General features: G+C 39.4%; 5 protein-coding genes and 1 long non-coding RNA gene across 9 annotated transcripts; 4 read left to right on the top strand and 2 right to left on the bottom strand.

Moving 5' to 3' along the window:
* Positions 1–14,833: 14,833 nt before the first annotated feature.
* Positions 14,834–16,468, bottom strand: LOC122614002. 2 transcript variants are annotated; one of them, XM_043788453.1, is made up of 2 exons: positions 15,528–16,468; positions 14,834–15,431 (listed from the first exon to the last, which is right to left on the bottom strand). In XM_043788453.1, exons 1-2 carry the CDS (start codon positions 16,368–16,370, stop codon positions 14,991–14,993), a joined length of 1,284 nt encoding a protein of 427 aa, XP_043644388.1. In that variant the 5' UTR covers positions 16,371–16,468; the 3' UTR covers positions 14,834–14,990. The 2 variants fall into 2 exon arrangements, with proteins under 2 accessions (XP_043644388.1, XP_043644387.1); XM_043788452.1 differs by having other exon boundaries at positions 14,835–16,465.
* A 6,147-nt stretch (positions 16,469–22,615) lies between these two features.
* On the top strand, positions 22,616–23,346 carry LOC122614386. Its single transcript, XM_043788955.1, has one exon. The coding sequence runs from the start codon at positions 22,721–22,723 to the stop codon at positions 23,336–23,338; it is 618 nt and encodes a 205-aa protein (XP_043644890.1). The 5' UTR covers positions 22,616–22,720; the 3' UTR covers positions 23,339–23,346.
* A 3,483-nt stretch (positions 23,347–26,829) lies between these two features.
* LOC122614120 lies at positions 26,830–28,792 on the top strand. 2 transcript variants are annotated; one of them, XM_043788607.1, is made up of 2 exons: positions 26,830–27,002; positions 27,057–28,792. In XM_043788607.1, exons 1-2 carry the CDS (start codon positions 26,844–26,846, stop codon positions 28,695–28,697), a joined length of 1,800 nt encoding a protein of 599 aa, XP_043644542.1. In that variant the 5' UTR covers positions 26,830–26,843; the 3' UTR covers positions 28,698–28,792. The 2 variants fall into 2 exon arrangements, with proteins under 2 accessions (XP_043644542.1, XP_043644541.1); XM_043788606.1 differs by having other exon boundaries at positions 26,830–28,792.
* Positions 28,793–34,597: 5,805 nt separating this feature from the next.
* LOC122614578 lies at positions 34,598–35,527 on the bottom strand. Of its 2 annotated transcripts, none has more exons than XM_043789144.1 (4): positions 35,400–35,527; positions 35,157–35,339; positions 34,945–35,109; positions 34,598–34,891 (listed from the first exon to the last, which is right to left on the bottom strand). In XM_043789144.1, the coding sequence occupies exons 1-4, from the start codon at positions 35,442–35,444 to the stop codon at positions 34,598–34,600; spliced, it is 687 nt and encodes a 228-aa protein (XP_043645079.1). In that variant the 5' UTR covers positions 35,445–35,527. The 2 variants fall into 2 exon arrangements, with proteins under 2 accessions (XP_043645079.1, XP_043645080.1); XM_043789145.1 differs by having other exon boundaries at positions 34,945–35,094.
* A 955-nt stretch (positions 35,528–36,482) lies between these two features.
* Positions 36,483–37,587, top strand: LOC122614146. The gene has a single exon (XM_043788640.1). It carries the CDS (start codon positions 36,557–36,559, stop codon positions 37,430–37,432), a length of 876 nt encoding a protein of 291 aa, XP_043644575.1. The 5' UTR covers positions 36,483–36,556; the 3' UTR covers positions 37,433–37,587.
* Positions 37,588–37,959: 372 nt separating this feature from the next.
* On the top strand, positions 37,960–39,117 carry LOC122614561. The gene is made up of 3 exons (XR_006325742.1): positions 37,960–38,312; positions 38,494–38,585; positions 38,644–39,117. It is a non-coding gene; the product is annotated as an uncharacterized LOC122614561 (long non-coding RNA).
* The last annotated feature ends 32,972 nt before the right edge of the window (positions 39,118–72,089 follow it).

The following is a 72,089-nucleotide window of genomic DNA, read 5'->3' as shown; positions in this document are numbered from 1 at the left end:
TCACATCATGCGTTGAATAAAATAGCAAACTATTAAAATATAATAAATATAGCAAAGCAGAAAATTGACAGATGAATTTTTGAATTCATTCATTTTCATCTGACTGTAGCCTAAACGGCCAAAAAGTGCACATATGTATGTACATATATCAAGAAAGAGACAAAACGGCAGGTCGGATTCCTAAAAACCAGTACAACAATTGAAATACGCATCATTCATGTTGAGGCTTAGGTTTTAATCGATTTCTTTTAATAATATAGTTTATGTTTCACACGTTTGATAGATTTTATTAATATTTTTTTGAGTGCCTTTTGCAATTGCCACACACATCAATCATTCATTAGCAGCTCAGGCTGTCAGGTTTTTCTGCTCTGGTCATGATGCGTTATAATAAATTTTAAGATCACCAGGTGCAGTGGCTTTGATTGCACTTGTGATTGAGATCAGAAGTGCTGGCTCCCATACCTTACTCCCCTACCTTCTACCACCAATCTCCAATATATTGACTCACTTGATTTGACATCCTGATCGAAGTCACATCGGCTGGGAAGCTCAGGTTTCCTTTGGCAATAAGATCCTAATTGAGTGACTCTAAGATGGGCTAAGCTAATTAGTTTAATAATTGACAGGACAGCATGGTGGAAAAGCATGATCAGTCTGATTTTTATTATCAGATTGAATAAAACAGAGAACATCGGCAAAAAACTAAAAACAGTAGTTTATTTCATAGAAAACTCAAAAATTATTTTCAACATTTTGATGTGTTCTTAAAGACGTGGCCTTTCCAAAGATCTGGCTCGAGATTTTTGAGCTTTTCAAGATCAACAACAATTTGGACGTTTTACAAATTTTTGACAATTATTTATGGATCTGAAAAGAAAATTGGAAAAGTCCCAGGGCAATCAAAATGCTCAACGTCGACGACAATTTCAGATATGAGTTTTCCCAGATTTCCTGCAACGGCCTGTCCCACATCTAATCCACATCGTTTATATGCTCGAACGTCTGAACGATTTATCAATAAATACTATGTATAACTAATTGTCAAAGCCATCCATTTATAGAAAGTGTTTGAATTGTTTTTTTAGTTTTCTTTGTGCTGTCTGGCCTATAATTAAATGTTTATCGGTCAATTTTATAATGTGCGTCCTACATAACAAATTTATGACGGACTCGCGGTGATAAATATAATAAGATTTAGTTTTTGTTTTAGCCCCAAAGAGAACACTCAATACCCAATTCTCAAGGAAATAGCGCCGACAAGTCGCCAAAAGATACTTTAAAAAAAGTGGGTGTCTTGCTCAACCCATTCGATTGACTTGATTGTGATTTACAGCTTCGGATATCTTTTCTAATTTTCTCCACGCCATATACATATGACCAATCTGTAGACGAACGAAGCGATTTGTTCGTGTTCGTTTTATTATGTAAAATGCCTTTCACTGTCCGTAGACACGTGCTCATCAGCATTCAAATATGGCTCAACGGAGGCAACACATCTGTGGCGCTCTATACCCTATTTCGTCCAGGCTCTGTCTCGTTATGAGACTCTTCATACAGATCGATTGTGCTCTCATAAAGGCTAACAATATTTTCCTGATAAAGATTAGTAGACGGCAAGGAAAAAAAAGAACGTAAAAAAAGTTCTAGTCGAATGTTAAGACTATCAGAAACCCTTTGGTCTGTAAAAAAATGTATTAATATTTCTAGATAAAAGTGGCATCTGTTGTAGATTACACATGATCATATACTATTCTTAAGGGAGTCGTCTACCCTCGCGCTCAAATTTTGAGCCTCTTATTCAAGGATGGATTGCAATAAAAGTACACATGATATTTGAACAAAATTTTTTTTATCTGAATAATAATTGCTTAAACTCAAAGAATATAAATAAAAACCGGATGAAATTGTCGTGAAATTTGCATTTGCGCGTCGTTGAAGGCACCACTGCCGGTGAGACGAGGTCAAACGGTCGTAATAATATTTCAGATTTAGAACCAAAATGACACAAGCTTTTTTTCAAAATTTGACAATTTCACAAAATGGCAGCGATTTGAAAAAAATTTCACTTTTTGACCATGTTTTCCAATCTAAAAAAGACTATAAAAAATCGAAAAAAAGCTTGTGTCATGCCATAGCCAGATGTTTTGTGTATTAGTGACGCTTTGCAGATTTAGGATATCTTCTATAGTTTCGAAAAAATCTTGACGACAGTTTTGAAAAACAGTACTTTTGGGAAAACGCGTTTAAAGATAAATGATACGCTTCTGAGCGATGTAGCATGCTTTCGATCAAATCTTTCACAGGGCATGTTTTTAGTCATGTCTACATTAGAAATATGAAAAAAAAATCGATTTTTTCAAACCGCGAAGGTAGACGACCCCCGTAATGAAAAGATTGTAAGCCTCTAAGTCTAGAAAAACTTAATATATATATCGCGTAAATAAGGTTCTCAAGAGCCGCAATATGCGAGTACTGTATTTGTATTTTTAGATAACTTCTATAACATAAAAGTATCCATCGCTCTTCTACGACAGGGGCGCTGTTTTCAGGAATGTATATGTAGCTATATTATCCCGGGTCTCTGTTCTCTGGGCGGTTATAGGAAGTTTCGACAGCATTGTTCTTGGGGCATTGATCACTTTTCAATATTTTCTATTTATTTTTCACTTGTTATTTATTGGTCCGCTTTATGGCAGCGGCGAGAAAACCTCCTTGTCCGATCTTTCTAATGACAAGTACTTGTCACTGACTAAGGTAGAATTATCATAGACCCCCTCATTCCCTGATGCGGTGAAGATGCCTCGGGCAAACTTCATTTCTTCATTTACCGCAAATCTTTTTTGCCGCTTGGTTTCAATTAATAAAAAAAAATTGGCTTTGTTGTTGCATCTTGTTGCTGTTGCACGTTATTAATATTTTGTAAATTAATGTTCGATGCAGGAATGCGGACGTTCCTCAAATATAAGCCCACCCGTATACATACTGCGATGCCTGCAACATGTTGCCGTTGGAGAAGCTGAGTGGCTTTTGCCTTTATGAAGTTTTTATGAACTCCAGAATTCAGCACATAAAAATCGCAATTTTTCAGACGATGGCCGGTTTAAAAAGATCTCTGGAGAAGAAACGAAAAGTCCAGTAGTGCGCCAAAGCATATTATTATTTAACTTGAACTCATTCTTATACTAATGAACTCAAACTGCTATATGCCTCTTAATTTTAACTTAACTTAACTTAACTTAATTTTAAGTGTAATTATCGGAAGATCTTATTGTTAGTATTATGTATGATGTATTATTAGATTAGGATATTATATTATATTGTAAATTATATTAGAATATTTGTGCAGGAATAATTAGCACTCTACCATTGACAGGTAATTAATAATTCCAAATAGTGTTATATTCATGATTACCTACATAGGTGTATCGAGTATCGAAAAATGATTGAGAAATGAAAGACTAAGACCATATCGCCGATGAAATGTTTTATGAGAAAGCGCAAAGTATTTTGGGTTGTTTCAAAGTCAACATTTATACAGCTAATACCACGGTTTCTACAGTCATCTACACAATCAGCTGTCCATCCAACGAGGCTCATGTAAACTTAAAACGCACTGACAGTTGAACACGCCAAGAGCATTTCCCACATAACACATGTTACCGTTCTATTTGAATTTCGGAAAGCGCGCCGAAAACCAACGCACTAAAATAAATATCATGCCAATTTAACATAATGATTTATTAGCTTATTTATCTTTCAAATATTTTCCTCCTTAGCGGAGATCTTTCACAACAGAGAAGAACCAACCCACGCACCGCACGCAGGTCGGCGAGGGGCCTGCGGCGTAGCAAATCCGCGGTGTCAACGGAAAATGTCTTCGAACTGTTTGGCCGGAATGTGGTGATGATGCAGCTGCTGGATGCCACTGACTGGGGACTGGGGTCTGGGGTGCAATTTATGAAAGCGCGGACAGAGATATTGACGAATGCCGTTGGTCCCGAACTCGAACCCGAACCCGAAATGCGGAAATTCAGTGACGTGGGCGTGAGTACTGCTTGGGCATTTGGATGCCGCTTCTTTCTCGGCCAAGAGTTATGTTAATTGTTGGCGCGTCAATTTGAATCACGACTTACACTTGTCTCACTCGCATGCGTGACATTAATTTACGGCTTGTCGGGTGAGAATCGCAATTATCATTTTTTATTATGATTTAATAGCAGCGCGGACGAAAAAAACGCATTTTTCACTTTTCACTTATTTATATATTCGGAAATATATTTATATAATTTTTATTAATTTCCATGCCTCAACGGCAAATATTTTATGATGATGGAAGCGTTCTTTTCTCTCGTTCGTAATTGCTGACGCTAAGAACAACAAGCTAATTAATTTGGCAAAATGAATTCTCTTAATGGGGTACAACATGTTAAATGGGTTTCTCGGCGCTCCTCTCAACAAGAAATTGGCTCGTCATAAAGAAGAAAAATACAGCTAAGCGTGAAAACAATCGGAAGGGAATGAGTTGTAAGTTGCCTACTGCCTAAACAAATATTCCATTGATATTTCTTACTAATTTATAAACTCGACGAATGTACCTCACAAACTGTCAAAGTCGCAACTGCCAAATAATTTCAGAATTAAACAACCGAAATCGGAACCATAATGTCTAGTAAAAATTTGCTTCTAATTAGAAATGGATAGAGAAATCCACAAATTCAAAAGCCATTTCCATTCGGTTAATTCTTCTTTTTGTTTGTTTGCTGGCAGACAATTTTCAAAATATCATGTGTCAAATTTCTGCAGCAGAATGTTACTCATATATACCATGACATATACGAATGTGTAGCCTGAGGCTTAAAAAGGGGGTATGTGCGACTAAATTTGGTATTGGGACTGTGGTGTTTGGAAGAACAGTTAGGCCTGTCATTTATTTTGTGCTGACAATTTTAGACGCAGCTGAAAAATCAAAAAAAAAAAATTTTTGTTTATTTCTGGTTCTAAAGAGAGCCTTTTATTTTTAAGGCTTTCTGACTTGTCATCCGTGTGGGCGTGGCAAGATTAATTACGGACGACACTTCATTACTTACTCCCTTACATGGCAACCCCCCTCATTAACTTGTCGGTCTATAATTTTATACTTTATTTTGGGTTTTGTAGTTCTTACTCGTAAAGTAAACGAGTATTTTATATTCTTTGAATACAATCCAACTGGTATCAGAAAGCTTTCAAGACCACATAAAGCTTAAATAATTTCAATCAGCAGTAACAGCAAAGTCGATCCAGCTATGTTCTAGATGTATAATCAAATCGAAAATATTAGAGTGCCGCCCACACTTTTGAAGAATGCTTATATTTATTTTTATTTTATTATTTACTTATCAAATTTTGATATGCAAAAACAATCTGGTCAAGCCCTCTTTTACGCCTAGAAATCGGCGCTAGAAAGTAATCTCGGAAAGAGACGCTCTCCTAATTGTAAATCTACATCTTCCAGAACTTACTAAAACCCTAAGAAACCTGTTGTCAATAAAAACGAAAAAATTCAGCTGATGGCAGCTGATGGCGCCACTTAAGCATACTATCCCAGCCACCAAGCACTATGTGTCAAAAATCGTTGTGAGTATAATAAAATGAGTATAACCAAAATCTTTGTGCAATTCACAACTTGCGTTCCAAGAACCAGGGCTTCTTTTAATGGCAGTGTGCATTTAACTTAATTTCCAGTGACAAACAAGAGAGAACGCTATAGTCGAGTTCCCCGACTATTTGATACCCGTTACTCAGGTAGTGGAAGTGCGAAGGAGAATCTTCAACACTGACAGTTTTTGTCGGTTTGAGGGCGTTAGAGTGGGCGTGGCAAAAAGTTTTTTGGCAAATCGTTAGAAAATTACAACACTAATACAAAAATGAAAAAATATCAAAACATTTTTCAAAAGTGTGGGCGTGGCAGTTTTAGGCGGTTTGTGGGCGTTAGAGTGGGCGTGGCAACATAAATCGACAAACTTGCGCTGCTTCTATGTCTCTGGAGTCTGCATGCTGAATCTCAACTTTCTAGCTTTCGTAGTTCCTGAGATCTCGACGTTCATACGGACAGACGGACGGACAGACGGACAGACGGACGGACAGACGGACATGGCCAGTTTGACTCGGCTACTGATCCTGATCAAGAATATATATACTTTATATGGTCGGAAACGCTTCCTTCTGCCTGTTACATACTTTTCAACGAATCTAGTATACCCTTTTACTCTACGAGTAACGGGTATAAAAAGTATTTTTGTATCCCGACCGATTTCTTTTGCCAATTACAGCAAGCTACCGCTAGATGAAATGTTTTACTCTGAAACATTCCAACACTTTCGCGTACGGGTCGGTCAACCCAGTAACTCTGGAGTGGATGTTTTGTCTCTTTGGCTCTTCGGATGGTCGGGACATGTCAATTGCTTGGCCTGCTGGTTGCTTCGATGGAAGCCACCCGGTCCTTAAATGCCGAATCCCAGTCTCGTCAAATTACACCCCCTTCGTGCCACTGTACATTATCCTTGCGGCGCATGTTTGTCTTTCCTCATTTTTTGCTTTTGCTGTTTTTCCTGTCTGTTTTTTGAGTGAATTTATGTTTTTTATGCCTTGCTTTTCATCTATTCTTCCACATTTTCTACTGACCACAGAGGGAGGGACCCAGTGGGAACACTACAGAGCACAAAAGCCATTGTTCTTGTTGTTGTAATGTAGCCACTTTTACTACGTTCACAGCTCGCCTGCCATGACCTCCTGGCTCTGAAGTTTTCCACTCAACTCGCATTTTGGTCTATCTGTTGGTTTTCCCAGTTTTCCCATCTCACTCTCATTTCGTCTCCGACCGTCTATCGGATGGCGGACATTTTTCTTATTTGCAATAAATTTGGTTATGAATGTTTTCGGTCTGCACTCGTTTCTGTTCCTGGGAATTGTACATAATTTTAACAATTTTGATGTTAACTTGAAAATTTACGATACGTTATTTTGAAATGATGGTTGGCCAGTGCAAGCCAAATATCTATCTCCTCCAACCTTCTATCGCCTCGGTCCACCCAACCTTGCCAAGCATTAAAAATTCATTTTTACGATTTCAGTCTTGGGATTTAAGCGAAACATTTGTGTTGGCCCTCTTTACTTAAAAAAAAACAGAACGGGATTGGTAACAAAGTAAGGATTTTGACTGTCGCTTAATCCAACGACCTATGAACAAATAAAAAAAAAAATAATAATAATAATAAATTCGGATTTTCGTTATTCTACGTGTTTGTGGAAAAATGGTTTGTAACACGGCCAAGACCGTCTATATTTATTAATTACAACAATAAAGGATACGAATGATATTTTACTCAAATAAAGTCCCGTTTTGACAATTCCATTTGAAATACAAGACAGAACGCTATAGTCGAGTTCCCCGACTATCTGATACTATCAGCTGTGAAAGTGCGAAGTAGAAATTTCAACACCGACCGTTTTTGGCGGTTTGTGGGCGTTAGGGTGGGCGTGTCAAAAAGTTTTAAGGCATAGCGATTGAAATTTACAATACTAATAAAAAAAGGAAAAATATTAAAACATTTTCCAAAAGTGTGGGTGTGGCAGCTTTGTGCGATTAGTGGGCGTGGCAAAAAATGGTATGCAAATCTATAGAAATTTATAAGACTACTAAACAACTAACAAGATAGAATGCTATAGTCGGATTCCCCGACTATCTGATACCCGTTACTCAGCCAGTGAAAGTGCGAAGAGAAATTACAACACTGACCGTTTTTGGCGGTTTGTGGGCGTTAGAGTGGGCGTGGCAACATGAATCGACAAACTTGCGCTGCGTCTATGTCTCTGGAGTCCGTATGCTTATTCTCAACTTTCTAACATTTATAGTTATAGTATAGAGAGATCTCGACGTTCATACGGACGGACAGACAGACGGACAGACAGACGGACGGACAGACGGACATGGTCAGATCGACTCGGCTATTGATCCTGATCAAGAATATATATACTTTATATGGTCGGAAACGCTTCCTTATCCCTGTTACATACTTTTCAACGAATCTAGTATACCCTTTTACTCTTCGAGTAACGGGTATAAAAAGTATCAAAACTGAGCGTCGCAACATGGTCAACAAACGCTGCGTTTATGTCTCGGGAGTCTGCATGCTTAATCTCACCTTTCTAGTTTTTACAGTTCTTAAGATCTCCACGTTCATACGGACAGACAGACGGACAAGGCCAGTTTGACTCGGCTATTGATCCTGATCGAGAATATATATACTTTATATGGTTGGAAACGCTTCCTTCTGCTTGTAACATACTTTATATATCGATAGAAATTATCTATACCTACATATAGGTAAATAAAATTAAAAAAGGTCATAACAGTTTTTGGCAGCTTGTGGGCTTTACAGTGGGCGTGGCATAGCGTAGGTGGATTCGTAATCTGAGCACTGTAGCTTTATAGACTTGGATAGTGATGATGCTTAAAAGGGTAGGAAACGCTTCCTTCTATATACATACATACATACCTCTTTACTAAACGGTTATAAAAATTGTTTATAATCTTGTTGGCGTCGGTCGTCTTGTCAGGCATACAATTCATCTTTAATCCATACCGATATTTTTCCTGAATCCAGCTTAAAGTCCGCAATCATACCAATTTGCTGTAAATAAACTAGAAATTGCTGAAGTTCCAGATAGACTGACGTGAATAGAAAACTTTTGCAGCCATTTAAAATATTTTCCAAGCGATAAATATAAATATTGATAGATTCGCAATACTATTTATTACGCCAAATCGTTACAAATCGACGCAAAATGCTCTTATCTACGTAAATTTCGCAAAGCAGACTGTCTGGATTCGAACGCACGAGTTTTGTTCTGGGATCCGCAAATGAAATAAAATTAATTTATGAAAACTATTTCAGCAGGACTAAAATTTCGGCTTGGGTCCACTCGTCTGTTGGCGACATTTGCCCATTGTCCTGCTCGATGGATAGACACGCGCTTGTCATAATTCCGTATAATCTATGAACGACTTGAGTAAAAACAAAGAAAAGGCAGAACATAAATTTATCTTTTTATGTGCTCCCTCCTTTGCCAGGCCATTTTGTCATGGCTCTAGCTTCTGTTGGACCGGCCCTTGTTCCTTCGAGACATTTTACGCGCTGTCATTAGGAGGAATAAAATATGCTAGTACTTTCACTTTGCGGGTCAAACAAACGAGCAACCATCAACTTTATGGAAAATAATAGCCGAAAACAAGAAAAACTCACGAAAATAAGGTCATACATTATACATATATACATATTAATACATATAGCACAAATTTATAGCCTTAGGTGTTCAGGAATTATAGGCGTAGGAAATTGGAAGAGCAAAGTTTTCTTATATGGACCTGTTCAATGGAAAAAAATTGTTAGGATTTTAAAATAAAATTATATTTTAACAAATAAACATACAAAAATGTTCATTTTTAAAAAATTTACCAATATCTTACCAATATGTTTTCGGAATATCTTTAAGATTGAATATCATATATCATATTATATAAAAATATATTAATATCGATACACAAAATACATTAACGCCCATACTTTATAATACACATAAAAAATATGCTTTGATTTGGTTCTGTTTTATTATTTGTCTTGACAATTTTTATTACTATGCCCATAACATTTAGAAATAACTTTCTGGAATTCCCACTAGGTGAATAACAGGTATTAGATAGTCGAGGAAATCGATGTTTTTTTGGCGCTTGTTGAGCAATTAAGTAATTTAGGAAAATATTAAAATAGAATCAATACCGTGTAATTTTTATGATAAAACGCATAATGATTACGGACTCTTCTTAAAAGTGAAATGCTTGCAAATTGGACTAACAAAAGTTAAGCTTAATTTAATTCAAAGACGAAAGTAGTCGTTAATTTGAATTTTATTTTCTCTGTAGATTAAACGACATTAATAATAAATACTCATAAATGTTAAAAAAAAAAAAACTTGCCACTTTTATACAGTTCTTCACATGCAAATACTATTCTGCACGGACAACTGCCGCTGTCACTCTAAGCCCTTTTCCCATCCTCATCTCTCATCTCCCCGGCCACCATTCCATCAGTATTTGTGTGGGCTAAGAGCCCCACGTTAATGCAATTTTCGTCTTCCTGCCAAATATCCAAAAATATCAAGCCAAGACCAATTATGAGTAGAACAATTAATCTCTAATTATGCCTGAATATCTGTCAGGCGAATTATTAGCGAGAATGAAATGAAAATCAACGCGAGGAATCACCGGATCAGCATGGAGGAAAAGAGGGGAGATCGTGCTAACGACCTCACAGATCATATCTTGGGTGCCAACCTCTCTTCGGAACCCCCTGCTCCTGGGGATGCGATACTCTGGGGCCTCGGGCCTCTTGTGCCACGGATTTGCCTGATGATCGGATTATGACAGCCAACGACACAGCACAAGCAAGAGTTTTATTTTGGCTGACGATGCCAACAGATGCAACGGATGCCGCTTCTTGATCGCCACTTGTGATTCGGATTATGAGAAAATTCATTAGATAATTTCAGTCCGTGTCGCATCTTGATGGAGAGCTTGTGAGGCGCACTACCGCACACTCACCCATCGCACTTATCTCCGGCTAAGTATGCCAATTAGTTAATATTAGCAGCTATTAAAATCGGCTAGGAGCTCGGTGCCTCGTCTGGCTAATCTCAGGAAGTCGTCTGACGTAAGCCGCCCATATAGGGTAATGGAATCGCCTTCAATCGCTGCGCCTGTATTATAAGCTCATTAAGTGCGCAACACTGTTGTCAGTATTTCCGTTTCTGCGCCGTTGAGGGGTAATTCAGGATAAAGCTGGGAACATTTTTATACCCGTTACTCGTAGAGTAAAGGGGGATACTAGATTCGTTGAAAAGTATGTTACAGGCAAAAGGAAGTATATATATTCTTGATCAGGATCAATAGACGAGTCGATCTGGGTATGTCCGTCTGTCTGTGCGTCCGTATAAGCGACAAGATCTCAGGAATTATAAAAGCTAGAAAGTTGAGATTCAGCATGCAGACCGCAGAGACATACACGGAGGTTGTGGATTCGTGGTGCCACACCCACTCTAACTGTTATTAGTCTTGTGAATTTCTATCGCCTTGCAGAAAAACAAACCGCCAAAAGCTGTTATTGTTGAAATATATCCTTCGCACTTCCACTAGCTGAGTAACGGGTATCAGATATTCGGGGAACTCGACTATAGCGTTTTCTCTTGTTTTTCTTTCTAACAGGTAAACTAGTTTCACTGACAAGTCGAGAAGTCTGCATGCTGAAAATCAACTTTCTAGCTTTTATAGGTTCTGAGATCTCGACGTTGGATCGACTCAGCTATTGATCCTGATCAAATATATACATATGTATATTTACATATATATAAAAGCTTCCTTCTGCATGTTACATACTTTTTAAAGAATACCTATTACCCTTTTACCCTACGATTAACGGGTATAAAATTGCACAATTGTATCTGAATAACATTTTACTATATGAGGATGGCTAAATTTGACTGCAAAGTTTCTGTTAAAGAATTTCGCCAATACGTGAATACCTAACGAGGGATATCTGATTGAACAGCTCCTCCAACTCAGTATTGGATGTTTACTATAATCTAATCTATGTATCCAAGCTCGAACATTTATAATATGTAAGCACTTTATAATCTTGAGTGCTTTTAAAATGCTTTAAACTGACTTTATTAAACTATTACACTACAAAAATATGAAGTTATACAAATATATCAAAGTTTGAAGATGAAATAAGGACAGATTAGTGGACAGGGGATGTTTTACAATTTTTCCGACTGTGGCTGCTTGCAAAACGACAGATATAATACATATATCCGAAAAAGGATTAAAACGGCAGCACTGATTTAATGATCCTGAAACCATGGCTGATGCAGCCCAAAACAAAAATCCAGAGAAAGACAATTTCTGGTAGTATATTTATTTCATGTCACTTGACTTTTTGTAACAAATGCGAAATAATACGAAACATACGTACGTATGCATATAACCAGATAACGCAGTCCTGCTAGTCATGAGTATAGTAAAAGGGTTTACTAGATTTCTTGAAGATGTACGGGTTTGCAAGCAACTACCCTCTCAAAATATATATCCTATATAAAACCGGGTCGATCTGAACATGTCTGTATGACCATCCGTCTTTCCTTACAACAGTCAAATTATTGCGATCTATACAGGTTATCTCAGTTTTATATTTAATTATTGTAGTTTTGAAGAATGCTTTTTGCGCTGGAAAATTTTTCGGAATGTATCAAATCAACTCAGAAAACGACTGCTAGGTAAGAACTGACTCAAATAAAGATGCAAATGAATCCAAGCTGAACTGCAATAAAAAACCCTCCTTCCGAATGACTGACTTAACTGCCAACACGTAGACAAACAATGCAGCCAAAGGGGGTGCAAGGGACTGACTGGACTCTGGACTCCGGACTCCAAACTCGGGACTTCAGAGTCCTGTGATCAAGGCAGACAAGTGGAGTCCATTAAAACACTAACGTCACGTCAGGCGCCGAGTGATGGATGTGACCCAAGGACGAAGACAAGAGTGCAGGCAAAAACGTCCAAAAACAGGAGCCGAAAAGATAACAGGTCCTGACGGCTGCACCCACTGGATAGTACTTGGATGAATACCAATCAGAGAAACAATTGGCAAACCGCCGTCCTCCGGCCAGCGAACAGGATGTGATGGCAATTTAAGGCAGACAGCAGACAGTCGCTCAAAATGGAGTTCCTCCGGCGCTCCATCTGGTCTTCTCCATAGTGCGAGGGGGCGTGACAAGCGCACCGCCTCCGGGCCAGCAACTGCAGCATGTCCTGGCCAATTGTCCGGGCTGAGGAGTGTGCGTGAGGAAGGATGTGAGGAAGTGCGCCCCTTTTGCATCGCCATCATGAAGTCATTCACTCAATTTATCGTTTGATGAATGTCCTGGCAGATAGTCCTGGCAATCCGCTCCCCCCACTCACGCCTTACTGTTCTGGGGCGTTGATGTCGGGACACACACACGTTTAATGGCCATTTGAGCAGTTGATAAACGTTTCGCTCGTTTGCGTTGATGAAATGTTGTCGTTGTCGTCGTCGGTTCTGTCCTTATTTGGTCCTGCATTGTTTATTTATGCCCGGCATATGGTTCATATAGAGCTCATAGCACATATCCACATCCACATCATCATCCTCTGCATGCATGGGCCGTTTAGTTTTTGCGCTTATTTCTAATTGTTTTTCTTGTTTGTTCGTCATGCGGCGCATTTTGATTTATGGCTCTGGAAATTTCTGCTTGTTTTCGACATCCTTTTTGGCAGTTTTTTTTGAGCCAAGTCCTCGATGCAATAGGTCTGATGACAATGATACTATTATGATGTCAGTGTCTGACAGGCGACATACTCGTTCACATTTTGAGCCGCGGAGTGGAGCATGGTTCGTCATCGTGGCTTATGGTATTGTTTTCACACAAATAATGACTTTGTTACTTTTAGTTGCAGCTCTCTGAAGTATTGAGCACTTTCAATTTATTTGCATATATGTATAGGGTAGGCAGCTGATGTGGTAAAATTTTAATTAGATAAAGTCTCTTAAAAGTTTTTTTCTAAATCTATTTTAGTTAAAGAATTTGAGTCTATAGCAGGCGGTTTTTCATACTAACTTCGTTATTGTGGAAGACTTCTTCTTTTAATCAATGGATAAAAGACTTTTTTGGTGTTTATAATCAAACTGTGCACTAAGTCGTAGCACATATCCTTGCAGAAAGTTCCATTTAACCAATAAATCAAATGGCGTAATTCTCGAAATATAAATGCAATTATAAATAGGGCTGTTAATAAACGACAGATCACCACTATTTAACAAAGCCCTTTCCTCAAAAAAAGTTTAGGGCTTAACACGAGACCACACAAATAGATATGAATGTATATATGTAGACAAATGCGGGGGAACAGAAAGCCCAACAAAACGGCTATTGGCTTTAAAAGTGTAATAAAAATGCATTTACACCTCAACCAAAAAAGGGATGAAGAAGCAACAAAAGCTTAAAAAGCGAGCCAAAAATATGGAATAGTTTGGGATGGCGCGCCAGCACACAAAAACAAAAAGCAGCAATCCAACACAAATAATTCGCCTTTATTGAGTGTTTCTGGTGCAATAAAAGCATTTCGGCTGGATTTCCCATTGCTGGTCGTAAAAAATTTTGGAATTTTATTGGCCAGAGAGCAAGGCGAAATGCAAGATCATTTGAATACACAGCGAACGGCTTGCTACGCGTCGAATCTTCTTTCCCTTGGCCCCCGCCTTTTAAAGAAACTTAACGAGCCAACAAATTACTACAGGTCATAAAACGCAAATCACGAAAATATTCCAAGAAGCGGTACGACGGGGCGGTCTAAAAATAATATTCGTAGCGTCGATAGGCAGGAGACTTCTTTAGTTAAGGGGTCTGGCCCTCGGGTGACATTATCAAAATGATTTAACAGCACAGTTGTGGTGATATTAGCATAAGGCATATTTACAATGCCATTTGATGGCCCATTAGCGAGCAGAGAGCGAAAAACTATCGAAAAGTTTTCAAGATCGAAAAGGTTATATCGATCACATAAGCGAGCTTTAACTTCAAACCTCGGACTGAAGTTAACTGAAGAGGGACTGCGATCTGTACATCATATAAATTTTTATTTGATTACTTAAGTTTGAGAAGTTAAGTTGAAGTTTGAACACATCTTTGATGGACATTTCCAAAATTCAATGGAAAAATGTATTTAAATTGTTCGTTATGTAAGTATTATAAATCTTGACTATTTAATTACTCATAGACTATGCAGGTTAATGGATCGCTTTTGGATCGCCACATATAATTTTTTCTATGTAAATTTTGTTAATCCACGATCGGGGAAACGGGGAGTCCAATGTCTAGTTCCTAGATGCTTTCTGGCCAAACATGGGCTGCGCTTTCTCGGCTGCGTTATCATCACCCATGGAAATCACAGTGATCACCGAAGATCGCTCCTTTTCCGTCTGCATCAGCTGCTCTATCGTGTCGCGTCGGTAGCGACGGATAGTTCCCTGTGTCACCTTACCCGTTCCATCCATGCGCATCTGGTGGGGATGGCGGCGTAACCAGGTCCACGGCTTTTCCCGATCAAACGGTTCGTGCAGGAGCACCGGGAGCGGATCGCCATAGTACTGTCGGTTCGTGGTCTGCCTAGGAACTGCCTCACTATCACTGGCTTTCTTTCTTTTCCTCGAGCCGCGAGCCAAATAGCTCTTAAGAAGGGCTTTCGATGCAGAGGCCTTGACCCTTTCATAGTACGAATCGGAAATTCGCTTAGCAATGCTGGTATGACTTGAGGGCTGTTTTGGATTAGTAACAGTACCATTCAGTTTGAGCTCTTTGATGGCAGTTATTAGTTTCTCGGTATCGCGCGTTAGATACGTCTTATCATTCACCTGAAAAAGCAATTTGGCGAGCCGCCTGGTCCGCTCTAAGATAAATGAATCCTCAAGCGCCCAATTTTCGGGCGTATACATGACATCTAGGCCCGCGGATTCAAGGCTTGACCCGAAAACATATCCAGGATCCACTGGTCGTTGTTCCAGCCCCATGTTAAGATAGCTTCTCTTTTCTGAGGCCCTCGCTTCCGAGTTTTTTAATCGCCTCCTGCCGTTTTGATGAGCGATAGAGTCGCGATCGATGCCAGCTCTACGCGCTATGGAATCCCTTTTAGTTGTGCCACGTTGGCCGCTAAAGCCTGCGTCAGTTGCGCGGAGCTCCTTGTGTGGAGATTGCTTTAAAACAGTTTGCACGGCGCGCATTAGTAGCTGCAGTGAGTCTTGACTAAAGCGGCTCCTTACGTTTCCATGAGTATCAAAAATTCTCATAAAATTATCACAGGCAAAGCCGTTCACATAGGGAACTCTACAAGAGGGTCCTAAGGTCCCGGCGGGAGAAAGGATCTCTGCAAAGTTCTGGAGGGTCAGTGTGTGCAAAAAGTCAGACACTAAATCCGGAGGACGATTCAGGGCCGTGGCCAGGGCCAGAATAATGCGCTGGTTGATAGAGAACCAACGCTCCTTGCGTGACTTCTGAGGACATTGACACCCGAGCTCTATCAGGACCGATATGCGCTTCTGCTCCTCCGAGTCATTGTTCAGTTGCTTGAATGGTTTCTTCGGGGAGTTTCCCGCCAGAGGCTTTCGCGGAGAGCGACAAGCACAGGTCGCAAATCGCTGAAGGCAAAAGCCGCTGCCGAGAAGATTTCCCGCGAAGATTCCATTCCTCAGACTGAGCATTCTCGCAATTACGGTTTTAGTTCAAAATATATTTCCCAATTCAAATAGAACTGTCATGTGAAATTTGTAAAAGGCGTCGCACGTGGGTATCATAACCCATTTCGAAAATAATGCTCCAGTGGCAGAAAGGCAGCTCATAAATTGGCAGGAATTGGTCCACCTGGCAGATACCCGAAATCTGCTATGTACATACAGGGGGCGGCAGCATAATTTCCTTCTTTCAGAACTCAATGAAAACTATTGTAGGCATCGAAAAATATTTATTTATTTTTATAATGTAGGTACATTTCTAAAGCTTTTATTTATATTTTTTTGAAGATGAAATCTGATAAGTGATGTCCCCCATTCTCTATACAATGCGTAAACCGATTTCTGGCGTTTGTCGTGACTCTTGGTAGCATAGCAGGTGTTATGTTGGCCATTTCTTCTTGGATGTTGGTTTTGAAATCTTGAAGGGTTCTTGGATGGTTCACATAAAAACGGGATCTAAAAATAAACCCATAGAAAAAAATTACAAGGGAACGGGATCCAACGGAGCTAAATTAAAGCGATTCCCAATGACATCAACTAACTGAATGGCGTGCATTTCAAAAAAGGGAGTTATGCTGCCGCACCCTGTACATGGATAAATAAATTTAAAATATCACAAAACTGTCTATTTTAAGGGGGGAACTGCCATTAAAGGCTACAAAAAAAGGGGCTGAAGTAACTTCCGAAAGGCATCTCTTCAACAATATTCGAGAATTAGCTTTTAAGCATTGACTCGTCAAAATTCCAATCGATTAAATCAATAAAAAAATAACCAATTTTTATGGTGTCTAAAGGTATGTAGTTCACCCTTAAGCGATAAGAATCTTCTGTCACAAACCATACAATTTATTACTAAAGTTTCTGTAAATAAAATATGTATTAATTTGGTTTTGCGCTTAAATTGTGTACATTTTAAAGCTAAATGTTAATAGATTGTTTTTAATCTTACTTTAATATAAATCTTTTAGTGCTGGACTATATATAGCTTCTTGCCTATTCAGATTAATATGTAAAGTGTATGTGAGTCAATTTTATATTGCACTAAGCTAATCAAAGCCGCCATTTAGTAAAATTAGGTATACACAATAATTAATAAATATCATATAATATAATTAGCATGTACAGCTGTGCTAATTCTAGTAGCATTGCTTATAACCTGCGAGTTTAAGAAAAAAAATTCTATGAATTACAATTTAAATGGACGAAAGTTTTCTATAAAATCATTAGGTATTTAATTTTAAACAATTTAACAAATGTTAATAAAAACAAGAGAGAACGCTATAGTCGAGATCCTCAACTATGTGATACCCGTTACTCAGCTAGTAAAAGTGCGAAGGAGTCTTCAGCACTGACAGTTTTTGGCGGTTCGTGGGCGCTAGAGTGGGCGTGGCAAAAAGTTTTTGGCAAATCGTTAGAAATTTACAAGACTAATACAATAATGAATAAATATCAAACAATTTTTCAAAAGTGTGGGCGCGGCAGTTTTGGGCGGTTTGTGGGCGTTAGTGTAGGCGTGGCAACATGAATCGATATGCGCTGCGCCTATGTCTCTGGAATCTGTATGCTTAATCTCAACTTACTATCTTTTGTAGTTCCTGAGATCTCGACGTTCATACGGACAGACAGACGGACAGACGGACGGACGGACGGACAGACGGACGGACAGACGGACATGGAGAGATCGACTTGGCTATTGATCCCGATCAAGAATATATATACTTTATATGGTCGAAAGTGCTTCCTTCTGCCTGTTACATACTTTTCAACGAGTCTAGTATACCTTTTTACTCTACGAGTCGACGAACGACTATTTTATTTTGTATGAACAAATTCTGAAGTTTAAGATCATTATCTCTTATTGGAATGGCCATATTAAGGACATATTCAATTCATTAAAAGACAGCCAAACATTTATAGGTAAATTTACATATAATATTTGTTTTGGTCCATAATACGATCAATCATATGTTTGGGACTGATACCACTGTAAGAAAAACCAGCCCATACCAGGATATTAGGTCTTGAGTGCTTGGTTTCCTGAGTGTCAGGGACCTGTTCCACCTCCCTAGAGGATGCAGAAGGATTAACCTTCCTGAAAGGAACTATGCGTCGATCCTCTGTATCTGTGGTTTTACGTGAGGCACCACGTTTTTCGGGCTTTAAATCATATTTAATGGCATATGGGTACAATTTTGGCCGAACATTCTGAGAATAGTGCTGTCCTCTACCAAAAAAATATCATTTTTGTAATGTTTTTTCCTTTCAATCAAATCTAATCAACTTAACCTTAAAAAAATATTGATCGTGTAAACCAGACATTGATATTCTAATGAACAGCCTAAAAGTTGAAAATTTAATAAAGATAACTTGAAAAACTAACGGGGCTTCCTATTTTTTCCATCTATGCAGCCAATTTTACAAAAATACTTGAAATAAAAAGTCTCTTACGAAATGGGACATGAAAAAATACTTTTATATTTCTTAGATTCTCATGCACTGCTATTTTATTGAACACACCTGTGCATATGCGACATGGCTTGTTTGTAATATATCTTATATTACACATGCATACATATATATTGATATAATATTATTTACTATCTACTTGTTCCACGGAATTTGCTTTTTTATTCTCACCTTCAAATGAACTATTGCACTTGTGCATGGATGCATATGTGAGTGCCGAAATGACGCATAAGAGCCTAAGGTGACCGAAGGCAAAACTCGGAGATACATAAAAAGCTGGACTCTAAATGACAATACACCTCCCCGTTTTCCATTGCGCTTCACTTTGGCAACAACAACAATTAACCCTCGCAAACTCATTCCACTATGGCAATGACAAAGAAATTGCAAAAAGCCAAGCAAATAAAAAGGGAAAAAGAAGCAAAATGTAATCTAGCCCAATTCTATTGGGTGCGAGAGCGAGACCGCGTTGTGCGCGGCTGCTTGGCAGAAGGGGAAGACACAACAGATCAAAGAGAGCAAACGCTGTTTAAGGGGAAAAGCGGGGCGATAGGAACGGATGAACTGAAACCGCAGCTGTCTCTGCAAAAGGGGAAATAAAGACATTTCGCTCTTTTACTCTCTCTCTCTCTCTCTCTCTGTCGTTCTGATTGGAAGCAGCGCTGCACAAGAGAGCGTTCAATTGGGAGAAACAAAAATGCAAACAAACAACACGCACACACGCCTGCAAACAGCGCTGCATGTGCTGAATTTACCGGCACTTCTTCGACGGCGTCATCATTTGAGGCGTCGACGCACGACTTCCGCAGCACCCCCGTTACCCACAGTAATCAAAACCTCACTAGCTTGTAACGGTAGTGATTTGAAATTAACGCAGCGAGTTCTTTGAAATTCTGTGGGTGAGGAATCCGAAATCGTATTTACGTTTACAGATGATTATAATATTTCAATTGGAGTGGGATACGATCAGCTGTTTAAATCAAAATTGGTCGAATTCGATGAACAGGAAAGCGCTTGATCCGCAGATAAGACTTGCATAGGCACAAGAACGGCATTACGGCGAGTCTTGGTTTAAGTTGTTGGTTCACTAACACTTCAGAAAATTTTTTGCTTTTAATTTTATTTTATGTATATATGATATACTAGATACTTATACATATTATACGTATACGTTGATTTAAATAATAAGTAGAGTGTTGGAAACCTGCATACATAATCTCTTAACACTTACGGAGCTCAGCTAAATTTGATTATAGCATATTAAGATAAATTCAACCTTACTTTCGAGTAAAAATCTATCAAAAGCAACGAGATTTAAGGACAGAAATAGTAGCAAAACAATTAGAACTTGAATTATTTTAAATACATTTTTCTTGAATATTTCAGTGAAATTCAATTACATATTTAAATTAATAAAATGTCTTGTATGAAAATAATCCATATGCTGGAGAATGGGTATTTTAAAACTAGTCCATATTTAAAAAATTTTCTTGTACACATGCAGTCGAGTAACTGGTTAAATATCCGGTTTGTTTTGTCTTTGATTACACAACACCGTACAGAGACCTGATAAGAAACGAACAAACGGCACGCGTACATTCCAAAGATTTTATCATTAGGCCAACAGATAGATCACAATTCATAAGGGAATAGTTCATTGAATTTTATGGGGTCAAGATTGAGATAAGCCTTTGATCTGGAGTGTATCCGATATTGCGCTTCGCGGATGATTAACACTTTGGAAATCCTGTCGCAGGCATCGAGTATTATAGAAGCGGGAAGGGTACTGCCAAACTGCGTATTATAGGCACGAAGATTCATCAGATCGCACCTGAGCTCGATAGACTCCGCCGGTTCAAAGGGATGCCGCCGCCACTACAGGCAAACAAACAAAGAAATTAGAAACTCGTTCGATTGCTAGAATTATGATGGGAACCAGTCAGCAATGGCACCGTACAACCGTTTGAAGTTCCTTTGACCTGGCCTCGGAAGCAGCCGCCTTTAGTCTCCGAACCACCTAATGGTCCACGATTGGCCTAGGTGAAAGATACTTCCGTGTCGGTCTTTCTGTTGCTCATTGTGGGTGGCAACCACTGCTGCCGCAGCCGCAATCACGCAATCAGAATCTTAACCACTTCATGCTACACACAGCAATTGGCGCCTCCAAGTATAACTTATAAGTATTCGTATCAGCTAATTTTTAATATTTTATAGACTGTGGACCTGGAAAACGCTTTGAACATGCCTTAATGCGGATCCCTCCCTGCGCTCTGAAGCAGAGATATTTATGTGTATGGAGGAGTACCTAGCCCATAAATTGCAGGAAATTATGCGTAAATAAAGCAAAGCGGTCTGTTCGGGGTACGCCGACCTTTTGATGTTTTTCGCTTTTGTGACTCGGATGGTGGGGTCATGAGGAAACTAAATCATATATCTCCCCAGAAATCGAAAAATACATTTTATAAAACAAACTCTAAATGGGTTTACATATCTGAATTGGTTCTATGTAAATTCATCTTCGTTTTAAAAAGAAGTTACCAGGTAAAAGGAAGTGTTTCCGATTCAATAAAGTACATATGTATATTCTATATCAGGATTACTAGACGTCCGTACTCTGTCCGTCCGTCTGTTCGTATGAGCGCAGAGATCTCGGGAACTATTAAAGATCGAAACTTGAGACTAAGCATGGAGATTGTAGCGACGTATCGCAGCGCAAGTTTGTTTCAGTAGATTGTCAAACATTTGAGAAATGCTTTGATTGGTTTTTTCACCCCCAAACCGCAAAAAGATAAAAACATTCGCTCAAAACATTTTGAAATGCTTTACTCGTAGAATAAAGGGGTACACCAGATAGGTAACGTTTGTCTGATAGACAAGGAAGTCGACTATAGCGTTTTCTCTTTTTATAATCATTACTCAAGGAGTAAAAGGGTATACCAGGTTCGTTGAAAAGTAGCCCACAAAACGGCCACACCCACACTTTTGAAAAATGATTTGATATTTTTATATTTTTTTATTAGTCTTGTAAATTTGTATCGATTTGCAAAAAAATGTATTGTCACGCCCAATCTAACGCCCACAAAACGCCAAAAACTGCGACGCCCACACTTTTGAAAAATGTTTTGATCATTTTTTATTTTTTTGATAGTCTTGTAAATATCGATTTGCAAAAAAACTTTTTGCCATGCCCATTCTAACGCCCACAAGCCGCACCAAAGCTCACACTTTCGAAAGTGGTTTTGATATTTTTTAATTTTTTTATTAGCCTAGTACATTTATATCGACTTGCCAAAAAACGTTTTGCCACGCTCACCCTAACGTCCATAAACTGCCACGCCCACACTTTTGAGAAATGTTTTGATATTTTTCACATTTTTGTTAGTCTTGTTTGCTAAAAAACTTTTTGCCCCACTTACTCTAACGCCCACAAACCGCCAAAAACTGTCAGTGCTAAAATTTCTCCTTAGCACTTCCACGAACTGGGTAACGGGTATCAGATAGTCGGCGAACTGGACTATAGCGTTCTCTCTTGTATTTGTATTTCTATATTTTTCTATTTCAATCGATTCGACAAAAAAAATTTTAATTTCTTGTTGGCAATCCCACAGCAGATTTTCTATTGATATCTGAAATTAATTTTGATATTTCTTTCTTGCACCAAAATCTAAATTGCGGGAACTTATTACTCCTAAAGCTTGTTAAATTGTGTATTAATTTTTCTCCTCCTTTGTAGTTCATCACATTGTCAAGGCTATGCCACTCCTTATCTCTTGTCAAAATTGAACATGATTCCAATGGTTTAAATAATGACATAAATTTGTCAGATTAAATAGAATAAATTTATTTAAAAAAAAATGAACAGGAAAATGAATAATGGAGAGTACGCAGGAACATATCTAGGAGAACCAATCATCGATGGTCTGTCCCGGAAGGCGTTCCATCAAGTCATTGGAAACAATTCAGATTATACCATTCAGTATAATAGAAATAAGTATGACGAAGAGCCCAGGAACTCTTTTTGGATATCCGTGAGCGACTATCAGTTGGACAGGGCTTACATTGTCTACCGTTTCTTTCACGATATCGGTGGCATTGTTGCCAAAAGCTTGACGAAAACTAATCGCATGTACCTGAAGTACTTTAGTATGAAGGATTCCCAAATCGCGCTTAGCTACGATGGCCAAAAAATTGGATATGGCGGTGATATTCGCGTCAAAGTCAGGGCTGAGAACCTCGTTCCCGAAAATGCCATCATTGAATTTCTGGAGCAAGGCTCAGACGGTAATGGCAATCCCACTGACTATGAAACAACAGAGACGGCCATCTTCTATGTCAAGGATGATAAGGACGAGAAGCTTATCTGTGATCAACTAAAGATGGGAAATAATGATGAAAAGGAGGGCAAAAACAAAAAAGTCAGCTTATCCCAATGGTTTAAAAAAAAACTATCTTATGTGTTCTACTTTTATTAAATTCTAAGACTGTAGCTTTTTCAAGAATTTATTTGACTGCACAGAGGTCTTTAGTTTGGTTTTTAGTTAATTGTTTAAAAGTATAAAATAACAATGTTATCATAGTTGGCCTCTGCCTTCAATGTTTTTCAAATCAAATATTCATCAATTCGAGCTATGCAAACGCTAAAATTATAATAGGTTTTTTTTTGGTACTCCTATGTATTTAAAAACCATTGCGCACCTCAGCGTTCGCTACTGGTTAGACGATTTACGGCTTAGAATTAAAAAAAAAACAAGAGAGTTCCCCGACTATCTGATACCCGTTAGTCAGCTAGTGGAAGTGCGAAGGAGAGCCTTCGACACTGACAGTTTTTGGCGGTTTGTGGGCGTTAGAGTGGGCGTGGCAAAAAGTTTTTTGAAAATCGATAGAAATGTACAAGACTTATACAATAATGAAAAAATATCAAACAATGTTTCAAATGTGTTGGCGTGGCAGTTTCGGGCGGTTTGTGGCCGTTAGAGTGGGTGTGGCAACATGAATCGACAAACATGCGCTGCGCCTATGTCTCTGGAGTCTGTATGCTTAGTCTGAACTTTCTAGCTTTTGTAGTTCCTGAGATCTCAGCGTTCATACGGACGGACAGACGGACGGACAGACGGACATGGCCAGATCGACACGTCTATTGATCCTGATCAAGAATATATATACTTTACATGGTCGAAAACGCTTCCTTCTGCTTGTTACATACTTTTCAACGAATCTAGTAGTAACGAATCTACGAGTAACGGGTATAAAAATTAGATATCTGTTACTCAGCGAGTGGGACCGCGAACGAGAAAGTTCAAGATTCTTTTTGGCGTATTTATAGAAAATAGAACACAACAAAAATAATATTAAAAAGAAATTACAAAATTTTGTAGAGTGTGGACATCGGAGTTTTGGCCGTCTGTGGTGGACAAAAAGACAACAAATTGCGCTACGTCTAGGTCTCTATGATCTGCATGTCTAAGCTTTTATAGTTTCTGAGATCTTAACGTTCATACGGACGGACATGGCCAGATCGACGGCTATTGATTGTGATCAAGAATATATACATATACTTAAATTTTACCTGATACATAATTCTCAACAAATCTAGTTCACCCTTTTACTCTGCGAGTAAAGGGGTATAAATATATTAGATATATTTAATAGTTAGTTATACTTACACTTATCAATGTTCAATGTCGATAAATTAAGTTCGCATTGTTCACAAATGCATTTCTGGGATGGACGGCGAACTCAGACTCTGGGAGCCAATTTAGAATTTTTAATAACAATAAATCAATTTAAATAAAATGTAATTTTTCAATTTTATCAAATTGTCATTATGCGTAATTAATTCCTATGCACAAATGAATTTTAGTATAACAACGAGCAGCACGCCTAAAGTAGCGCCAACGCCCTCTGCCGCCAAGGGGTGGAACTACGGAAATACACGATTTGTATCCCGATTTGCCACCATTTTTGCGGTGGGACGCAATGTGGCACTGTGTGTGCATTTGTTTTGTCAAAAATAATGCTGCTTAATTATTATATTTGTAATTTATTTGCCCCGCAGTTATCGGATCCAAATGCTAAAAAGTAGGCGCGGTGCTTTAATGCCACATTAATCCCGCACAACAAACGACCAACAAAGACTGATACAAAGCAACAACAACTACAACGACGCCGCAACAAACGCACTTAAAATGGGAATGACAGTAATAAACAACAAAAGCAATTCAAATGCAGCGCATAGAATGCATAATTAATTTTTATTTTGATGACAACGTCAACGCACCATCACCATCCAGGCCAGCCAGCTGCCCATTTTCCCAAAACAATCCGTGGTGTGCTTTTTGGCATGTCCACTGCAATTATCCTGTATTGGACCTATGTACATATGCATATCTGAATTCGAATGTTTAAATACGCCCACGAAGTTATGTAATATATATGTACATATGCCACTGAAATAAACGACAATTTCGATTAAACGTGAAGTGCATAATTGTAAGCATACAAAACTTAAGTACTTATATATAAATATGTATTATTTTAAGGGACTTAAAACGGTATATGAACTAAGGTAAAAATATAATAGAATACAAAATAATTATTTGAATACAGAAAATAATCATTCTTATTAAAGATTCTTTTGCAGAGCGTGCTTTATCTCTAACAATCAAAGTAAGAGCACAGTAATTGAAAAATTTTACATTGATCAAGGCAAAGCATAGTAAATAGTTATTCAGCCACAGCAAGCAAAGCACAATAAATTGTCCGAATCATCAGTTTCTTAGAAGTTTTCAATAAATTGAGAAAAATTAAAATTAAAGTGATACTACAGTCAATGACGTCAGAAAGTCGTGAGCAATTGTTGTAACCGATGGTAGTTGACGCTTCCAATCTGGGAATCAGTCGCTTTCCTGCCTTTTATGTCGAGAGACGTATATGACCAACAAATTTGTTAAATACCGCCATGTCTGTGCTTCTAACTGCATTTGCCCACACTGTTAACGGCTCGAAAAGCCAGCAAACTGCGTTTTCCCACACTTGACCGCAGAAAGGGGAAGAGACCAGTACAGGTCAGGTTAAACACAAATTAACCTCATTTGACAAAACAAAGCAAACAGCGCTAAAATGGATAATTTGTTAAATAAATTGCTCGATTTTTATTCAAACTATTCAAATATTTGGTTGCTGGTATTTGTAAGCTTCCTATTTGCATACGATTATAAATAAAAATGAGAAATTAAACTCTTTTGTTATGCTTTTCCATAATCTCTCTTGTTTTGTTTTGGACGTCGATAGATACAAATCCGTTTTATTTGTTTTTTGAACATGTTTAGTTTTTATGCCTTTTCCCGGTCTTTTTTACATCCCGCGGCGCATTAAGCGGCTGTCGCCAATTACGGCTAACGACCCGAACCACTTTCCCTCCAATTTTTACCCCACTACCAATGATATGTGAAAACAAATCCGCTAAAATTATTGCGTTCATTACATTTTAAGCACAGGTGATTAGATTTTATAATTTGCATGGCTAAGCCGAACCAAAAAAGTTTGGCAGTACAGTTGTGTACATTATTTATTTAAAACAATAGCAATAATGATTCTGAAAATGTATTTGGTTTTTCTTTATTTATTAGTGGATTTATTTTATTTGCCTCTTTTCATTTCAAGCACTATCGAAATGCGGGATCAACAATTACCAGCGAATTTGAGTTTTTATTCTTTCTTGTATATAATAAATTTAATTAGTTCCTCCTATAGAGCATATTGTTAAAACATTAATTTTTGGTCATTCGACATTATTAATTTAGTGCCCTCAGGTTTTCAATTATATACCACCCTACTTTTGAAAATAGTAAACTAATTCAACCATTTATTTAATAGCTTAAACGCGATTTTCTGTCTAGAAAGTGTCTCTATTCTGTTCAGCAGGCCAGAAAATTAATGTCAAAAGTCCTTTTGTAGGATCGTAATATAACCGAAAAAATGGCGCGGTTGATGTTGCGAATGAAAGTATCCATGATCCTGACCGCATTATTTTTTACGCTATACTTTGGGCTCCAGCCCCTAACTGAGTTGTTTGAAAGGAAGCATCTGGTGGATGCCCCCAAAGAAGTTGTCTTTGTCAACACCTCCGTGTGCCATGTAAGTGGTCCATGGAAACCGGCGGCGTTTTACTGTGCGATTGAGCCGATCAAGAAGTTGCAGTGTCGCATGCCCCAACTACTAACTGCGGTAACTCAAGACGGTACCAATTTTCTGGAGGCCAAAAGGATTTCAGAGAACTTGAGTTGTAAGTATTGGCTAAAATCAGGATACATCCGCATCCACTCAAGGCAGTACACAACGGAAGGACAATTTAATTTGAAAAGTGGCACGACCAGAAAAATTAAGATCGGCACAGGTGATCAGATGGTTCGCATTAGGTGCTCGGACCAGTTTAATGAAAGCAGATACCATGACGTACATTATTTTTTGCGTCCGCCTGATCCCAAATGGATGCCGACGGAGAGACCTGAGAAATTGTCTGTAATGGTTTTGGGCATTGACTCAGTTTCTCACATGCATTTTGTGCGATATTTTCCCCTTGTAAAGTCCTTTTTAGAAAACCACCCTCACACGAAATTCTTCGGCTACAGTCGTGTGGGCTTGGATGCAAATGCCAACTTAGTGCCTTTTTTGGGTGGTAAAAGCAGTCGAGTTGCAGGGTTAGACTTTCTATCGAACGAGAAAGACTGGCTGTGGGAGAGCTTCAAAATGGAAGGCTACAGCACCGCCTATGGTGAGGATAACGCCAACGGGATCCTCTCCCGTGGAAATGGGCACCAAGAGCTTCCCAAAAATAAAGTCGATTTTGATTTGACTCCTGTAATTGTCGAGATGGATAATCACACGCGCTATAGCATCGATCTGAAGGAGATGATTCACTGCACGGCAGGACGAAAATTCCAAGAGATTCTCAGGGACTTCATCCTCCAACTGATACCCTATATGCAGGAAATACCCTTTTTCTCGTTTTTCTGGCATTCGCAGGGTGTCCAGGAGTACTATGAATATGCATCTCACCTGGATTTTTCCTATATGATGCTTTTAAAAAAGTTGCTGAACGCGGATATTCTAAACAACACTCTGCTATTTCTGATGTCCGACCACGGCCTGCGAGCTGGAGAATACCGCATGACCCTTCAGGGCATGAAGGAAGAATCACAGCCCTTAATGGTGGCAATATACCCGGAATGGCTAAAGCGGAAATACCCCTTGGCAGTTGGGAACCTCGAAAGCAACGCTCATAGCTTGATCACTCCATACGATCTGCGCGAAACCCTGGCTGACGTTATAGATCTGGGTCAACTGAAAGACGCCAACCTAGAGGTCGGCATGAAAAGGCTCCAGTCGCATCCAGCAAATAGGTTGCCCAGGGGCATAAGCCTTTTTCTTCCGATTCCTGACCACAGGACCTGCGACTTGGCTCACATACCTTCCCTCTTCTGCTTTTGCCGCGAACTTACTGAAGTTCCCACGGACGACGGACTGGTCCTTCGAAGCAGTCGCTTTTTGGTGGAATCCATCAACCAGCTTATCAAACCGTTCAGACAGTGCCGGCAGCTAAAGCTCGAAATGGTTCTATTGGCCCACTTCTTGGACTTCGGCGAGGAGACCTTTGTCTACGAGTTGAGGCTGCGGGTGCGGACGATTCCGGGGAATGGAGTTTTCGAGGCCACCGTTCGTCTGTCGGACGTTCTTCTGTTGACCAGTCCCATTAGTCGGGTCAGTCATTACCTAGGGCAGTCCCACTGCGTCGGCGATCCAGACTTAAAAACATTTTGCTTCTGCATTTGAGAGGAGCCGGAAACCACAATACACACTAGAAGGTTACTCTTGGTGTATTAAAATGTTTTCATATGTATGCGTAAATAAAAGAGTCGTGTCAAAGATACCAGGCACCAGCAGAGTCCCTGAAGTGGAACATTACAATATTTATGAGTAGAATATTAAGGGTTTAAAAATTATACGAATTATCAAAAAACTAAGTTTCACAAATAATAGGTATAGAAATTTACTAGTAAGTCATTTAGTGTACTTTTTTAAACTTTGGTTGCAAATCCCTTTTCTTAACTGCTCCAAAATTTAAAATAGTTACTATATTTTCTCCTTTTACCTGTAAATTAAGTTTTGTCATGGTTCTCCTATATAGCCAAATGATTACATTCATGCTGTTTCTACAGTTGCATTTTAAAACAACTAGCGTTTAGGTTCTGAGTATCCACATGCGGTGTTATTAAAATGTTACAATAATGCGTAACACATAAAGAGTATAGAAATACATTTCATTAATCAAATAGTAAGCGCAAAGACAATGGTTCATAGCCCTTGGGCCCACAGCGAATAATTTCCGTCAAAATGTTGGTTTGTTTGAAGAGCCAGTGGTCTCACAGAGGCTGTTTCGGTGAGCGACGTGCAATGGAATTAAAATGAAAATATATTTAATGCCACCTCGAAACAAAAATCCGTAATAATTTGCAATTTATTTGCTGGGAGTAAAGCTTCTGTACCCGTGCTAAGCTGGAACGGCCTTATAAATTTAAAAAAATAATTAAAAACCATCAGGATGACAAGTCGCTTTCAATTACCGCAAAATGTCCTAAAATGAACGCTTTTTCCATTGATTGTTGGCGATTGTTGTCAGGCCACAGGTTGCACATGAGGGAAACAGCGCAGTGAGTAAATTGAAATGTCCCATTCACTGGACGTGATCACCCCCACACTTCCACCTCATTGCGGAGAGTGCGCGACTGTTCCATTTGATTAAAAAAATATTTTCGCACGGGCTGCTACGAATAACTGGCTTTTTATTGTTAAATTAAAATTCATCATGGTTACTACCAATACACTGCGGAGAACGCTCAAATCTTAAACTAATTTATATTAGAACAATTGAGGTTCAAACTGTTCAGCTGTCTTTAAAAAAATGAAGCAGGCGCGGTTTGTGGAAAATCATCTACTAGCAGATACCCGTTACTCAGCCAATAAATTTTATATATGCCGCCACTATTGATGGCGACAGGTGACTCCCTAATTAAGGGAGCGGAATCAATCCCGAGCGCTGTTTTACTTCATAAATGAACGGAAACCAAACCGTAGTTTTTCTACCCGTTACTCGTAGAGTAAAAGGGTATACTAGATTCTTTGAAAAGCATGTAACAGGCAGAAGGAAGCGTTTCCGACCATATAAAGTATATATATTCTTGATCAGAATCGATAGCCGAATCGATATGGCCATGTTCCTCTTTCCGCCTTTCCGGATAAAATTATTATAGAGAATGATAATTAATATTTGTTTGGCTAAATAAATTGTTTAAAGACCTGGTTTGAACGAGAGTCTAGTTCTAGCATGTCGACGAAACGCTTCCTAAGCCGGATTTTCCGTTGAAACGATTACTATTCTGTGAAAAGTAATATTGGGTCATGAACGTGCTGAACTAGCAAGATTAGAATTAAAACACCAGTGGTTTAAATAGCTGGTTCTAGCTGGCACGGCATAAATTTTAAATTGGTCTAGCCGGTAATCACTCAAATCGCTCTGATTTGGTTGGAATTGGTAACGGTCATAAATAAACTAGTGAGGTGTGGACGTTCAAAAAGGCCGTCTCATAAATTAATTTTATCAATGTCAAAATGAAATTGATATTCTGGATGTGACAGAGAACTGAAGGTGATCTTATCTTTAATTATTCCGTGCGTCCATGCTCAAAGAGTGTGTGCTTATAATGGGGATTGTAAGCGATACCATGCAGAGGATGACACATATTAAAGGTTATAAATTTAAACTAACTCTATTTTGGTTTTGGTAGCATTACAAAATCAGATCGATAATAAGCTATACGTGTTTTATTCTTCTACAGACGGACATTGGAAAAAAAATACTCTACTGTAGAAAACGCAGCGTTTCAAAGTTGATTGGATGCCTTACAATACACATATGACACTAATATTCAACAAAACACCTCAACACATATGTATATGTCTTGATAACTCATTCTGGAAGTGTGATGTATTCATACCTGACGATGTCAATCAATTGCTCATCCGTCAAATGACAAATGATTTTTAAAATCACGTAACCTAAGCCCTGTGGTTCAAAAGTCAAGCCACTTGCAAGCAGAGTGGAGAAAAATATTCATAAAGCACGGAAAGCGGAAACAGACACTTTAAATGCTTGCGATATTGTCAATCAAAATTCAATCGAAGTCATGAATCATGCCAAACGGAGGAGACGGTAATGGTTATGCTGATGGCTCCGGAGCATCTCTGAGTCACTCGATTGACTGATAGATGGATGGGTGAATGCAGTGGCACTGAGTAAAAAATATAACGATGGAAAAGGATGAAATGGAATCAGACAATGCAAGGATGCGTGTTGAAGGATGGCCGGGATAGCGGGGCTGGAAGGGCTCGATATACGACAATTTGAGGAGACGAAGCATTTAACATTGGCATCCCAGATATGCCTCCCACGTCGACGTAATCAGTCAATGTCAGCATGATAGTTTTGACATTTTTATGAGCAAATGATAAGTCTCCATCTGACGGCTGCCTGTCTGCGATGGCCAGTTTGGCACTTGCCAGCCACAAAATATTCGCGTGCACCTAATCTGCACAGGCCGAAATTTTGTACGAGCCACTTGAGTTCCTTCGTGGGTGCCTGTATTTATGAGCTGGGCCCATATTATATATGTGTATATTTTGAAAATTAGCACTGACAGAGTGCTCCTTTCGTCGTCAAACCGAGAACGGCAATCAATTAAAGGGATTTCATAGCCTGGTGGATCGTTCACGTGTTTAATGAATAGCTCTGACAACAAACCCATAAACTATGAGTAGCAAGTGAAGCCCAACCTGGCCGAGGGTCTGGAAAGATGTTTGGTTTAGGAATTCTGTGGAGGTTTCTCTAATTTAGAAAAAAACAAGAGAGAACGCTATAGACGAGTTCCCCGACTATCTGATACCCGTTACTAAGCTATTCGAAGTGCGAAGGAGAGTCTTCAGCCCATACAGTTTTTTGCGGTTTTGTGGGCGTTAGAGTGGGCGTGGCAAAAAATTTGTTGGCAAATCAATAGAAATTTACAAGACTAATACAAAAATGAAAAAATATCAAAACATTTTTCAAAACTGTGGGCGTGGCAGCTTTGGGCGGTTTGTGGGCGTTAGAGAGGGCGTGGCAACATGAATCAACAAACTTTCGCTGCGTCTATGACTCTGGAGTCTGTATGTTTAATCTAATTTTTCTAGCTTTTGTAGTTCCTGAGATCTCGACGTTCATACGGACGGACAGACAGACGGACAGACAGACGGACAGACGGACGGACAGACGGACATGGCCAGATCGACTCGGCTATTGATCCTGATCAAGAATATATATACTTTATATGGTCGGAAACGCTTCCTTCTGCCTGTTACATACTTTTCAACGAATCTAATATACCCTTTTCCTCTACGAGTAACGGGTATAAAAAGTGATCCGAAAAAAATGCCAAAAGCGTACGCGTATGAGTGAGGCGGAAAGTAGTTAGTTATAGATAAACGAAGTGCAATGCATAAATTCAATTTCGATTATTCTTTCTTTAGCTTGATGGTTCGGCGTTCAGACGTGGCCAATCGCCACGTCCATATGTTACAGGTGAAAGGAAGCAATTCCGGCGCCACAAAGTATATATATATTTTTGTTCAGGATCGCTTGCCGAGTCGATCCGGCCATGTCCGTCTGTTTGTCCGTCCGTATAACACCTCCCCGCCTATCAGATATTCGTTTCTAAGCTAGTAAAAGGGCTAACGAGAAATTTCAACATTCTTTTTGGCACATCGATAAATTAGCAAAAAAATAATAAAACGATGAGTCGATAGAAATTTACAAGGATAGTATAAAAATTAAGAAATATCAAAACAATGTGTGGGCGTGGCAGTTTTTGTCGGTTTGTGGGCGTTAGAGTGAGCGTGGCAATATATGTAGGTCAACAAACGTGCGCTGCGTCCATGTCTCTGATCTGCATGCTTAATCTCAACTTTCTAGCTTTCAACTGATATCTCGACGTTCATACGAACGGACAGACGGACATGACAAAATCAACTTGACTAAGGATCCTACTTTATATGGTCGGAAACGCGTCCTTCCGCTATTCCTTACTTTTCAACGAATATAGTATAATCTTTTTCTCTACGAGTAACGGGTATAATCATAGTGTGCAGTTTCAATTATTAGCAAAGTGCCTTCATACTTTCTAGAAGATTTTCAATTTTGCGACCGTTGCTTAATTGCTGTTTTCAAATTTGAATATCTATAAATATTATTATTATGAAAAACAATTTTTAGTATACCTTTTTTCCAAAATTAAAAGACCTTTTACTTCTAAAAAGAAAGGTTTAAGCCACCCATAATAAATGCCATCTTACCATGCTTTAAGCGAATAGAAAACAATATTTATATGTATAAGGTCACACTTTCGTTCATAAATCATACCACAATTGATTTCCTGACATAATCTGTACATATTTTTATACCAAAAAAAGGACCATAAATTATAATGTGGAATAGCAAAGCGGGACATATTCAGACCAATAATAACTGTATGAAATTGTCAATTGTACATTTTGCGTAATGTGAATTGTTTTCCCATTCCGAAAGTTTATTTGGCCTTCTAATATTCACTTCCGTTTCCGCTGCACGAGACCAAAGTGCGTTTCCGCTACCCTACCAATCGAAATTTTTTTCGTACTCATCGAACGAATTATAACAAAACTAATTTTCCATGAAATGCAGATAAAAGGACAACAGGAAAAAAACAAGAGAGAACGGTATAGTCGAGTTCCCCGACTATCTGATACCCGTTACTCAGCTAGTGAAAGTGCGAAGGAGTCTTCAGCACTGACAGCTTTTGGCGGTTTGTGGGCGCTAGAGTGGGCGTGGCAAAATGTTTTTTGGCAAATCTATAGAAATTTATAAGACTAATAAAAAAAAAATTAAAAAATATTAAAATATTTTGCAAAAGTGTGGGCGTGGAAGGTTTGGGTGGTTTGTGGGCGTTAGAGTGGGCGTGGCAACATGAATCGACAAACTTGCGCTGCGTCTATGTCTCTGGAGTCTGTATACTTAGTCTCAACTTTCTAGCTTTGGTAGGTCCTGAGATCTCGACGTTCATACGGACAGACAGACGGACAGACGGACGGACAGACGGACAGACGGACGGACAGACGGATAGACGGACATGGCCAGAGCGACTCGGCTATTGATACTGATCAAGAATATATATACTTTATATGGTCGGAAACGCTTCCTTCTGCCTGTTACATACTTTTCAACGAATCTAGTATACCCTTTTACTCTACGAGTAACGGGTATAACAAGTTACAAATCAGACAATTTTCATACGCAATACTCGCAAAATGTTTGACATTTATTAATTAAAAATAGGATAAACTCTATATTAATTTTATTCAAATTGTCATCGGCAATAAAAGACAGCTTATTTCAATTTATATCTTTGTTCCATTCAAAATTGTCATCTGCATATTTTATTCACCAAAGTGGCATTGATAAAAATGGGCAGCATTATTATTGCCAAGAAATTGCATGCTACAAGAAGCTGCATGTAGTACTCTAGAATGGTCACGTAGTAGGGCATAGAGTAATAGTATTTGGCTTATATAAAAGTAGCTCTTTTTTTTTTATTTATATGTATTTTTAATTAAATTTTGTAGTACCGTGTAGTATAGTGTATAATATTTCTTTTCTGTTTCCTTTCACAAATCAAACTAATAAGTTTCTTAAATAACATTGTAGTAAAGATAAGTAAAATTATCAGTTCCTCAAAAATAGTCAATTTTAGCAACAATATACTTATTTGTTGCATCGGCTTAAAAATGTTTTTAACTAAGTGATTGCCGCCTAGAGTGATAATGCCGGGATTGCAGCAGTGGGTTGGTACACCTTTTAGATAATCCATATAAGAGCGGGGACCCTCCAGTCCACAGCATACCAACTGTGAAATGCAAATCCCTTAAAAGGGCAGATGAGTAAAAAAATATAACATACCGCAATTTCAAGCGAAGTCCAATCTGTCTCGTTGAAATTGGAGTGAGCCAGCCATTTAAGTGTTAAGCTATCAGTGAATGTACTGTAGTTTATGTTTATGGCTTCTAGTTGTTTTGAAATTGCGAAATACATCCAATGAAAGACGAATATCTGCACCGGTTTATACTAATTTACAATTATATGCCCTTACGTTTGTTTGGCTAAGTACTTACCCCAAGAACAAGCCAATCGTCACTTAAATTAGCTAAATATATGCTGACCAAATATAGGCATAAAGTAATGGAAACGGTACTTGTCGGAAAATTAAAACAGTTAATTACATTAATTGTTATTTTAGCGTCTTTTAGTCGCAGAGTAAAGGGTATAATTACTCGAAATAATACAGCCAATATAAGCTAAAAGTAAATAAAGTTGTCAGTATACATTTTAAGTCTGGCTGCTAAATAAGCACTTACCCCAAATATAATACCAGCTAGCTTCTTTATTATGTCCTCGACCATTTTACCAATTATTTTAATATAGCTTAATTTTATTCTTTTCAAATTGACAAAATATTCACAGCTGGAAATAAAAGCCTACCAAAATAAATTCAAATTTTTGTTTTTCCCAATTATGTATGTATCCGAAATCATGAAGGTTTTTTTTATTTATTTTTGTTATTTGTGTTTCAATTGCTTTTTTCTGGGCAAAAGTTTATTGATGATTTATGGGGTTTGCTATTTTTGACAGTTGTTTTTGCTACAGCGAGTGATTGTGTGTAGGATAACGTTTTTGTAGGTTCAAAGATAATAGGTTATAATAGGCTTTCTATAAGAATTTTGATTTTATTTTCGTCATTTTTTAATTTTTCGTCATTTCATTAATTACTCTTGATTAGCAAAATTGTCATTTCATATATGGTTACATTTTGCAGCACTTGATGTCCACATGGATGTCCCTCAACTCGTTAGGAAATTTACTATGCCCTTTATGTTGTAGCTTTTCAATTCGCGAAATACCCATACGAAAAAATATTTCTGTGGCTTTAAATATTATTAATTGTCACAGCTGGCTCTGTTATTCCATAATCGTATGCTCTTTGTGGTAAGTCAAAAAGGGTGTGGCTTGAAATGCAACCTAAAAAATGTAATATTTCGGCAAAATATTTATAATTATAAATGCTAAATTCAACAAATCCAATGCATTTTTGTGTTTTTATTTGGACGATGGCTAAATACTTTGTATCTGTTTGAAATATTTAATTTTTATGTTGTATTTGATCATAAATTAAGCGATTAACAAATAAATGGCACAATGGGTTATGGTTGCCCTACTGAATGTAGGAATGTGGGATTGCCTTTTGAAATGAATGAAAGGTCAGTAAAACTTTACTGCTTTTGATAAATCCCTATAATTAGGATTCAGGGTGTACCGCATTGCGCGTTTGGGTACTCAATGTAATATTAGACTTCTTGGTAGGTTGAATAAAAATAATTAAAATATGAAAATGTGTAAGATATGAATTATTCTATAATATGCAATCGCGTTTGCCCTTCGAATATATTCAACTAAAAAATTTATAAAAACAATTTTATTTCATTACAGTGTTTCAATGTGAATATTTGGATAAGTCATGTTCGATACAACTAAATACTTTCCGCACTCAGTTGATTCTGAGCATCCATCCCTGTCGGAGCCCAATGAGTCCTCGTCTCAGGACAATCTGGTCACCTACGATATGGTCCATAAGCTGCAGGGAAGATCTCCTGATCAAATTGTCGAAATGGCATCGGAAGCTGACCTACATACATCTGCTCAATTAATGATTATTTTTGAAGAAGGTGACATCAACAGTGCACTGCACTTTCTAATTGAGTCGGCTCAGAATCCCTTTTCCTCGAATGCGGTGGCCATGGTTCTGGTTGAGGAGAAAATTCGCGGGGAGATCGTCGATAGAATCCTGCCTAAGCTACATCCTCTTAGTAAGTTTGTGGCCGAACATCCTAGTTATCTAACAGCACTGGAGAAATGCGAGACTTCCAACTTGAACATAATAAGAGCTCGCATTTCTGAGGTGGCCCCACCACTAGCTTCACCCACTTTTGTTTGCGAGTGTACCCACGATGTGCTGGGAAGTTACCCAACTGGGGTTATAACATTTCACACATTCCGCAATAACCAGGAGGCCATTGCCATATGTCGGTGGGAATCAATGGTCTTCGCATCCGTCTCTATTTGGAACGAAACGCTTACCGGATGCTATGATCTCATGGTGGCCATCAGTTCTTCGTATTTTTTTTTTAATTGCGCCAACGTGGACTTGTCGCCAATTTTAAACCAGCTTAAAGCTCAAAAAAATTACGTGGTAATGGAAAACGGCTTTCACTTCGAAGCCCTACGCATCTATGACAATTTTAAATCCATCGTGTTTCCCATTGGCGGACTAATTTTACCACGCATCGAACATCGCATGGAGGAACAAGCTGCCATATCCTTTATAGAAGCTTAGTATTGGAATATCTTGGGTAATCCGCGACTAGGACTTTAAACTTTTAACCGATTTCCCCAAAGTGCTTGGCAAATACAAAATTTTAAGTTATTTTGGGTATTTTTAGTATTATTAACATTCATGATGCGTTCCAATATAATTGCAGTTAATAACAATCCTTTCTTCCGGATATTGAGTTTTTGGACGCCTTAATGAACGCAGGTTATTTGAATACACGTTGCAAAATAAGTCGACACAGCGTGACTAACTTTGTTATTCCATTTTATTTGTTTTTTATTTTATTGCATTGGCAAACATGTTACATGTTACAATGTTGAACTTTTATCTTTATCTTTTATTTGTGCAAACTGTTAGAATGTTTTCTAGCTTTGCAGCCTTTACTTATTTTCAACTTGGCAATCTGATACAGGCATGACCGAATAAATTTACGATCGCACAGCATTCCAGAGTCACCACAAGCATTTGCCCCATAAAATCATTTTCTTTATGGGAGTCTGATGAGAATATGAGTGACGCCAAGTCGCCGCTTTTTGGCACTTAAGGCCTGAATCCAAAAATAAAGCCCGCTCGTCAGTGTAATTATCAGTTTTGTTTTTTCTCCCTTGGAATTTATTCCGCATAAATCTCCCGCAAGTATCTGGCTCAATAAGGGGAAAGGCTTATCAGGTGCAGTCACACTCTCCTCTGGCCAGCTCATCCTTCCCAGTGCGTTGGGAAATTCATTATAAAATGCGGTTTGAATTATTTGTCAAAATGTCTGGTCCCGGACGCCGTGACATTGATGTTGACATTGACGGACAGACTGGGTCGAATGTCCCCGACAGAACAAGCCCAACTCACTCGTTCGATGTGACAAAATAAATGAAATTGTTAATGGCCAGTGAGTCACCGAGTTTATCGAGTTTGTAGCGTCATTATTGTCAGCTGCATCAGTATCTGTCCGACGGCCAATAAAGTCTTTTAAAATAAACATTTTATTGGTGAATTCATTCGGCGAAAAACCAAATGGCTAATGACCTACCACTAAAATTAGAGAATCTAACATCCCACCATATTTCCAGCCGTCAGGTGACACAAATATGTGGATGTTTATATTTTATAAACAAAGCTTTAGGAGCCCCAATTCTAGTTTGGGACTAAAACAGAAGAAAAGGTATGTGTTAAAGGTTATTAAAGCCCAAGTTGTGATATATATCCAGTGATCGTTTCAGCTTCGCATTAAGACATTTGAAGACGCATATTTTGAAGTATGACCATACTCAATGCAAGTCACTGCCTTCCGAGTCTCGAGATAACTGTCAGTTTCAATCGTGTCTGCAGAACTTGTCACTCATTCAATAGTTTTGAAAATTACGAATGTCACTTACAACCCAACAACAAGAGCCACTGCCTTGCACTTACGGCTCCCTCTTTCCTCAGGCACATGTGTCTGTGAGTAAGCATCCTTGCCAAGGATGCGGACTGAGACAATGTTGCTGGAGACGGAGAAGGATACTGCCAAGAAGACAAAGTCGAGTCAGAAGGATGACGCGGCAGCAGACGCTGTGAATTAAAACAAGGCCAAGGAATAAAATAATAAAAGAACACGAAGCAAAGCAAAAGAAAACGTGAACGCTCCCATACCGTTCCAGCCTCTCGTATTTGTGTGAGGATGACCCATAATAGAGAATGGTTTTGGGGCCACTACACGGAAGAAAATATATGAGGTCTAGTTTCATTTTATTTCATTTTCATTTTTTTTTTTTTCTATCGATCTTCAGATACGTGGAAAAACCACGCCCTCCCTAAAGCCCACAAACCGGCCAAAACTGCCACGCCACACTTTAAAACAAGAGAGAACGCTATAGTCGAGTTCCCCGACTATCTGATACCCGTTACTCAGCTAGTGGAAGTGCGAAGGCGAGTCTTCAACACTGACAGTTTTTTTCGGTTTGAGGGCGTTAGAGTGGGCGTGGCAAAAAGTTTTTTGGCAAATCGATAGAAATTGACAAGTCTAATACAAAAATGAAAAAATATCAAAACAGGTATAAAAAGGTTTTTTATTATACCGGTTACTCGTAGAGTAAAAGGGTATACTAGATTCGTTGAAAAGTTTGTAACAGGCAGAAGGAAGCGTTTCCGACCATATAAAGTATATATATTCTTGATCAGGATCAATAGCCGAGACGATCTGGCCATGTCCGTCCGTTTCTTCGTCTGTCCGTCCGTATGAACGTCGAGATCTCAGGAACTACAAAAGCTAGAAAGTTCAGATTAAGCATACAGACTCCAGCGACATAGAAGCAGCGCAAGATTCAGTTTGCCACGCCCACTCTAACGCCCACAAACCGCCCAAAACTGCCACGCCCACATTTTTTAAAAAGGTTTTGATATTTTTTATTTTTTGTATTAGTTTTGTAAATTTCTATCGATTTGTTAAAAAACTTTTTGCCACGCCCACTCTAACGCCCACAAACCGCCAACAACTGTCAGGGTTGAAATTTCTCCTTCGCACTTCCACTAGCTGAGTAACGGGTATCAGATAGTCGGGGAACTCGACTATAGGGTTCTCTCTTGTTTCTTTATTAGTCTTGTAAAATTCTATCGATTCCCCAAAAATATTTTTGCCACGCCCACCCGAACGCCCACAAATCGGCCAAAACTGCCACGCCCACACTTTTAAAAATCTTTTTATATTTTTTCACATTTTTGTTAGTCTTCTAAATTTCTCTCGATTTTCCAAAAAACTTTTTGTCACTCCCACTCTAACGCCCACAAACCGCCAAAAACTGTTAGTGCTGAAAGTTCTTCTTCGCACTTCCACTAGCTGAGTAACGGGTAGAACGGCGTTCTCTTTAGTGTAATGAAATTAGTTAGATAGTTTCGAAACAGTATAAATAAGTAATTACGAAATAGTTTTTTTTAATTTTTTAATGCGTTAGTCATTTTTAGCAGTGCGCTTGCGAGTGCAATTCCTTCTCCCCTCATTGCACTGAAAACGGGACAAACATGCACGCATCAAAATCAGACTTGTAATCCAAGTGCAAGTTCCGAATCCAAAAATCCATCCCTTGCAGAACATCCTTCACCGAGATCCCTCGGTCCCCCGCTCTCTCGTCTTACCAGGAAAGCAAGCAAGTAAGCAGGAAAGCAAGAAAGCAAGCTGGCATCTAGCAAGCTCGCAAGTTGGGAGGCGGGAGGAGTTTGAAATTCGCTCGCCTGGTGTCACGTAGAATAGACATACAGACATGCAAGTGACAGACAGATGGAGAGACACTGTGACACGACACATTGACTGACAGCTGCAGGGTTGCCAGTGGGCGTGGGCGTGGGGGGTTGGGTTGGCATAGAGGGCGTGGCAGGTCTTAGAGGCTGCCACTGGGGTTGCAATGATTTTGTGCAAGAAGTGGCGTGTGCAAACAAAACCGAAGACAAAAGCATTGATGGACATGTACGGGGCTGCAGGATAGCACAGGAAATTCCATCTTCCATAGCTGGGCAATGGAACAGTTTCCTTAGTCAGCATCTCCGTGGGGCATTTAATTTCAAAAGGATTGTTCGACGACTGCAAGTTAAAGAAGAGCAATGTTAAGGGATCTGAGAACATACTTGCTAACAATTTACTTTCAAGTCTTTTACGTATTTCTCGCACCGTGATAGTGAGCAAAGGCTTTCTGAACTTCAGAGCTTTGAAGGCTTTCTATATATTAGAATACAGACGACTTTATCAATGCCTAATTGAAAAACCTATAAAAATAACCCGAAAATATGAAAATTATAAGTGATGCTATTTTATTTAACCTTAAAATCCATATAACCGTCTCACTACAACTTGTCAACAATTAAAAATAAAATTTTCCCGAAAAGCTACAGGCAACAGAAAAAAACAAGAGCATGCTATAGTCGAGTTCCCCGACTATTTGATACCCTTTATTAGCTAGTGAAAGTGCAAAAGAGAAATTTCAACACTGACAGTTTTTGGCGGCTTGTGGGCGTGGCAACATGGGGGTATGTCAGTAGAATCTGTATGCTTAATCCAACCTTCTAGCTTTTATAGGTTCTGAGATCTAGAGGTTCATACGGACATGGACAGATCGACTCTGCTATTGATCCTGACCAAGAATATATGTATATACTTTATATGGTCGGAAACGCTTGCTTCTGCCTGTTTCATACTTTTCAACGAATCTAGTATACCCTTTTACTTTACGAGTAACGGGTATATTTACGGCTTTTAGAGGTCAAGTGACGAAACTTTAGACGTTAGCAAGCATGAGACCATAGAAAGGAAGGGGCGCAGGGACACGCCGTAAGGATGCTTTATGCAAAAAGTACTTTTAATTTAATTTTTTCACGTTTAATATTTGCTCTCGCATTTTTTGATCAAGCTGAAAATCATAAACCGGAGCAGGGCAAGGCCGCGAATGCGGATGCAGATGAGAACGGGCATTAAAAAATAAATAAGAGTAATTAAATTTCGTAGCAAACATGACGAGATAATGGACCGGAGCCATTAGCAGAACGCCGAGACAGGGCTGACGGTCAGTCAGGACACCGAAAGATGACGAAAGCAAATTCCTTTCCTCCCCAAGGACGGAGCCAACGGTGTGATGAAGCAGCTGGCGCCTGGAGTCAGCGCACCACCCACCCCCTGTCCACGTCGTCATATATCACGGAACCAAGTAGCAGGAGCTCCTCGTAATGTCCTGTGCATTTTTCAAGCAAACGTACGTCACGACAAAACTCTTTTCCTGCTCACGGACCCCATTCCCAATGGCACATCTGTATCTCTTGATTTTTCCTCAGCTCGGTAGCCTTGTCGTCCGAAAGTTGAGAACAGTATCGCATCATTTTTGAAGGCCTTTTGCGGGAGCGGAGGGCTCCAGAAACGGAACGCAAGAGTGACGAGAAGCGTCTGCCGGCGCCAAGAAGCAGTGCTGAGTGTCAGGGCATCAATAAAATATATTCTCTGCCATCAATAGTCCGAAAAGGCGAAACATTTTGAGACGAAGGATGGTTGGGTTCACAATCAGTTCGATTTTTGAATACGCTAATACATATTTGTAACTATGTTTATGGTTTCAATCCCTCTGAGAAAAGTAAGCCACTTCGACGTTCTTTGACTTGTCATTTTAAAACTTCATGCTAATTAAATAGTAGTTATGTCATACTTCCTCAGCATTGAATATAATATTTGAATATAAAATAAGAGATTGTTAGATTAACTTCAAATAAATAGAATTTTATACGAAATTGATATGTGCACAGCTTTATTATTTACTCTACTAGTAAACATCTTATTAAATCTAAAGGAATAGGGAATATTTCCCTAGCTTTCACCTCTCCAGCCGTGCACTATTGCCCTTACCGAAGCATCAAACGAAATAGTGAGCTACTTTTGCCATCGAAATTGTTTGAAAAAGAAATATAACTATAAAGGCCATCAGCTATGCTGAGATGTGCAGGAAAAAATCGGCAGATATACGGACAAGTTTCCAATGCAAGATGACAGCTCATTCGTCAAATCATACAAAGAAAAATGTGAACTCTTCATCAGCTTTTTGGGTCGAGGTAGCATCCTGCACAACGTCCTTTGTCTATTCTATGCCAGCGCCCTTTGGCCGTTGGGCAAGTTGATGTTGACGTTTCAATATTGATGCAATGTGCTCCACGACCGAGTTTGTCCCCCGCCGGTCGATGGCTATATATGTATAACATATTTCGTCGGTCATGTATGTTGCCAATTTTCTGACTGATATAAAAAATAACAAAGCAACAAAAAGGATATCGTTGGGCTCGAATAAACAACGCGATGCGATGTCCAGCGTGAAGACGATGACGCTTGCATCGCTGCGCTTCCTGGCAACAAGCGGAAGCTTCATAATCCATCGTCGAGCGCCTTGGCATGTCCTTGGATATACTCGTACCGCTGGCGAAGCCAATCTTCTGCAGCTGTCGTCCTCCAGAATAGATGGATGGATGTGTGTGGGGCTGGGTCTCAGAGAGGCGCAGCTTGGAATCAAGCTCAAGCTCAATAATGTCCGACTTTGATGAAGTGGGCGGAGGTCCTCAGCGCGATGGATGGGTCGCTAGCACAAACGTATAAATCTATAAGAAGCCAAAATAGAGACAGATTCTTAAGGGTTTTTAAACAGGACAAGTGTTAAAACTAACATTCATTTATATGGGCTTAAACAATTCTTTTCAACATTTATTCATTTAAATGTAATGTATCTTACGATAAGAAAGAAAATACAGGTGTGTATTTTAATATTCGTGACTGTGCCAATACTATTTGCAAATGAGTTTCTTTTAGGGGATTGGGTTACTACTAGTAAAAGGACTTTATGGTCAACTTTCGCCTTATACCTATATGCATATTAAATTTGTTCTATCAACAAAAAGCTGAATACGACACATATGTACATCATTTGAGTCAAGTGCTTTTGTTTCTATTTAATTGTATAAATTTTGGATTTTTGGATCTCCTTGGTTTAAAATATTTGTATACCCGTAACTCGTAGATTAAATGGGTATACTAGATTCGTTGAAAGGTATGTAACATGGGTATGTAACAAGGATCATTAGAGGAGTCGATCTGGCCATGTTCGTCTGCCCGAACGTCGAGATCTCAGGAACTATACGACCTAGAACTGAGATTAAGATTAAGTTAGCAGATTTCATAGACATAGACGCAGACCAAGTTTGTTGACCCATGTTGCCCCACCCAATTTAACGCCCATAAAGCGCCAAAACTGCAACGCTCACAGTTTTGAAAAATGTGTTGACCCTTTTTTTATTTTACTATTTGTTTTTCCAATTTTTATCCAAATGCTAAATTAAATTTTTTCCACGCCTACTCGAACGCACACAAGCCGCCAAGAACCCCTACCCCACACTTTTGAAATTTATTTTTATTTTATTATTTTTTATCGATATGCCAGAAAAACGTTCAAATTTCTCGTTAGCACTTCCACTAGCTGAGTAATATGATAGTAGGGGAACTCGGCTATAGCGTTCTCTCTCGTTTTTTATACCCGTTACTCGTAGAGTAAAAGGGTATACTAGATTCGTTGAAAAGTATGTAACAGGCAGAAGGAAGCGTTTCCGACCATATAAAGTATATATATTCTTGATCAGTATCAATAGCCGAGTCGCTCTGGCCATGTCCGTCTGTCCGTCCGTCTGTCCGTCTGTCTGTCCGTATGAACGTCGAGATCTCAGGACCTACCAAAGCTAGAAAGTTGAGACTAAGTATACAGACTCCAGAGACATAGACGCAGCGCAAGTTTGTCGATTCATGTTGCCACGCCCACTCTAACGCCCACAAACCGCCCAAAACTGCCACGCCCACACTTTTGAAAAATGTTTTGATATTTTTTCATTTTTGTGTTAGTCTTGTAAATTTCTAACGATTTGCCAAAAAATTGTTTGCCACGCCCACTCTAACGCCCACAAACCGCCAAAAACTGTCAGTGCTAAAGACTCTCCTTTTCACTTCAAATAGCTGAGTAACGGGTATGAGATAGTCGGAGAACTCGACTATAGCGTTCTCTCTTGTTTTATTTGTATTTGAACGAATCCTGATTCTACCTGTAAATAATAAAATAACAAATTCAGCTAAGTCACAAACACCATCGTCTCCATATCTACAGCCTCAGTCTACAAGGCAATCGACTATATAACAAGAGAAAACGCTATAGTCGAGTTCCCCGACTATCTGATACCCGTTACTCAGCTAGTGAAAGTGCGAAGGAGTCTTCAGCACTGACAGTTTTTGGCGGTTTGTGGGCGCTACAGTGGGCGTGGCAAAAAGTTTTTTGGCAAATCTATAGAAATTTATAAGACTAATACAAAAATGAAAAAATATCAAAACATTTTGCAATAGTGTGGGCGTGGCAGTTTTGAGCGGTTTGTGGGCGTTAGAGTGGGCGTGGCAACATGAATCGACAAACTTGCGCTGCGTCTATGTCTCAGGAGTCAGTATGCTTAATCTCAACTTTCTACCTTTTGTAGTTCTTGAGATCTCGACGTTCATACGGACGGACAAACGGACAGACGGACGGACAGACGGATGGACAGACGGACATGGCCAGATCGACTCAGCTATTGATCCTGATCATGAATATATATACTTTATATGGTCGGAAACGCTTCCTTCTGCCTGTTACATACTTTTCAACGAATCTAGTATACCCTTTTGCTCTACGAGTAACGGGTATAAAAATAGAGCACAGTCGAAAATGAAATCTGTTCTCATCTTTAACGGCATGGCTCTCACCCATCCATTCTTTGGAGCCCGTCCTTTGCCTGAACCAATGCTATCGAATCCAAGCCCAACCAGCCCGCACTGGCCATTCCAACGCCAACGCCATTCATCGAAGCGAGGCCGGGCCATCAGGCCATCACTTGGCTCGTTTGCTCATCGTCAAGACAAATGGAAAATAAATAAATTACTTTGGCCCAGGCTTGTCGGAGCTTGGCCTCTTTGCAATTTCAAAACGTCCCTGGATATTCTGGTCGGGCGGCCAACTGTTGGTCGTTGTCCAGTCTGATAGTCCGGGATCGGGGGAGGAGGAACCTGATCCGAGCTGCATGTTGCATGTGTGGTTGTTGCTGATGCAAGAACGGCTTCTGTGCTAAACTTTTAAAACGTCAATCAATTGTCCAAACTTGTCGGAGTTGTCTGACATGTTTTAAATTAACTGCGAAGAGGAACCGTTGCAAGCGATTTATGGGGGCGTACTCAAGATGGCGAAACCATTTACGTTTACGATATAATATATGTATTTACATATAAAAATGAAAAAGCCGGTCAAATCTTATTTACAAGAATCTATTGGTTTTCCTCTGTATATTTTTCATACACTGAAATATGTAAAAATTTTAGCAACGTTTAATTTTACCCCGACTATTTTATTTTTATTCCTATTATTCATATTGTATTTGGCATTGTCCTTCAAAACAATACGAGTATACATTATAATAAAATAATAATTACTGTCAAACAATAGAAAATTAATTGCGAAACAATCAACGTTTCATTAAAAGAAAATGGATTTGACATAATTCAAATGCAGTCCTGCATTTTATATTTAAGTGGGGCCTGATCTGATGTTTCTGTGGGTCCGGAGTTTTATGGGCTAACGAATTTTCCCTGTCGAGGCCAACCAGTTCCGTACCACACCCTCTGGGGTTCAGTAACGCTAAATCATTCATTTGTAAAATATTTAATTAATTTTTGCCAATTATGGTGGGCAGCGTGAAAGATACGGGGGTGGGTCTCTTTTGGTCATGTGTGATATATTAATGCTGGTGTAATGATGTCGCCAGTCGAAGCTGTCGCGCATTTAATGACCAGTCTGAACACTAATACCGAAACACACATCTTAAATTGTCATCATAGGCTAACAGAGCTTCAAGTTGAATTGCAATTGATTCCACAGACTATCGATTATTATACCAGTTACTCACAGAGTTAAAATGTATTCTATATTCGTTGAAAAGCATGTAAAAGGCAGAAGGATGCGTTTCAGACCATATAAATATATATTCTTGATCAGGATCAATAGCGGAGTCGATCTGGCCTTGTCCGTCCGTCTGAAGGTTGAGTTTTAAGGATCTATAAAAGCTAGAAAATTAAGCATGCAAACTCCAGATACATAGACGCAGCGCAAGTTTGTTGATCCATGCTTGCACTTTCACTAGCTGAGTATCTGATAGTCGGGCAACTGTGAATATGACCCAAAAAAAAAAAACCATTTACACACGTCGGCAAAAGTGTTTTGTCATGGTAATGTTTTTCCTTATTTTTCAAGTAATTCAGAAAATAGATGAAAACAATTAGGTATTTTATTTTAGAATAGTAGTCTATTATGTAATAACATAAAAAAAAAAAAATTTGGTATTTTTCGTATCCATTTAATATTTTTTTTAAATTTATACAAAATATATGGCAGTTCAATGGACGGCATAAGTGTTTTGACATTACGCTTTTGCACGTCTAATATAACAAAAACTTAATTTCATAGTTTTAATCGCAAGATTAATAAAAAAGAAAACCACCTTTAGCATTTATAACCTTTTGGAGTCGTGTTGGTACCGAATTAACTAAAGTTTGGAGATAATCAGTTGAAATGTCCTTCCAGGCATTTTGTACTTCAATAATGGTTTCATCTCTTGTCCTTGTTAAATCAGCTGTTCGCTTATGCTTTATATATGTACGACCATACATTTTCAATAATATTCAAATCTGGATTTTGGGGTGGCCAATCTAGCGTTTCCACTCCAACTTCTAACAAAAACTTTTTGATTAATTTGTTTGTGTGACATGGTGCGTTATCCTGTTGGAGGACGAATGCTTCCCCGATCAATTTATCGCCAGAAGGAAATGCGTAATTATTTAAGGTTTCTAAATATTTGTGTTGGTTCGTGGATCCCTCGATAGGATCGATGGATCCCTCGATAGAATGGTATTCGAAACTACTCTCATCGTCTAAAAAGGTTTTTGTACGAATGGATGCAAATATTCGCAAAAAATGTATTCCCGTTTGCCCAAAAGTAAGTCATGGTGGCGGAAGTGTTACGTTTTGGGGTAGCGTATCGTTTAATGGGGTAGGAGATTTGGTTCCTATCGAGGGATCCATGAACCAACACAAATATTTATTTAAGGTTTCTAAATATTTGTGTTGGTTCATGGATCCCTCGATAGGATCGATGGATCCCTCGATAGGATCGATGGATCCCTCGATAGAATGGTATTCGAAACTACTCTCATCGTCTAAAAAGGTTTTTGTACGAATGGATGCAAATATTCGCAAAAAATGTATTCCCGTTTGCCCAAAAGTAAGTCATGGTGGCGGAAGTGTTACATTTTGGGGTAGCGTATCGTTTAATGGGGTAGGAGATTTGGTTCCTATCGAGGGATCCATGAACCAACACAAATATTTATTTAAGGTTTCTAAATATTTGTGTTGGTTCATGGATCCCTCGATAGGATCGATGGATCCCTCGATAGGATGGATGGATCCCTCGATAGAATGGTATTCGAAACTACTCTCATCGTCTAAAAAGGTTTTTGTACGAATGGATGCAAATATTCGCAAAAAATGTATTCCCGTTTGCCCAAAAGTAAGTCATGGTGGCGGAAGTGTTACGTTTTGGGGTAGCGTATCGTTTAATGGGGTAGGAGATTTGGTTCCTATCGAGGGATCCATGAACCAACACAAATATTTATTTAAGGTTTCTAAATATTTGTGTTGATTCATGGATCCCTCGATAGGATCGATGGATCCCTCGATAGAATGGTATTCGAAACTACTTTCATCGCCAAAAAAGGTTTTTGTACGAATGGATGCAAATATTCGCCAAAAACATATTCCCGTTTGCCCAAAAGTAAGTCATGGTGGCGGAAGTGTTATGTTTTGGGGTAGCGAATCGTTTAATGGGGTAGGAGATTTGGTTCCTATCGCGGGATCCATGAACCAACACAAATATTTAGAAACCTTAAATAATTACGCATTTCCTTCTGGCGATAAATTGATCGGGGAAGCATTCGTCCTCCAACAGGATAACGCACCATGTCACACAAACAAATTAATCAAAAAGTTTTTGTTAGAAGTTGGAGTGGAAACGGTAGATTGGCCACCCCAAAATCCAGATTTGAATATTATTGAAAATGTATGGTCGTATATAAAGCATACGCGAACAGCTGATTTAACAAGGACAAGAGATGAAACCATTATTGAAGTACAAAATGCCTGGAAGGACATTTCAACTGATTATCTCCAAACTTTAGTTAATTCGGTACCAACACGACTCCAAAAGGTTATAAATGCTAAAGGTGGTTTTCTTTTTTATTAATCTTGCGATTAAAAACTATGAAATTAAGTTTTTGTTATACTAGACGTGCATAAGCGTAATGTCAAAACACTTATGCCGTCCATTGAACTGCCATATATTTTGTATAAATTAAAAAAAAATACTAAATGGATACGAAAAATACCACATTATTTTTTTTTTATGTTTTTACATAATATTTTATTATTCTAAAATAAAATACCTAATTGTTTTCATCTATTTTCTGAATTAATTGAAAAATAAGGAAAAACATTACCATGACAAAATACTTTTGCCGACGTGTGTATATCATTTGGTATTCTATTGACACAGACTTCCTTATGTTGATGCCTCATGCAATTAAGTCAAGGCCCATTTTTTTAAAATAAATGGTGTAGTCCAGGGAGGTCAATGAAACTCAATCGTTGCTGTGCGTTCTTCAAGATAACGAACTTAGGGAATCTGACAACTATCTTGAGTCCATGCAACGGTAAAACCTGTGACCCACAATTAAATGCATTTGTATGCCTGTCGTTGTCATCCCCTAACAGATAGGACGAGAGGAAAACGTCCAATATTTATTTTATATTTCAAAAACGAGACTTAAAGGCTTTTATCGGCCAGTACGTACATGCCTGCTTACTTGAGAGGCCAGACTAAAATAAAATATTTCTTGCGTACATAACCACAAGAAAATTACAAAAAGGTTTTGCTAGTTTGGACTTTACTCATTTCATAACAGACTTTACAGGCCAGTGATGGACCCATAAAGTACAGGGTTGGACGAAAAGGAATATCTATTTCTATATAGTTCGGTCTAACACGCAATTTGTCGTTTGACTCCTCTGTCGCCTTCGCCTGATTCCTCTCTCATTTGTCCAGGATGCATCCGCCAACAACTGAAGACTGAGCATTGCTGGCTGTCTTGCCGATTGTCATTCAACCAGGCTGTTTTTCGGAAAATGTTCATTTGTCCAAGAGTCTCTCGCAAGGCTTAACTGGCTGGCCGCTGTCATTGGAATTGGAGGCACTCATTTATTGTGATTCATGTCGGCTTGCTAGGCAAATTCGCTTAACCTTTTTAAAACAAATATCGAAAAACGAAATGAAATGGAATATTATTACTTACCTTGTGTGCACATTATCAAATCTTAGCCACTTGACACGTTTTGACCAAAAATCTTTGACCATTTTGAGAAAAAAAAAATGTCATGGATTTCCAGAGTGAGAACATTTATTACATTACATTTTACGCTATAGTTTTATTTGATGGCATTTAGTCTTTTTTGAATCTCAGCATGTTTGACGCTCAAATAAAAAAATACCAATTTATTAATCCCATTTAGGCTTGGCCACAGTTTGCAAAAAGTCCAGAGTCCCCAAACCGAACACTTAACCATCACAACATATTTTTGGAAAAATTTGCTGCTGTCCACTTGCCTTGGCCCGGCTCGACAGCTTTCAGCCAGTATGACATATCAAAGTAAAAATATTTTAAAAGAAATGTTTTTCTAGGGTTCAACAAAAACAAAATGGATGCAGGGGAGAAAAAAGTATTCAATTACAACATTATAAAGATCGACAAGCTGTCTGTGGAAAATATGGAAAGAAGAGAAGACCGACAGATACATATACAGTATCCCATACCCACTCAAAGTTGAGGTACCTTTTACCAGCTGGCTCTGGAGAAATTATTATTTGTATTCACTGCGAACGAAGTTCCTGTTCGACACATGTCTCCAAGGATTAGGCACGAGTGACCACAAAATCATCATCAAGGAGTTAGCCAAAGTGCAGACACTTTTTGCTCATGCTGGGCGCCAATTTACATTGGGAAAAGCACGACTCCAACTAGAAACCTAGAGGTCCCACCTCCAACGACAGGAAAAAATGTATAAAATCAACCGTCATATAGAAATAGCCAAATACTTTTTCGTTGTTATGTCAAAAAAAAAGAAGCAAAGAAACCGTGGGGAGAACGAAGTATGTATGTCCAAGCTGTCAAAAGCCACTATAAACTTGTGACGTGTCAAGCGTCGCAATACTTCCCAATGGTCCGAGTCTCGCTCCCCAGCGTATTATAGTGTATGTGAAACTTTAGAATTTATTTCTTCGCCACTGTTTCGTCCAAGCCAGTAAGTATGTAATTTTTAATAACGGTAAACGGCAACTCATGAATGACAGCTGAGCGAACACCGAGCTGACCCCCAAAAGGGATTGAAGTTCGAATTTTGTGGAGGCAGCTGCCCTCCCGTGTACATAAATGTCAGCTTAAGTGAAAAATGTCGCACAGACGGAAGCTTCCTAGGTCCTTGTCATTTATTTGGTGGGAAGTTCTTCTTGGCTGACGGTCGAGTTTTAAACTTATTTCATGAAAATCAGACGACATGGTTGAGCATCCTTCACCAGCATTTACCATCTTCATCATACATTATCCAAATTTGGCGACCGGTTTTCATTTCTAAATATTTTGTGTGTGCGGCAGTGCAAATTTCCATCGATATTTAATGTTTCTTGGGATGATATTCATATGCATTGTTTGTTTTTAATCATAATATGTATAACTGGGTATATTAAAATCAGACGACTTCATAATATAGCTAGGAAGAACAGAACAATTATTTGAAAATACTAGAACGTGCACCATGTATTTGTAATTATAAGATATTCTCTTTTTTTATTACTATGTTAATAGTAATTTTGCTATAGACACACAGTTCTTGGTTTTTGATCCCCTAGTATGTTTAGAGCCCAGGAGCTGACGTCGACTCTAGCTCCCACCTTCACCAGTTCAGTAACCTTACTTAAGTCCTGTGGAGGTGCCCACATCAACTTGACCGGTTGTTGCTGGCCATGCCAGTGCTCCTGTTGACGTTTTTGCTGCTCTTATTCTTGCTGTAGACCCACTTATCATGCCCGGGTGACACTTTATAATTTCTTTACTTTTAGGGATGTCACTATTTATTTCATTTTTCCATCAAAACTTTTAAGTTCTACAATAAATTTTCAGAGAAAACATAGATGGAATGTATTGTACACACACATTTTCCGTTGCTACACTTTTATAAATAAAAATATGGATATACATATGTATTCCTGCCGTGCAGTGGGAATCGTATGGAGGTGGACATCCATTTGTAAGTGATGTCTATGTCACTGTCGTTCTCTTGGCTTCTTTCTTACTGATTTTCCTTTAGTTGGTGTAACATTTTTGCATTTGTGCTGTATCCAACTGCTTTTAGTTGATATACATTAACTAAATCTAAATAACTTTCTTAAATCATTTAAAAAACCTTTAAATGTAGGAATTATAGAAAATATAATTGAAAGAAATAAAACAAGAGAGAACGCTTAACTCGAGTTCAACACCTGACAGATGGCATGTCCATCTGTCCGTCCGCATGAACGACGAGATCTCAGGAACTATAAAAGCTAGAAAGTTGAGATTAAACATACAGACTCCAGAGACATAGACGCAGCGCAAGTTTGTTGATTCATGTTGCCACGCCCACAAACCGCATAAAACTGCCACGCCCACACTTTTGAAAAATGTTTTAATATTTTTTCATTTTTGTATTAGTCTTGAAATCGATTTGCCAAAAAACTTTTTGAAGACTCTCCTTTGCATTTCCACTAGCTGAGTAACGGGTATCAGATAGTCGGGGAACTCGACTATAGCGTTCTCTCTTGTTTTTAATTATGACAAGAAAAAACCAGAAAGAACGCTAGAGTCGAATTCCTTTTCAAAAGTGTGGGCGTGACAGTTTGGGGCGGTTTGTGGGCGTTAGAGTTTGCGTGGCAAAAAGTTTTTTGGCAAATCGATAGAAATTTACAAGACTAATACAAAAATGAAAAAATATCAAAACCTTTCTCAAAAGTGTGGACGTGGCAGTTTTAGGCGGTTTGTGGGCGTTAGAGTGGGCGTGGCAACATGAATCGACAAACTTGCGCTGCGTCTATGTCCCTGGAGTCAGTATGCTTAATTTCAACTTTCTAGCTTTTGTAGTTCCTGAGATCTCGACGTTCATACGGACGGACAGACGGACGGACAGACGGACATGGCCAGATCGTCTCGGCTATTGATCCTGATCAAGAATATATATACTTTATATGGTCGGAAACGCTTCCTTCTGCCTGTTACATATTTTTCAACGAATCTAGTATACCCTTTTACTCTACGAGTAACGGGTATAAAAAACCTTCATCTTCACAGCACTAAAATAAAAAAAAAAAGCGGGGCTTTTCGTGAAAAAGCGGGGCTTTTCGTGAATTATAAGCAGTGCCCACCATAATGAAAATCAGACGACATGGCGTTAAAAATGATTCCTTTAGCAGACATGCTGCAAGTGCATTTGACTTTTATGATTTTTGCAGGACTTCCTCGAGGGAGGATTCACAGGCGTTGAATCGAGTCCGACTTGCCACACAAAGTGCCTCAGGATTTTCCAAATAATTTAACCAGGGAGAACGCTATAGACAAGTCCCTCGACTATCTTATACCCGTTATTCAGCTAGAGGAAGTGCAAGGGAGAAATTTCAACACTGACCGTTTTTGGCGGTTTGTGGGCGTTAAAGTGGGTGTGGCAAAAAGATTGTTTGCAAATCGACACAAAATTTACAAAACTATTAAAAATGTGAAAAAATAAAAAATCATTTTTCAAAAAAGTGGGCGTGGCAGTTTGGGGCGGTTTGTGGGCGTTAGAGGGGGCGTAGAAACAAACTGGGTCAACAAACTTGCGTCTCTGGAGTCTGCATGCCCAATCTGACCTGAGACCTGAGATCTCGACGGTCATACGGACAGACAAACGGACAGACGGACATCGCCAGATCGACTCGTCTATTGATCCTGAAAAGAATAAGTATACTTTATATGGTCGGAAACGCTTCGTTCTGCGTGTTACATACCTATCAACCAATCTAGTATACGCTTTTAGTCTACGAGTAACGGGTATAATAGGCACAGAAAAGAAGATACGCCGTGGAAAATGTTTTGAGTGGACACAACAGCGGCTCTTCTCGTAACTGGGAATGGTTCTCATCATCAACTTTAGCAGCATCAGCTTCGGAACAGCGTCATTCCCTTTGGCCATGTCATCATCAGCGCCATCGTAAATTGTTTACTGGATGGCCTTAGAAAACTTGCTTTAAACAACGTAATGTGTACACCGAGCAATGTGCGATGTCCAAGAGTTCGAGGTGCACCCCCGTCCATAATGTGAGTTCTTTGGAAGTTCTACACAAACACATGCCCGCCAGTCCACACATCTTAAGTTGTTTTTAAAGTAATTTTTTTGTACCCTTTGCTTGTGAAGTAAAGAGGTGTTCTAGTATTCTATGTAACTGAATTCTATGTAACAGTTTTGAAAATGTTTTGATATTTTTTAATTTTTTGTTAGCCTTGTGAAATCCTATCCTATTTGCTCAAAAAACCTTCTTTTCGTTCGCACTTCCACTAGCTGAGTAACGAGTATCTAATAGTCGGGAAACTGGGCTATAGCATTTTCTCCTGTTTTCTCTTATTTCAAATGTACAATCCCTATTTATTGTCTCACAATAGAAATACTTTTGGTGACCACATCTTGCCTTTTTCCAAATTGTTGTAAAAAAAACACTTTTCCTTAACTTTGTTAAAGCCATATAAACCGATGTTTGCGTTTAAGCCGATACATTTTTTTCATCATATTTAAACTAGCCCAAAACATATAATTTTCAAATGAATTACTATTTACTGTTTAAGTAATTGAATATCAATATATTTTACTTTTCATCTGCTTATTTTTTGCTGACACCGTGAATCTTATTCCGAAATCAATTCAGACGAACCGACAAGAGACACCTCTTCAATTATATATTGCATTCATCAGGCGTTAAAAATAAAAAAAACATGGAATATTTCTTGCCATTTATATTTACTAAGTGCAAAGCGATGGCACAAAGATGCAGCGGCATGTAATAAGTAGGAATAAACACTTGCGCCTCTAAATAGATAAAAATATCTTCACTTCAATAAACATGAAAATCATCGGCCGGGCTGAAAACGAGCGCGAAATGTGTTCAAAATTGCACAAGCAATGCGATCATAAAGCATTCGCCATTAATGACATCAGCCCGACAGATACATCCCATTGTCAATAACTTTACGCCGCGCAGATTGCTAGCTCGTCGCCCGCTCTGCCGCTACTGCCCACCCGCATTACAAAATCAAATTCAAATTTCCCAAACGAGCAACCGCAGAATGCAGCCGATGACGTTGTCGGTGCAACTGGTCCAAGGGGAAGTGGAGAGAATTGGCGGTGCACAGTGCTCTGACATTTAAAAATTTGGTAAGCAAACGTTTCTAGATAGTGGTTTGCTAACGAACAAGTTTGAAAATAAACTAAAATACTCTTAAAAGCTAAACGCTAATTTCTGAAAAACACTTGTCAACAATATTTTGAAAGATCCCTTCAAGGAATAAGAAAAATGAGAAGTTTAGCTTTTAGGCGGAGATATACAAAAATAACATTATTGTTCGTATCATAAATGTTTCAATCTCTGAAAGTTGTAATAAATGGAAATACCAAAGCTAACTACTCGTTTCAATTACCTGTTGCACACTTATTACTTCATGTGAAGACCCCGTACTTAAAATTAGTTGAAATATACCATGAAACAGCCTTAAGTACGGGCACAGTACATCCTAGTTAAAGGCAAAATCGTTAGCAAGTTGATTATTATACCCGTTTCTCGTAGAGTAAAAGGGTATACTAGATTCGTTGAAAAGTATGTAACAGGCAGAAGAAAGCGTTTCCGACCATATAAAGTATATATATTCTTGATCAGGATCAATAGCCGAGTCGATCTGGCCATGTCCGTCTGTCCGTCCGTATGTCCGTCCGTCTGTCCGTCTGTCTGTCCGTATGAACGTCGAGATCTCAGGAACTACAAAAGGTAGAAAGTTGAGATTAAGCATACTGCCTCCGAGACATAGACGCAGCGCAAGTTTGTCGATGCATGTTGCCACGCCCACTCTAACGCCACAAACCGCGCAAAACTGCCACGCCACACTTTTGAAAATGTTTTGATATTTTTCATTTTGTATTAGTCTTATAAATTTCTAACGATTTGCCAAACAACTTTTGCCACGCCACTTTAACGCCACAAACCGCCAAAGCTGCTACGCCCACACTTTGAAAAATGTTTTGATATTTTTTCATTTTTGTATTAGTCTTCTAAATTTCTATCGATTTTCCAAAAAACTTTTTGCCACGCCCACTCTAGCGCCCACAAACCGCCAAAAACTGTCAGTGCTGAAGACTCCTTCGCACTTTCACTAGCTGAGTAACGGGTATCAGATAGTCGGGGAACTCGACTATAGCGTTCTCTCTTGTTGATCTTAGATTCGGCAACCTAAAACAGTTTTGATTTCTTTTTAGTTTTGGTTTTCAAAAATGGGTTGTATCGAATATGATTTGAAAAATACTTTAAAAATACTGTTTCATATTTGAAAGTTTCTCGTGCAATCTTCTTCCGCAGGCTAGTTCTAGTTTTTATAATCATAAAAAACACTAATAATATAATATGTGGGGCAGCTCCATCGAACAATTTGACGTGGTCTGCACCACTGTGCGGTTCGAGCACGGCGCCCGGCAATCGGGACTCGCGAATGATGGCATCCGCCATCCGCCAAGAGCGCGACGCTCAAGACACTCGCACATCCGCAAATTTATCGACAAACATTTGGACAGGCGACGAAACAGAGGCCTGGAACACGGAGCCGGGAGTGGTAGTGGGAGTGGGAATGGGAATGGTAGGGGCCTAGGCCAAATAGAAGATGCGCGTTAACCGCGACCATACTATGCCAGCAGCAGCCTGGCCGATCGTCGGTTCCTTTTCGATTATTAAGTGCGCAAATAGGCGATAAAAAGCAAGCCAGCCAGGCGCATGTGTGAAGTGGCTCGTTGGGAGGGAAACTCATAGCTCGCTACATGCTATCGCCTTCTTCCCCGACCGGATCCCTGCTTCACTGGGTCGGCACCCTGGCGTCTTCAATTTGGAAAACGCATTTGTAACTGCACTTATGTTAAGCTATTTATCTCAAGCTCTGGTATGGCAGGTAACTTCCAACTAGGGTTCCTTTTAATTTTCTCTCGTGGCGCCGAGGTATGTGCTTTATTCAGAACGAAATACCAGATATGGGGCTTGTGGATAATAAGTTAACCAAACAAAATGGGTTCTTCGCATAACTAGAGGATTTTATTTAGGGGAAGTAAGGTTTAACAAAAAAAAAGAAAGTTCAAATGATTTAAGTACACAAAGTCTATAGAGTATAAACTTAACGTCTTCTAATCATTTCCAAGAATATATGGAGTACGGAGTTATGCGTTCTAACTAACTCCGGTCTTATAGGCCGAAAATAAAGCTTTTTGTATTGGAACACATCAGCCTTCTTTTCCTCTTCCATTCGCATATAGTCAGACATTTGTTCACTGTAGTATGCCCATACCAGGGTCTAATTAAATTTACCGGCGATTAACCAACTTGGCTTGGACAAAATTCAAAGCTGCAACCCCCCGGAGGTCAAAGTTCCACATAAGCGGCGTTAGGCAGCGGGCAAGGGACTGCTGAGACGACAGTAATTCGTTTATAATGCGAAGGACATGTCGACAATGCCACAGGACATTCGTAATGAGTGGGTGGCTGGGTGGATGGGTGACGGTGTTGTGTTAGCCTGAGGGGTCACCCAGTCATCAAAAGAGAAGAATCTTCCCGGCTTTTCGCAACTTGAAAGCATTCCCGACTTTGATGGACGAGAGAACGGTGGGTGGGTTCTTGCTGGTCAGATGGGGGTTGCCGCACTGTTGTCCCTGTTAACTTGATGCTTCAAAGGGTCGCTGCCACGCTTTCATGGCGCTTCTGCTGCTTGTCCTGACACATGTAAATGTGGTTGAAGTAATGACGAAATGGGCACTAGACTCGGGGCCCGTCTACCTTCCACCACCGATCCGGCGCACCCCTCACTTCCGGTACGCCTTCCCGCCCCACAATCCTTTGACGTCGCCTGAGTTGCCTGCTGTTGATGTTTGCCCTCATTATTGTTGTTGTCGCCATTGCGGTTGACATCGTTTTGCCTATAGGACAACACTGAAAAAATACTTTCAGCTTTAGAAAGTTCTATAACTTCTTTAACCAATGCTGACTTTATATATATTTATTTAGTTAAATCTATTCATTGAATCTCTGTTGCTCTTACTTTTAATATTCGAAAGCTTTGTACTTTATATATCTGTCTCGTATACTTTTCTCAAGCTTCAGGTTTTCTTGGCGTGTATGGAACCAAACCATTGCGCTGTGGACGACAAGTGCCTCAGTCTCATCCTCGGCGCCTTTTCACGTTCCACCTTTCTCTTCTTTATAGCCGCTTTGGCTTGGCGGTGTATTTGTCGACCGCGCATAAACCCTTAAATCCGGCTTCCGGGTCCGGGTCCGGAGTTCCCGGCTCCTTCTTCGCCACCGCGTTAATCCCTGATGTGTCTGTGACATTCGCACTGACAGTGACAACACTTTGATGGGTGCGACGTCCCGGCCAAGTCAGATCCCGTGTCCTGAGTTGATTCAAATGGAGAAGTTAAAGCTAAGTACCATAGACTAGAGTTTATACCCGACAGCAATGACGACAATGACAATGTCTGTAATGCGTAACTCTATGCCCTTGCCCTGGGTTTAGATTGTGTGTGCCGGCGTTTCTGTTATCCTGTGATGCCATTGTAGTATTCCTGCCTCGAAGGGATGGCCTTGGAAGCGCCGCTCCTTAGAACCTTTTTAAGTGGCGTTTCTTCAACGAAAATGATTTCAATCATTCGAGTTAATTGACTCACAGCAAACAGTGTGAACATTATTAGTATATTGTGTTTTTGGCCTGCACTTAGATGTTCTGAGTACGCTGGGATAGTTGCTTGGATCGTAAATCGGGTAAAAACTATTCCGGTTAAAAACTTTTACGGTTGACATCTGTAAAACATTTTTTAAAATATAGCGAAAATAAGTATAAAAGCACATTACATACAGCCTCAAAGTTGTTTAGAGTGTAGCAAATTAATTCATTGATTTGCTGCAAGCATGGCTTTTTTTCTTGCACAGCTCGAACTGGATCGATTCGGCTTCTAATAAAGATATAAACCACCCACTCGCTCTTGTCCTCCGCTTTCCGACATGACACCTACCAAATTTGTAAACAATTTAGCAAAGCGAGAAATACATCCCTAAAGTACACGATACAAATATACTGCCCATTCCAACAGCGCCGGTCCCGGTGGCAGGAACCGGTGGCTTTACAACGCCTACATTGCAGATTGCTCCCACATTCATCGTCGGAGAGCAAAAAGAAGAAATAAAAGCAAGCAAATGCGGTTGACAAAACCTTTGTCTTACAAAGCGCTGGGACAAAGCCTTGTGGTAGAACAACTGTCACCGACAACTTGACAGGCCTTGTGCGTGCCGATCGCTCGATGCGATTGCCTGATAGTTTTAAGGTGACTGCTTGGCTAAACAGCGCGGGTGAGTTTCGGTGGATCGCAATTCAGACTCCTAGGCTACGACGCCTCCTAAAAAGTAAATTACGCGAGTGGTTATTAAATCATAAAGCGTGTTCAAGAGAATTTTTTTGTATTCAAAGAAGATTTGATTAAAGACTTAACTTTTTGCTCAATATCGGGAGGTAAAATTGATGAATAGAATGAAATAGTATTTATAAAAAAAGTTTTAATGCGCGCTTATCGAAAAAAAAACAAGAAAGAACGCCATAGTCGAGTTCTCCGACCATCTGATACCCGTTACTCAGCTAGTGGAATTGCGAAGGAGATATTTCAACACTGACAGTTTTTGGCGGTCTGTGGGCGTTAGACTGGGCGTGTCAAAAAGATTTTTGGCAAATCGAGCGAAATTTACCAACAAAAATGTGCAAAATTTTAAAAAGATTTTTCAAGTGTGGGCGTGTGAGTTTGGTTCGCTTTGTGGGCGTTAGGGTGGGCGTGGCAAAAAGTTTTTCTGCAGATCGATAGAAATTTACAATACAAATAAAAAAATGAAAAAAATCCAAATATTTTTCAAGAGTGTGGGCCTGGCAGTTTTGGGCGGTTTGTAGGCGTTAGGATGGGCGTGGCAACATGAATCTACAAACTTGAGCTGCGTCTATGTCACTAGCTTTTATAGTTCCTGAGATCTCGATGTTCATACGGACGGACAAGGCCAGTTCGACTCGGCTATTTATCCTGGTTAAGAATATATACATATACTTGGTCGGAAACGCTTCCTTCTGCCTGTTACATACTGTTCAACGAATTAAGTATACCCTTTTACTCTACGGGTAACGGATATAATTATGTTGAAAGGTATGTATGTTGACGTAGAAAAAGTAATTGCAGCCACATTAAGAATACACTCGGTTATGCTCAATGAAATACAGATCTTTTTAAGCTTTCCACTTATTAGTAATTACGTCAAAATAAATATTATCTTTACAACTTTTATTTAAAGATCGAAGGGAACGTGAAAGCGGAAGGACACGTAGCATTGGCACTCAGCGCAATACCATTGGTTAAAAAAGTAAAAAGTTAGAATTTATGTCCATGCTCCATCGCTTAGATGTTGCCGAGGACATCTGACATATATTGCAGATTCGTTAAAAAGTATAAAATGAGAAATTAACGTTTCCGACCATTCGTAAAAATATCTTTTTGTTCAATGCCAACCAACGTTTGTTTTTCCGTCCGATTACACGCAGAGATTATTACATATTAGAGCTTGAGAGGTACAGGGTTTTAACATATTCCTAAAAGCTGCACGTCAGGTTGCGCAGACGTGTTGTAAAATATTCCAAAATGTCGACCGAAATATATCGAAAATGAACCACAACACCGCTGATATTAAGTGTGATTATGCAATCCTAAAAAACTTTGGGCTCTACACCCTTTTGGCCTTTCTTTTTTCCAATAGAAGCTTCCCCGATTTTGTAAATCATTGACAGGCACGCCAATACAATTCAAATGTGTGGTGTGGATTGTCCTATGCCTCGCACCATGCCTTAAGGCAACCGAAATGAAAAAAATTGAAAAGGAAGACAAACTAGCAACGCCAAAAATGTAAGGACAAATTGAGGACGGACGGCAGTCCGCCGAGCTGTCAAAGCGAGAGAAGTGGCGTGCGAAAAATGCAAAACTCAAGCGGCGAGCTTAGAGTGGGGAACATTAGAATCCATATATCGTTCTCTAAAACTCGTAATTCGCACCCCAGCTCTGTGGTATTCTGCTTTTGTTGGCTGTGACATCTTGGCCACATATTTTGCTTGTCGCGGAGGACACAATACTGTCAACCGATGAAAATACGCGCACATTCATTTCACGCCGCATCGCCATCAGCATTTAGATTGACCGAAATAGAGAACAATTTCTACATAGCCCAGAGCATCATTTATCATTGGCAAGTTATTCCTAACTAGTCCAGATTTCCTATTTCATTCGAGCTCCATCCAAGCGAAATGTGTTACTGCTTTTTTCGCAGTTTGAAATCTCGGATTGGGACCATTCGTGACCAAACCCACTTGTCAGGCAGCAATTTCTTTTTTTTTACCATAGGTATAAGTAAGGGTATTGTACCCACACAAAGGTTCTAAGGTTAAAAACAAGAGAGAACGCTATAGTCGAGTTCCCCGACTATCTGATACCCGTTACTCAGCTAGTGAAAGTGCGAAGGAGTCTTCAGCACTGACAGTTTTTGGCGGTTTGTGGGCTAGAGTGGCGTGGCAAAATGTTTTTGGCAAATTGATAGAAATTAGAAGACTAATACAAAATGAAAAAATATCAAAACATTTTCAAAAGTGTGGCGTAGCAGCTTGGCGGTTTGTGGGCGTTAGAGTGGGCGTGGCAAAAAGTTGTTCAGCAAATCGTTAGAAATTTCTAAGACTAATACAAAAATGAAAAAATATCAGAACATTTTCAAAAGTGTGGGCGTGGCAGTTTTGCGCGGTTTGTGGGCGTTAGAGGGGGCGTGGCAACATGAATCGACAAACTTGCGCTGCGTCTATGTCTCAGGAGTCAGTATGCTTAATCTCAACTTTCTACCTTTTGTAATTCCTGAGATCTCGACGTTCATACGGACGGACAGACGGACAGACGGACGGACAGACGGACAGACGGACAGACGGACGGACAGACGGACATGGCCAGATCGACTCGGCTATTGATCCTGATCAAGAATATATATACTTTATATGGTCGGAAACGCTTCCTTCTGCCTGTTACATACTTTTCAACGAATCTAGTATACCCTTTTACTCTACGAGTAACGGGTATAACAAGTGAGAACGGTGTAGTCGAGTGACCCAACTATCTGATACCAGTTACTCAGCTAGTAGAAGTGCGAAGGAGAAATTTGAGCATTTTCTGGAATATCGGTAGAAATTAAAAAATAAACCATTTGGTTTTAAAGTGTGGGCGTTATAGTTTTTGGCGGCTTGTGGGCGTTGGAGTGGGCGTGGCAGTTTTGGCCGGTTTGTGGGAGTTAGAGTGGGCGTGCAAAAAAAAAAGTTTGGCATACAGATTGAAAACAAATAACAAAATATATATTGTATAACGTGTTTTTGGATTTAGAGTGGCGTGAGGATTTCATTTCACTGCGTTTAGTCTCTATAATCAGCATTCTTAATCTTACATTCTTTATTTTTTAAGTTCCCGAAATCACAGCGTTCGTACAGACTGTCAGGCGGATTGACTTGAGTAGCAATCTTGGTTAAGAATATAAATATACTTTATAGGGTCGGAAAGGAATCTTTCGACCTAGTAAGAGATTTTAATACCTATATGTATTTCGCAAAACGTGCCCATAGTTAATAATTGAGTTATTTCATATTCTAAAGACATTCACTCTTAGATCACAACAACATATTTCACCCTAACTTTTCTATTAACAGGTAAAGTAAACAAATTAATATAAGATAATAATACAGGATAAATCGCTAGGATCGAGTTACTCAGTTAGTGGAAGTGCGAAGGAGAAATTTCAACACTGGCAGTTTTTGGCGGTTTGTGGGTGTTAGAGTGGGCGTGGGATAATGATGTTTGGCAAATCGGGAAAAATTTACAGGACCAATATTATTGTGAAAAAATACAACTTTTTTCAAAAGTGTTGGCGTGGCAGTTTAATGCGATTTGTGGGCGTTAGAGTGGGCGTAGCAACGAATCGACAAACTGGATCTGCGTCTATGTCTCTGGAGTCTGCATGCTGAATCTCAACCTTCTAGCTAAATAGTTCCTGAGATCGAGGCGTTCATACGGACAGACGGGAGGACGGACGGACATGGCCAGTTCGACTAGGCTATTGATCCTGATCAAGAATATATGTACATATATACTTTATATGGAAATATGGAAATGGAAAAAATTATTACAAATTAAATTAAAAGTGTGGACCTGGCCGGCTTGTGGGCTTTTAAGTAAGCGTGGCAACATTTACAAACAAACTTGAACTGCGTCTATGTCTCTGAAATCTGCATGCTTAGTCTAAGCTTTCTAGCTTTATAGTTTCTGAGATCGAGGTGTTCATACGGACAGACGGACGCACAATCAAACCCAACCGGATATGGCTAGATTGCCTCGGCTAGTTATCCTGATCAAAAATAGGGTCGGAAACGCTTCCTTCTACCTGTTAGATAACTTTAAACAAATCTAATATGCCCTTTTACCCTGCGAGTGCCGGCTGTACTAATTCTAAGTAATTACGTTTCGAGGGGATTTTGGGCTACTCGTGGTTATATTTATGTATGGCTTCCGTCAATAGACTTACCACTTGCGGGCTAAGAAACTTGCCAGCAAAAAAACTCGGATCAAACGGAGCAAGGACTAACGTAGCAGAGCACTTATAACTTCAAAGGAAATGCCTATCGCAGTCAGGGACATAAATTGCACTGACAGAGAAAAATGTGAAAGGCAGTATTTGTGCATTTCACATTCACGATGCAAAACCCATGACTATACACCCTGCGCTCAAGTGGAGGGGCGTTGAAATGTATACAACAAAATATTTGTGAAATTGCATAAAGCCCAGACATCAATAAAATAAATAATAATAATTTTGCAAAATGCCCATAAATCCCGGTAGTGTTGTCATAACTTTCGGTTTTATGACTGCAACTAGACAGAGTGACGCTAAAGGCCCCCTGATTTCCAGGAGAAGGTTGGCTGAAGTGAAGGGTCAACCTGCGTGTGCCGCAGTCGTCAATTGCGACTGAACCAGTGCTGCCAGGTGCAGTTACAACACGAGAGAACGCTATAGTCGGGTTCCCCGACTATCTGATACCCGTTACTCAGCTAGTGAAAGTGCAAAGAGAAACTACAACCGTTTTTGGCGGCTTTTGGGCGTTAGAGTGGGCGTGGCAAAAAGATTTTTGGCATATAGAGTTAAATTTACAAGACGAACAAATATGTGAAAAAATTTCAAAACATTTTTCAAAAGTATGGGCGTGGCAGTTTTGGGCGGTTTGTGGGCGTTAGGGTAGGCGTGGCAAAAAGTTTTTTTGCAGATCGATAGAAATTTACAATACTAATAAGAAAATGAAAAAATATCAAAACATTTTTCAAAAGTGTGGGCGTGGCAGTTTTGGGCGGTTTGTGGGAGTTAGTGTGGGCGTGAATCGACAAACTTGCGCTGCGTCTATGTCTCTGGAGTCTGTATGCTTATTCTCAACTTTCTAGCTTTTATAGTTCCTGACATCTCAACGTTCATACGGACGAACAGGCAGACGGACAGACGGACATGGTCAGATCGACTCGGCTATTGATCCTGATCAATAATATATATACTTTATATGGTCGGAAACGCTTCCTTCTCCCTCTTACATACTTTTCAACGAATCTAGTATACCCTTTTACTCTACGAGTAACGGGTATAAAAACTGATGTAAGGTTAGTTATTAATGGAATATCTATCTATACTATCTATCTATACTATCTATACTGCGAAATAAAAACAGTTTTTGGGATATACGCGTTACCCGCAGAATTAAATGGTATTGTTTCCACACCCAATCTTACGTCCATAAACCACACAAATTTGTTACGTCCACACTTAAAAAAAATTATTTGATATTATTCAGTTTTTATGTCTTGTAAATTTTTATCGATTTGCCTAAAAATGTTTTGCCACGCCCAATCTAACTCCCAAAACTGCCACCCCCAATCTTTTGCGATATTGGCGATATTTCAGAAAATGTTAAGAATTCTCGCTTGGAATTCCACTAGCTGAGTAACAGGTATATGATAGTCAGGAAACTCGACTATAGCCCAAAAACTGTCTTATTAGTACTGCCAATTTCTATTGATCTGCAGAAAAAATTTTCGCCACGCCCACGATAACGCCCACAAACCGCCGAAATCTGCCACGCCCGTACTTTTCGAAAATGTTTTGAAATTTTTGCACATTTTTGTTCGTCTTGTAAATTTAACTCTATATACCAAAAATCTTTTTGCAACGCCCACTTTAACGCCCACAAACCGCCAAAAACAGTAATTTCTCTTCGCTCTTTCACTAGCTGAGTAACAGGAATCAGATAGTCGGTGAACCCGACTATAGCGTTCTATCTTGTTTTAATTTGGAGTTGGCCCATGCTAACAGACTATTACCAAAATTATTTAGAATAACACTTACGATAATTGTTTAATCGTTTTGTTACTTCTTAGCTAGCTCGCAAAAGTAAATGTGCTGTATATGCATGAACATAAATACATATATTTACAAAAGCGATGCCAGGGTTACGCGGAAGCCAAAGAAACAGCACTGGTAGATGCACAACATGTGAACCAGGGCCACGTCAGTCAGCAATAAATAAATGCAAGCTGGCAGTCATTTGGTCGTCACACGTCCTGACAGTCGGACGATCGTGGAGGAATGGTCAAAAAGGGAAGAGTTCCAGCAGGGCTGGGAGTCAGGACTGGGAAAGGGAAGGGATACGGGCTAGGGTGTTGTCCTGTTATGGCCCGCGGAAAATTGCAGTTGAAATTATTGCATTAAAACAGGACATTATCACACACAAGCCCAGAGACACACTCACAGCGACACTGGTACAGGATACTGTCTCGGACTGAAAGGTCCTGGAAGTGGCAGCAAAAAGTGCAGCGTTGCTTTTTGCATTTGTTGTTGCGTTGTCATTGTCGCTTTTGCCGTCCTCGCTGCTCCTGAGGCCCATAAATTAAGTCATCATAAGGGCAAAGTTATTGGAGTAATGCTTTTTTACCCTGACGATGCTGCCATCACAACATCGCCTCCGATTTCACCACGTTGAAAACATATAACGATATCGACACCGTATCGCTATAAAGGGATTAATACTTCCCAAGGAGTATGATGGGTTTTCTACCTGTTACACATGGTGTAAAAAGAATGTATACAATGTTCTTAAAAATAACTAATATTAAGCCCTACGCAATATCTGATTTCCTTTCCAGAATTTTGTCAGCCAGTTGATAATGACAAAAGCATGCCAATATTCCAAACGATCAGATCACGCACTTGGAACGTAAATTTTCAAACAAATTGCTTATGATCCGCAGCCAGCTGATTTTGAATTGGAAGACAAGGAACGCCCAGGACAACAGAAAAAGTTCGAAGATGAAGATTTGGTGACGTTGCTCGATGAAAACCCGTGCCAAACACTTCTGGAGTTGATTCTGATCAATTAATCCCCGTAATCCTTACATATCAGCCACATAATGTATATATTAATGCACATTGCAAAATTATTTAAAATTTAGTCAGGCGAAAGGCACATCAAAATAATCGTTGACAGTTTGCATGAAACCAATTTTTGCAATCGTATTTTAGGTCAGCCATTAGGGAGAACGCATCGACTTGGGATGAAAAGTTTTTGAAAAGTTTTATTGGCATCATCAATTGAAGTGTAAGCAAACAACATTAAAAACAAGAGAGAACGCTATAGTCGAGTTCCCCGACTATCTGATACCCGTTACTTAGCTAGTGGAAGTGCGAAGGAGAATCTTCAACACTGACAGTTTTTGTCGGTTTGAGGGCGTTAGAGTGGGCGTGGCAAAAAGTTTTTTGGCAAATCGATAGAATATTACAAGACTAATACAAAAATGAAAAAATATCGAAACATTTTTCAAAAGTGTGGGCGTGGCAGCTTTGGGCGGTTTGTGGGCGTTAGAGTGGGCGTGGCAAAAAGTTTTTTGGCAAATCGTTAGAAATTTACAACACTAATACAAAAATGAAAAAATATCAAAACAATTTTCAAAAGTGTGGACGTGGCAGTTTTGGGCGGTTTGTGGGCGTTAGAGTGGGCGTGGCAACATGAATCGACAAACTTGCGCTGCGTCTATGTCCCTGGAGTCCGTATGTTTAATCTCAACTTTCTAGCTTTCGTAGTTCCTGAGATCTCGACGTTCATACGGACAGACAGACGGACAGACGGACGGACATACGGACGGACAGACGGACATGGCCAGATCGACTCGGCTATTGATCCTGATCAAGAATATATATACTTTATATGGTCGGAAACGCTTTCTTCTGCCTGTTACATACTTTTCAACGAATCTAGTATACCCTTTTACTCTACGAGTAACGGGTATAACAAGAGAGAACGCTATAGTCGAGTTCCCCGACTATCTGATACCCGTTACTCAGCTAGTGAAAGTGCGAAGGAGTCTTCAGCACTGACAGTTTTTGGCGGTTTGTGGGCGCTAGAGTGGGCGTGGCAAAAAGTTTTTTGGAAAATCGATAGAAATTTGGAAGACTAATACAAAAATGAAAAAATATCAAAACATTTTTCAAAAGTGTGGGCGTAGCAGCGTTGGGCGGTTTGTGGGCGTTAAAGTGGGCGTGGCAAAAAGTTGTTTGGCAAATCGTTAGAAATTTATAAGACTAATACAAAAATTAAAAAATATCAAAACATTTTTCAAAAGTGTGGGCGTAGCAGCTTTGGGCGGTTTGTGGGCGTTAAAGTGGGCGTGGCAAAAAGTTGTTTGGCAAATCGTTAGAAATTTATAAGACTAATACAAAAATGAAAAAATATCAAAACATTTTTCAAAAGTGTGGGCGTGGCAGTTTTGCGCGGTTTGTGGGCGTTAGAGTGGGCGTGGCAACATGAATCGACAAACTTGCGCTGCGTCTATGTCTCAGGAGGCAGTATGCTTAATCTCAACTTTCTACCTTTTGTAGTTCCTGAGATCTCGACGTTCATACGGACAGACAGACGGACAGACGGACGGACAGACGGACGGACAGACGGACATGGCCAGATCGACTCGGCTATTGATCCTGATCAAGAATATATGGTCGGAAACGCTTTCTTCTGCCTGTTACATACTTTTCAACGAATCTAGTATACCCTTTTACTCTACGAGTAACGGGTATAATAATTGCAACTAAAATCAAGGGATTGCGCTGCACACTTTAACTATAATGGGAAGGAGCCAAGAGCCTCGTCTGGAAGTGGAGCCAAAGCTTTTCAGGTGCATAAATCTGTCCGGCAAATTTCGTCTGGCCTGCTTCAATTCCTTTCCTGCCAAGTCGTTTTATGATTATGTAAGAGATTTCCAACAAAACTTGCAACTGCGAGTATTTTTTACAAGTGCAATAGTAGATCGAAAGTGCCGTAATAGTTAGTTAATAGATTCGTTGATAAGTATGTAACAGGGAGAAGGAAGCGTTGCTCCTGAGGCCCATAAATTAAGTCATCATAACGGCAAAGTTATTGGAGTAATGCTTTTTTACCCTGACGATGCTGCCATCACAACATCGCCTCCGATTTCACCACGTTGAAAACATATAACGATATCGACACCGTATCGCTATAAAGGGATTAATACTTCCCAAGGAGTATGATGGGTTTTCTACCTGTTACACATGGTGTAAAAAGAATGTATACAATGTTCTTAAAAATAACTAATATTAAGCCCTACGCAATATCTGATTTCCTTTCCAGAATTTTGTCAGCCAGTTGATAATGACAAAAGCATGCCAATATTCCAAACGATCAGACCACACACTTGGAACATAAATTTTCAAACAAATTGCTTATGATCCGCAGCCAGCTGACGAAATTTCATTTCCCATAGAACTTGATTTGAAGAACTCCAAACACCCCACCGACTTCACTGGCTATTAGCACGTGCACGAATTTTCAAACCACACCAGCGCATTGGCAACACATCATTTGCACAAATTACCTGCAACGTTTCCCCATATTTTTTATGGGCAATGATGCCGCTGGGACAGCCAGCACTCCTTTTACGAAGGGGATGAACGAAAGGTGCAAAACAAGCAGGACCAACTTAGCCAAAGAACGAACGTTTATCAGACAAGCTCCTCACACCCGGAATCTTGTGGCAATTCGATGCGGACCAAGCGCCTTCTTTTGTTTATGCATGCGGCATCTCAAGTGTGCATCGCAGACTTCTCGAGCTGGCACGACATGCCGCCATCATGGCTTGCACTCAATTTAGTAATTTGAATCAGGGTTGGCTCAAAAATAAAGGCTAAGGCGGAAATAACCTCTCAAATTAAAAGCCAAATAGAACACTTACAATCTCCTACATGTCTACTGCGGTATTGTCATTATCCGATTTTCGAAAAGTACCACTTAGAAAATCAAAAACTAATCAAATGTCACAGGACCAGGACCAGATGAGGCCCAGAGCCCAGATATCTGTCACATCTTCCACGTTCTTTGCCCCACTCTACAGATATGAAACATTCATTTGACGCGTGCGAAATAAGTTGGCAGCCCTGGAGTTAAAAGATACTCAATAAATAATTAGTGCGAAATACGATTTTTCATATAATTATACCAGTTACTCTTAGAGTAAAATGGTTACTAGATTCGTTAAAAAGTAGGTTAAAGGCAGAAAATTTTGAAAAAGGTTTTGATATTTTTTCAAATTTTGGTTAGTCATAAAGAAAAGAAAAGAAAGTGGTTTGCGCGGATTAAAAGTGTAAATTTTGAATTCGAAGACAAGGAACGCCCAGGACAACAGAAAAAGTTCGAAGATGAAGATTTGGTGACGTTGCTCGATGAAAACCCGTGCCAAACACTTCTGGAGTTGATTCTGATCAATTAAACTCCGTAATCCTTACTTATCAGCCACATAATGTATATATTAATGCACATTGCAAAATTATTTAAAATTTAGTCAGGCGAAAGGCACATCAAAATAATCGTTGACAGTTTGCATGAAACCAATTTTTGCAATCGTATTTTAGGTCAGCCATTAGGGAGAACGCATCGACTTGGGATGAAAAGTTTTTGAAAAGTTTTATTGGCATCATCAATTGAAGTGTAAGCAAACAACATTAAAAACAAGAGAGAACGCTATAGTCGAGTTCCCCGACTATCTGATACCCGTTACTCAGCTAGTGAAAGTGCGAAGGAGTCTTCAGCACTGACAGTTTTTGGCGGTTTGTGGGCGCTAGAGTGGGCGTGGCAAAAAGTTTTTTGGAAAATCGATAGAAATTTGGAAGACTAATACAAAAATGAAAAAATATCAAAACATTTTCAAAAGTGTGGGCGTAGCAGCGTTGGCGGTTTGTGGCGTTAAAGTGGGCGTGGCAAAAAGTTGTTTGGCAAATCGTTAGAAATTTATAAGACTAATACAAAAATTAAAAAATATCAAAACATTTTTCAAAAGTGTGGGCGTAGCAGCTTTGGGCGGTTTGTGGGCGTTAAAGTGGGCGTGGCAAAAAGTTGTTTGGCAAATCGTTAGAAATTTATAAGACTAATACAAAAATGAAAAAATATCAAAACATTTTTCAAAAGTGTGGGCGTGGCAGTTTTGCGCGGTTTGTGGGCGTTAGAGTGGGCGTGGCAACATGAATCGACAAACTTGCGCTGCGTCTATGTCTCAGGAGGCCGTATGCTTAATCTCAACTTTCTACCTTTTGTAGTTCCTGAGATCTCGACGTTCATACGGACAGACAGACGGACAGACGGACGGACGGACAGACGGACGGACAGACGGACGGACAGACGGACGGACAGACGGACATGGCCAGATCGACTCGGCTATTGATCCTGATCAAGAATATATATACTTTATATGGTCGGAAACGCTTTCTTCTGCCTGTTACACACTTTTCAACGAATCTAGTATACCCTTTTACTCTACGAGTAATGGGTATAATAATTGCAACTAAAATCAAGGGATTGCGCTGCACACTTTAACTATAATGGGAAGGAGCCAAGAGCCTCGTCTGGAAGTGGAGCCAAAGCTTTTCAGGTGCATAAATCTGTCCGGCAAATTTCGTCTGGCCTGCTTCATTTCCTTTCCTGCCAAGTCGTTTTATGATCTTTTTGTAAGAGATTTCCAACAAAACTTGCAACTGCGAGTATTTTTATACCCGTTACTCGTAGAGTAAAAGGGTATACTAGATTCGTTGAAAAGTATGTAACAGGCAGAAGGAAGCGTTTCCGACCATGTAAAGTATATATATTCTTGATCAGGATCAATAGCCGAGTCGATCTGGCCATGTCCGTCCGTCTGTCTGTCTGTCCGTCCGTATGAACGTCGAGATCTCAGGAACTACAAAAGCTACAAAGTTGAGATTCAGCATGCAGACTCCAGAGACATAGAAGCAGCGCAAGTTTGTCGATTCATGTTGCCACGCCCACTCTAAGGCCCACAAACCGCCTAAAACTGCCACGCCCACACTTTTGAAAAATGTGTCGATATTTTTTCATTTTTGTGTTAGTCTCCTTAATTTCTATCGGTTTGCCAAAAAAATATTTGCCACGCCCACCCTAACGCCCACAAACCGCCAAAAACTGTCAGTGCTGAAGACTCCTTCGCACTTTCACTAG

This window comes from Drosophila teissieri, chromosome 2R (genome assembly GCF_016746235.2).
Source record: "Drosophila teissieri strain GT53w chromosome 2R, Prin_Dtei_1.1, whole genome shotgun sequence".
Lineage (NCBI taxonomy): Eukaryota > Metazoa > Arthropoda > Insecta > Diptera > Drosophilidae > Drosophila > Drosophila teissieri.
The sequence above is the reverse complement of the archived record's forward strand: the minus strand, read 5'-3'. Positions and strand labels throughout refer to the sequence as shown.

Excerpts from the sequence above, each read along its gene's own strand:
- LOC122614002 (XM_043788452.1), bottom strand. The coding sequence starts at position 16,370 with ATGCTCAGTCTGAGGAATGGAATCTTCGCGGGAAATCTTCTCGGCAGC.
- LOC122614386 (XM_043788955.1), top strand. The coding sequence starts at position 22,721 with ATGAACAGGAAAATGAATAATGGAGAGTACGCAGGAACATATCTAGGA.
- LOC122614120 (XM_043788606.1), top strand. The coding sequence starts at position 26,844 with ATGGCGCGGTTGATGTTGCGAATGAAAGTATCCATGATCCTGACCGCA.
- LOC122614578 (XM_043789144.1), bottom strand. The coding sequence starts at position 35,444 with ATGGTCGAGGACATAATAAAGAAGCTAGCTGGTATTATATTTGGG. Across the intron at positions 35,340-35,399 it reads TAGCTGGTATTATATTTGGG|CTTATATTGGCTGTATTATT; the intron begins GTAAGTGCTTAT and ends ATTTACTTTTAG. Across the intron at positions 34,892-34,944 it reads GGACTTCGCTTGAAATTGCG|TTGGTATGCTGTGGACTGGA; the intron begins GTATGTTATATT and ends TGCATTTCACAG.
- LOC122614146 (XM_043788640.1), top strand. The coding sequence starts at position 36,557 with ATGTTCGATACAACTAAATACTTTCCGCACTCAGTTGATTCTGAGCAT.